The 72089-nt window shown below is 36.1% G+C and overlaps 1 long non-coding RNA gene across 1 annotated transcript; it reads right to left on the reverse strand.

Annotated features, from left to right (window-relative positions):
- Positions 1 to 25518: 25518 nt before the first annotated feature.
- LOC149775875 (uncharacterized) lies at positions 25519 to 47705 on the reverse strand. The gene is made up of 5 exons (XR_016416546.1): positions 47040 to 47705; positions 46399 to 46520; positions 35566 to 35680; positions 26082 to 26189; positions 25519 to 25629 (listed from the first exon to the last, which is right to left on the reverse strand). It is a non-coding gene; the product is annotated as an uncharacterized LOC149775875 (long non-coding RNA).
- Positions 47706 to 72089: the final 24384 nt, after the last annotated feature.

The following is a 72089-nucleotide window of genomic DNA, read 5'->3' on the forward strand; positions in this document are numbered from 1 at the left end:
CTTCGTATTCAACTTGTGTTTCCTGCTGCGCTCGTAAGTCTTCTCTAAAAGAATCTCTGACGGGGATTAATTTTGTTATTGCTTTTAATCGTTCTCGAGCTATTCTTGCAGTATAAGATTCTGGATGTACCATTATTTTGATATAACATAATGATTTAATTACAGCAGCAGAGAAGGTGCGACCTGCGACCTCAATAAAGTATAGTGATTTAAACAAAGTACATACGAATTTCAGAATAAAACACAACGACACAATAAAGTAACCCCTAAGAGGAACTCTTGGAGAGGAACTCTCGGTTGGTTAGAGGTTTAAGTTTGGTGTTGGTGGCCTTATTTTTTTTCTTCTTTTCGTATGAGGTTATGTTTTAAGCAAATTATAATTCAGAAAAGGTCTGTTCACCTCCTCTGCTGCTTATGGAATAGCGTTTCTGTGCTACCCCTAGTTGTATGGAATAGCGTTACTGTTTTACCCCTAGTTGTATGGAATGGCGTTACTGTTTTACCCCTAGCTGTATGGAATGGCTTTACTGTTTTACCCCTAGCTGTATGGAATAGCGTTTCTGTATTAACCCTACTAGCATGGAAAAGTGTAACCGTTTTACCCCTATGGAATGGCGTTACTGTTTTACCCCTAGCTGTATGGAATGGCTTTACTGTTTTACTCCTAGCTGTATGGAATAGCGTTTCTGTATTAACCCTACTAGCATGGAAAAGTGTAACCGTTTTACCCCTTGAAGTATGACATTAGTAAAAGTATGAGTTAGTTTTTTATTACTAGTAGCATGGAATAGCGTTTCTGTGCTACCCCATGTAGTATGAATATCCTTGCTGTCTTACCTTTAGTAAAATTGAATATCGCTACTGTTTTACGCCAAATAGTATGGAATGGCGTTACTGTTTTACACCTAGCAGTAAGTTGTTATTCCGTATCCCTCATCTACTTTCATCGTTTATTCCAACATTTGGCATACTCACTGATTTACTGTTCCGTATCCCTGATACTACTTTCATCATATATTCCAACGTTTGGCATACTTACGGATTGCGCACACATTTGTCTTGGCCTCTATCTGGCTATTCTCTGTTGCATCTGTTCTAATAGCAGATTTTGAATGATTTCTATTTTCCTACCTCTTTTCCTCACCCTCCTAAACCTTCTTTGTCTAACACTTATCATCTGCCTTGTTCTTTCCACATTTTCATTTACCCTTGACTGCTTTGGCTTCTTTCGAATTAATGGACATAATTGGATTAATACATGAGTTGTTCTGTCAAATGTATCAGGAATATAAAACTAAGCACCTTTATTTTGTGTGCTACGTTTATCTAGAAATAATAAATCTTACTTTATCTCGTTATTGGGAAATACGCTTGAACATAAACTTTTGCAGTGGTACAACATATTTAGTTTAACACATTCTGTCACTTATTATCATCCATTAGGGTGCAAGCTCAGTAACTGATTTCAGTGACACATACATGGATGAAATAAAGTGTGCCACAGCGCCATGCTATTACAAAACTCCTTTACAAATTCACATGGAAGGAATTTTCTTGTAATTTCTTTTGCACTAAAAATATATCATGTGCTATCAGAATAATGTTGTATACATCAAGCAAGCTACTAAATGGAACCAAAGAAAATCCAACAGTCGAACTATATGTCAATGTAAAACCATTTCCGTTCATGTTTGTTTCAAAACTAAATTGTATTCTTACATTTCAGAAATTTACTTTATATGTGCAGTTGTGGTTTTGTCCTGCGTTGTTTGCTACTGCCGTAAAACTCATTTGTAGAAAAGAAATATATACTATATTAAAACTGTATTTATAATTAATAGCATAATTCAAATGAATATAATAATATGACTTTAACAGCATTTAAGTTATCATTTCTACCGTAATGACCCATTATTCTAAGCCTAATGTTGATAGGTTATGTGCAAATAAATATTGCACTTACCAATTGATAAACGTCAGGTAGGAATTATTAGTTTCGCTTCAACACTGGTTCAAAGACTTTAATAATAATGACATATCCCCCCCCCACCTTCAGCGTTACCATACATGCCCACCACACCTCATTCACTCTTTTCCAATAGGTCATAGACAACAGTTAGGAGTTGGTTTCATCGCATCTATCACTGTAGAGGGGGCCAAGTGGGTTTACATTCTACATCGATATACATTTTTTGTACATTCTTGGATAAGTTTTCATTTTGAGCCCATGACCACAAAGCTTTTTGCACACTATATACATAACTTTCGGCCTTAAATCATGGAACATGGTGCAGGAATGCATCTCGAGTATTACTACATCTTTATGAAATGGTTCGTCATTGTGACCTTCGTTTCGCGCTTCGCAGACTTCTTGTTCCTGATATATATATCAGGTTGGCAGTCCCGTAAAATACTAAACCAAGCCAAACAATCCATAACCCCTATCAAGCAAGAGATATTGTTTTGTTCGACCAGTTCATTACCAAGGAGATTACATATACTCTCAAGGATATCTTTATGGATGAATTCAATTTAGTCTTACAGGAATGACAAGAAGATTCCAAACTGACATTTGCAGAACTGTAATGCTTATCAGTTAGTGAAAAATGGCCATAAAAGCATTGAATAGTACTATCAAACAGATGATAGTCTCATTTTTCGGAAATAATTAGATTTGTGCATTTAAGTAGAATGATGGATAAAATCAATACAGTTGTAGCTATTCGTTCGTTTTATCTCTATCAAAACGAAATGACATGAGGACAAATTATCATCGACGAACAAAATATTAGTGCTATCTGTACTCGCAAGTGCATAATACACCCCATAACATAGCTTTATCCATCGCTGACGAAAGTTTATTTTCTATAAAATGCGGGAAAGTACAGAAAATAACACCTTAATATTGATAGTGTTTAATTGATATTTTAAAACCTGGGAAAACTGTAAACCGTATGGGTTATGAACAGATGGGAAGAAAGCTGAGGTAAATGAATACAAAATGCAACACTCAATTCGCACGTTTGTTTTTGTCTATACTGCATTATATGTAGTTATATCAGACATATAAATTGTATCAGATTTGTTCATATTCTAACTGTAGCATACATGTAAAATATACTGTAATTGAATCATAACAAGTATGATACTTAATGTTTGTATTTAATAACGGTATGAATTATACTTTGCGCATTTTTTTGAAGAACCAATGTTTAAATTACGACCGATGAAAAATATTCTCAATGTCTTTCACGCTTTCCCCGTAGAGGACATATTTTCGCAACACAAGTCGGTCCCCCTTCTATTCTCTTCTCCCAGAGTTCAATAGCTGTCTCTCAGTGTTGGATGCATTTTCAAGATATTTAATCCTTAGTTGGTGGTGGTGGTGGCGTTGTGTGTTTGTCCAGCTTCTTTTCTATAGTTTCTGAATTTCTGCCGATAAGCTTCAGGGACTAACTCATAACCCCTTAAGATGCATTCCTTAACCGTGTCAAAGTCATCACTTTGGTGAACTGACAGTGAATTGTAAATACCACTAGCCTTACCAGTGAGTACACATTGTAATAAACGAATCCAATGCTCCCTTTGCCATTTCAAATTTTCAGCAACTTTTTCAAAACGAGTAAAATATTTGTGTAATTCGTTTCCTCTGAAAGGGGGCACTGATCTAATATTCTTTGCAAGATCAAAACTTAAATTTGGATTTGAAGTATGAATGTGCTTTTCACTTGCCAGTTCCATTTCGTTCATTCTACATTTATATTCTCTCTCTTGCTTCTCTTTCTCCAACTGTAAATGCATTTGCTCTTTCTGTAACTGTATTTGTTCTTTTTGTAACTGCAATTTGTCTTTCGTTCTCTCTTTCTTCCTTATCTAACTGCATTTGCATCTATTTTTCTTTCTCTCTTTCCTATCTCTCTCCCTCCTCTTTCTCATATTGCAACTGCATTTCTTTTTCTTGCAACTGCATTTGTCTTCCTTACTCTTTTTCTTCTGCTTGTAAATGCATTTGTTTTTCTTTTTCTTCTTTCTGAAGCTCCAGCATCATCAGCTCTTGCATCTTGTATTTTAATTCTAATTCTTTCACTTTTATGTCAGAGTCTAATACAGACTTACTGATCGAAACCAAAGCACTTTTATCCAAAACATTCTTTTCTAACAAATACTGAACCAAAATATTTCTTATTTCTTGTTTCACTGAGGAAGCCTTTACCTCCGAAAGATCGCATTTTCTGGCAAGTTGAATCAATTCATCTTATTTTAAAAGATCTAATTATTCCTGGGTAGGATTTGAAAGAAAGATTTCCATTTTGATGACATTTTAGATAAAGCATGTCGATTTCACTAAACGTCTCAAGAACTAGGGGAATTCAAATTTCAGAAACAAAGTTTTCTGACACATTCTAGCCAAAATTCAAAACCCAATTCGTATGTTACGTGTGTAGGCTCGAATAAACAGTAACACAAGAAAGAGTGAAAACAACAAACTTTGAAAACTATAGCAATTTATTTCCCTGGAAAAATACTGTACAAATGAAGACAAAAAAGACATTACGGTCTGAAGCATCAAATCCAAAAATAATCCAAGAATAATCCACGAATAAAATTTAGAAGTCCTAATATTGAATGTTCTAATGAATTCAAGTTCGGGTACCGACGAAGAATCCAAGAAGATGGAAGGCGATGACGTATGCTTTATCCTGTATAGTGTGGTTGTCTACAGTTCCTTGTAAAACACAATAAATAACCCTCCGGTTTTGGATATCGCCAAAAAATGTTTAAGAAATGATTTTGTTCAAGAATTCTGTATGAGCATACATATATTTCAAGGAAAAAAGAATTAATCCTTTTGAATCCAAATAATCTGAAGAAAAATTAACATATAACTCGAAAACTGGCTTCAACAGAAGGAAACGACCTGACATCTAGCGTTTTTAAGCCCAGAATAAGATAATTTCTTTAAAACAATGGTTATACAGTAATTTTTAGACGCAGAATTCGTACCCGTACGAGGGTCACTTGATCATGTTTACATCACATACTCTCAGCATGACCCTGACAAAAGCCAATCATTTTACTCTAAGAATAAAAGTTGTTTACCTCACTAAAACTTTTTACAAGCCTAGGGTCACGTATCCAATACAGCCTCGATCTGACCCTTATTATTTCCACAATAAAAATAAAGAAAGAAAGAACTTGTTGACGTGACTGTTACTAAAGTTGAATTAAGATCAGGAACCAGGTCAGCCTTATGTGTTTACAAAAATGAACGGTCAATGTCAAACCATTTTCTGGAAAAAGTACGAGCTCCTGGTAAACAGAACTACATTATTTTTACATATAATGATATTAAAAAATAGAAAGATTTTAAAACTTATAAACAATTAAATCAGATATAAATTAAATCAAATATACATAACATACTGTATGATGTCTTTTATGCTCTTTTGATCAGAACTATTGGGTTTGAACTAGCAAATATATTAGTCCCAACCTAAATAAACCAACACATTCCAGTTCGCTAATCATGAACACGTTTTAAACTATTTGTGACTATCTAAATATGGCATTGTTCTTCGTGGATCACACTACGGTGGACATACTCCAAATAAAAAATTATTAGAAGGTAGTATTATTAAACGATAAGTATGCAGGTATAATAAGTATTCATGCATAACAGTACTATCATTAGACAATAAGTATACATGCATAATAATTATTCATGCATAACGGTACTATTATTAGACTAAAAGCATATATGTATAAGTATTCATGCATAACGGTACTATTATTAGACGGTAAATATACATGTATAATAAGTATTCATGCATAACGGTGTTATTATTAGAAGATAAGTATATATGCATAATAATCATAACGATACTATTATTAGGCGATAAGCACACATATATTATCATGATCGTAGATCTACAAATCAAGTGGTGTTGCCTGTACTTCTTACAGCTCTATCAGTGTTATCTTGATCGTCACTTGAAGAATGCAGAGCCGTTTTAAGACATAGACACTCGAGGCACGTACCTAGAGCCCCGCGCAGGAGGGGGGCCCCGCTGCGGCCCTAAAACAAAATTTCGGTGCATCTTTCGGCAGACTCCTATGTATGTCTGGATATAATGACTGACAGTAACATGCATACACAAAACTTTTATGCCGATTCAGATTGTAATTGCCAGTTATTACCGATTTGCCATTTTGTCAATTTTCACTAACTACGATCTTTTAAACGAACCATTAGACAAACCACCAAGAATGAGTAGAAATATTATAAGTGGTGCTGCGAAGAGAAAGAAGGAAGCAGCAGAATTGGAAAGGTTGTCCAAACATCCAAAAGTATCGTCTTTTTTCAAAGTCAGAAAGTTCAATCATCATTGCAGTCCGACATTGTTGAGATGCAAGATACTCTTAAGTCGTCTTGCTCGTCATCTGATGCCATTGTCTGTGATAAAGATGAACAGCTAGTGTCGCTGCAAGTGCAAGACGACAGTCTGCCCGTTGAAGGTTCAGATATTGTCAAAACACCAACAGTCGAAAAAATTCCACAAGGCATCAGCTCGGCGGGCCATCCAACAGATGCAGCCTTATGGAGTCCAACCACTGAGGAATTACGATCTCATTGGATTCGCAGAGGTCCTGTTAGTTGCCAGCATAAATAGTCTGATTTTAGTACGACTAAAACCTGTATGGAACTGGAGATAAGTTGCAGAGACGTTGCTTAACTGATTCCTGTTTCCGCCGTGAACTGCGAAATGGTGAATCAGTTCGTCCCGAGTGGCTACTCTATTCTCCATCACAGAAGTCCGTGTATTGCCTTGTGTGTCGCTTGTTTTAAACAGCTAAGATGGGCCATCAATCTGCTCTACGCACAACTGGCTTTAACGATTGGAAGAATGCAATGACACGTCTCAGCGAACATGAAAATGGCGAGGGTCATCGAAAGTGCATGCTTATTTACACTGAGCGTGTCAGAGAAGCTGGTCACATTGATACACAATTAATGAAGTTATTAAAAGTGGAACAGCAATATTAGCGTGATGTTCTGCAGCGGGTTGTGGCTGTAGTGAAGTTTTTGGCATCCAGGGGCTTGTCTTTTAGATGTGACAATCATATTCTAGACTCACAGCATAATGGAAATTATTTTGGAAGCTTGGAATTAATTAGCAAATTCGATCCAATTCTCAGTGAACTTTTGAAGAGATACGACAATGCTGGAAAATTTATCCTCTCCTATCTATCGGCAACTATATGCGAAGAGTTTATCGCATGGATGGGCACCAAAGTTATCTGCTCATTCCTCTCAGAACTAAAGCAAGCAAAATATTTCTCTCTTAGTGTGGACTCACTTTGACCGTGAGATATGTGAAAGATTTATCATCAGTGGAACGGTTCTTAGGATTTGTATGTATCCGCGGTCATGGAACAGAGTATCTTGCGGACACAATCGTGAACGTTTTGGAAGAAAACAACATCAGCATAGCAGATTGTCGTATACAGTCTTATGATAATGCCTCTAATATGTCCGGTCAATACTGAGGCGTGCAAGCTAGAATAAAAGGAATAAACGAATTAGCTGTGTACGTTCCATGTACCGGCCATTCCATGAATTAAGTTGGCGTGAAGGCTGTTGAATGTTGCACGCAAGTCATAGCCTACTTCGACTTTCTTCAAAAACTATATGCCTTTTTTCGTGGCGTCAACGCATCGTTGGCATGTCCTGGAGACGTCTTTAGGACATGAACACAAAGTAGTAAAACGCTTATCAGATACGCGATGGTCCCCTCATGCTGATGCTGTGAAGGCTCTGTGTCATGGGTACAAAGAAGTTCAAGCAGCTCCTGATATGATTGCAAAGGACAAAGACCAGCCTAGAGACGCTTCCTATGAAGCAGCAGCTCTAAGCAAAAAGATGGATAAGTTGGAAATTGCATTCCTGACCATTCTCTGGAATGATATCCTTGGACGCTTCAACGAAACAAGCAAGACCCTACAAAAAGCAGATATGGATATATCAATCGCCGTCAATCTGACCCACTCACTGAAGCTTTATGTTGATGCACTTAGAGACAATAATTATTTTGAAGAATATGAACGCAGAGAAAAAACACAAACTCACAACGCAGAGTACTACTACAGCCAAAGACGAGTGACTAAAAGAAATATGCGAACTACATTTCTGGAAGGTCCTGCAATTTACACTGTTATGGATGCGAGCACAAAATTTTGAATCTTGCCAATCATCGACTCATTGATCACTGAACTAAACAAACGTTCTGAAGCTTATGAAGAAATCAGCAGCAGATTTACATTCTTAATCAAACTGGACCACTTGAATTTTGAACAAATAACATAATGCAGTGAAAAGCTTGCAAAGTTCTATTCTCAAGATCTTGACCAACACGAACTAATTTCAGAATGTGTACACCTGAAACACTATATGTCAGTATCACGTGCAAAAACATCAGTGCCATCTATGCCAGCAATCTATGCCATGATAAAGAATGACAATCTGGAATCAACGTTTCCAGAAGTTGAAATTGCAATAAGAATGTTTCTGTCAGTGATGGCAAGAAACTGTACCGGTGAACGTTCATTCTCAAAACTTAAATTAATCGAGAACGAGCTTCGCAGCCGTATGATGCAAAAACGACTAAACTGCTTGTCTGCCATGAGTAAAGAATCAGATGTGTTGGAGTCTTTGAATTTCGATGATAATATATCAGAGACTTTGCTGAGACAAAACATGAAAGCGATGTTTGTAAGAAAATGTCCTGACAATGTATAGCAAAGTAAGCAAACATTCACTCATTACAATAATACAATATCGCTTTCAATTTAATTAACGATAAAAACTTTAGCGTATGTTTAACTAAACTTTTATTTGTTTTGCACGCGTAGAAGGCCTACTGCTGTGTTAGCTGCGTTAGCAGTTTAGTACAATATTAATAAATTTAACAAAATGACACACATTCACATGGAAATGCAATGCAATACTCTATATCTGAGACTGAGAGACTGAGTCGAAAATCGGGTTACTCTCATCATCACTAATATTAACAATGGCAGAGTCATCCAAAAGTTGTTAAGACTTGATGTATGTCTCTCATGCCATGTTTCTGTTTGTACCCTGGACTGGGTAGTATTGCATCACGGACCACGTGATTGGTGGCCTCATCAAAACTTGAGAAAACTCGACAATTTACGGAATCATGGTATCTTCTTCAGAGTATCATCACTATACGCCCACGATAATTAGTTTTATAAACATTACAGTTGAATTAAAATTTGTCTAATATTACATACATAAAAGGAAATGTTTTATTTATAGTCTCCTTTAATGTTTGTCTCTGTGCATCAATCGTTTGCATACTGGTGAAATCGTCAGAACATGATATTCATCTCTTTCAATTTTCCTTTGACAAACCATGGAACAGATTAGCTATAAAATATACAGATTATGCTATTATTGAGATACACGTGTAAGGAATAATACCGGCATGTCATTTAATTCGGGAAAATCTATAAAGCAACCTTAAGGTCATTCAGTTTATATAGAAAATGTTAATTCCCGTGAATCTAAAGAGGCAATTGCGTTATGAATTGACGGTAAAAAATTAGAAAAGTATTTGCTACCTCCCTGCCACTACAAATGAACTAGCTCCATAGGTATTATTAGACAAGATGGCCGCTATCGCTTAACCGGCTTGAAGCAGCTTTCCCGTTTTTTAGTGCCGTTTTTATGATATTTGTGCTTGTTGCATGTCTTCATCTACGTTATTGTGTTCATTATGTATTGGCTGTTAAATTCGTATGTGTTTCTTCATCTCCTTGTTTTGGAAATGAGAAAAATTAGACTTTTTCTTAACTGTCTTGCTCCACTGTTTTTGAACAAACCGCCATCACGTGATACTCGCCAGTCAACTCATTTATGCTACGATGGGCCCTCATTAATTGCTTTAAATGATCACTCCTTGGTTCTCCATACTACATTGTGCTCTAGACTAAACGAACTGGGACTACATTCATCATTACCTAAATGTAAACAGAAGCGAAAGAAAAAAAAGAAACGCTGTTTCAAAGCTGGCCGGCGTAGAACAGGAAGAAGAATTCCAGTTATCTAACTTATTTCGGCTCAACAATTTAAAAACAACATTCGACCGTTAATATAGATAACCTAATTCAAATCCCTATTAATTCGTCAACCTTTGTGTCAACTATCCAAGAGATACCTTTGCGGAAAAGCGCACAGAAATAGTTAATTTTATCAACGACCAGAATATAGACGTCTTTTGCCTGACAGAAACATAGCTAAAAACATCAGCCGATGAGCCCAAGTGTGCGGATTAACACTAACTGGTTACTCCATCAAGTCGTTCCCCGTAATTCTCGAGGAGGTGGAATTGCTGTCATCACAAAGAACTCCATGATCAAACGTCTTAACCACACCACAACATTCAATTTCGACCACACATCGTTTGAACTAGTCCAAACCACTCACACTGGAGCAAAGATCATTCCATTTTTTCTGCCTATACCGCCCTCCTCCTAGTAGAAAAAAAACAAGCTGGCTGACTCTCTCTTTTTGGAACAGTTTCCGAATCTCCTGGAGAATGGAAATTCGATAGGTGGCAACCTGATTATTCTTGGAGATTTCAACTTTCACTTTGACTGTCCAGGAAACCCAAATACATCAAAACTCATAGATTCCATTAATGTTTTCAACCTCAAACAGTCAGTTAACCAACCCACCCATAAACATGGTCACATTTTAGACTGGATTCTTCACAGACCTGATGATAACATTCTACGGTCCACCCTGGTATCCCATGACCTTGCATCAGATCATCTCTGCATTATATGCCATCTTGAAGTATCAGTCCCTAACCCTCCACCTTTATCTGCTACTAAGAGAAACCTCCGTATGATAAATAGAACCAAACTAATGCACGACATCCAAGCAAACCTAACAACTTGCTTACCTCCTACAGCAGAACAACTCGATAACTGCCTGCGTTCATTGCTTGACAAACATGCCCCAGCTACCAAGTGCAGAGTATCAATTCAAAAGTGTTCTCCATGGTATAGCAGTGTTAGGGACCAGCTTCGCACTGCTAAAAGAGACCGTCGTAAAGCTGAGAGGCTTTGGCTTTCTACCAGACTCACTATTCATAAGCAAATATATGAAGCCGCTAAGAAGAATGTCACAAATATAGTCCATCCAGCGAAATCAGCCCACTACACCACTAAGATCATGGAAAGTTCCAGCTGCAAAGAGCTCTTCGAGATTACTAACAAGCTAATGTCAAGGAACAAATCTACACCACTTCCAACTACCTTCTCTCCAGTCGACCTTCCGGACATGTTTGCAAATTTCTTCCGTGACAAAGTACAAACCATTAGAGACAAGCTTGACACCACAATTTCAATTGACTCGTCGTCACCATACAGTTGGGATACAGAATTTGAGCGGCAACCATTAGCAGCATTTGAACCTGTCTCTATGGATTTCGTACGTACAATCCTGATGAAGAGTGCACCAAAGTCATGTGAACTTGATCCAATTCCAACATTACTGCTGCTTGAGTGCTTAGATCTAGTATTGCCTTCACTAACTGATCTTACTAATACCTATCTCTCTCATCCGGGGAATTTCCATCATATTTCAAAACTGCCACTGTAAAGCCTCTGCTGAAGAATCCAACACTAGACCATAACGATTTAAAGAACTACCACCCAGTTTCTAATCTCCCATTCATATAAAAAATCTTAGAAAAGGTTGTTCTATCCTAGGTTGTATCTCATCTAAATTCAAACAGTGTTTTTAGCAATGTACAATCTGCATATCGCCCTTGCCACAGTACTGAAACTACTCTTCTAAAAGTAGTTAATGACATTCTCTCTGCGTTGGATAGCGGAAAGATTACAATCCTCACCCTCCTTGATTTGTCTGCAGCATTTGACACCAATAGACCATGATAGATTACTTCACCGTCTCCAGCATGTATTTGGCTTTTATGATACAGCCTTACTGTGGTTCAAATCCAACTTGGTCAACAGGAAACAAATTGTATCTGCAAATGGAATATACTCCAGCCCAGTTAATCTATGTTGTGGTGTTCACAGGTGTCTGTTTTTGGACCTGTTCGCTTCATTCTGTACACTTAGTCGCTCTCAAGTGTCATAGATCACCATCCAGTGTCTCACTAAGTGTACGCTGATGACACTCAAATATACAAATCTAGCCACCCAACTGAAGTTGATGCTACCATCCAAGGTGTAGAGAGGTACATTTCTGATGTGAAATCATGGATGACATGTAACACGCTGCAGATGAATGATGATAAAACTGAGGCCATCCTGATCACAACACAAAGACTTTCTCATTCACATCCTTTAGCTCAAACAATAAATATCAGCAACACCAACATTAAATTCACACAATCAGTACGAAACCTAGGTGTTACTCTGGACAGTACTCTCACATTGTACCAACATGTCTTGAACATATGCGAGGCTGCATATCTTGAGCTGAGACGCATCAGCTCAGTTCGCAAATATCTTTCAGTTGATGCCACTAAAACACTTGTGTGTTCATTAGTACTTTCAAGACTGGACTATTGTAACTCAGTTCGGTCTGGTACATCTCAATATCTGCTCCAGAAACTTCAAAAAGTTGAAAACACAGCTGCTCGGATCATACTTAGAGTACCACGATCAGAGCACACCTCCCCCCTGCTCTGTACCCTACACTGGCTATCCATTCGATCCAGAATCAAACACAAAATTTGTTCTCTGTGCTACGTTTTACTGTCGGACTCTAGTCCAACATACCTCTCTGACCTCACCCATGTGTACACACCAGCAAGATACTTAGGCTCCTCTTCTGACAATCGTATACTCATTAATCCCACTATGAAAACAAAGTCATATGGACAGCGTTTTTTTGCATACCAGGGCCCAGCAACGTGGAATGAATTGCCCACTGAACTTAGACACAAAGACACAGTGATCACATTCAAGAATGCTCTTAAAACTCACTTATTTCAACTGCAAGAACAAACTTAAAGACCTAATAATGTTTCCTACCTGAAATATTCTCAGCATGTTTTTTTAAATGTTTTCTAATTTGATGGTGTTTGTTTTTGTAATCATATCATTATATGTTCTTTATCTTATAGGTGTTGTCTAATATTGTAAAGCGCTTAGAGCTTCTAAAGATTATGCGCTAGACAAAGTCCTCATTATTATTATTATTATTATTATTATTATTATACATTTCAATACTGGTGAAAACAGTTATTGGAGAGCCACGACATTTTGCTGAATTGAAGGTTAACGAAGAGCAGATAATTTGGAAAACTTCTCCGGCAACCAGCGTTTGCAGATGTAGCAGATGTGTTAGCTATGGAGGTGTTTTCTATTTTGTTGTCTATAATATAACCCGAGTTGAAAGATATCATTGCCTATGCACCTTTTAATCTTCAACATACACTGGAATATCAGTAATGAAAAGGACGAAAATTGGTTCAAAAATTGGTTCAAAAATTAGTTTCATATATATATATATATATATATATATATATATATATATATATATATATATATATATATATAATTGGCACATTGTATCTGGCAAAAATATATATTATGTGGTTTACTGTGTTGATAATTTGGCTTTTATTACAAATCAATTATAAAACTATGCAAATCTGGGAGGACTAGATTAGTATATGTCTCGCCGGACTCACAGTGTTACATAAGCTTAACGTTCATTGAACGAAATGTCGAGTAAAGAAAATGTTAAAGACAAATGGAACCTGTAATAGTTTTCGATTTTATCAATTCTGCTTTAAGCTATTTGCCTTTTGCTCAGAAATAGAAACAAGCTTAATGATCTCCACAAAAATGTACACGGCCCACCAATAATCCTCTCTGAGTACACATTAGCGAAAATGTGGGTAAAAAGTCTGCGCACATGAGGGACAACAACAAACTATTATCGTATAGGGCTTCGCTTGATTACGTCTCTGCAGTGTCGGGTTATAAATAACATCTTTCTTTTTTTGGTAACAAAACCATGTGAATGCAGCACGCAGTTTGAAAATAAAGAAATATTCCATCACGATTTAAAGAGAAAATAGATTGGTCAAGTAATTAAATCTGTTTCAATGTTTCTTTCTCCAAGACTTACAGCTATTTCAAAACTCTCGCACATTGTTTAAAGACTCTGGGTTGTAAGTAAATCTCTGACGAAAATCCTAAAGAAGAAGAGACTTACTCTTCCATTCAGGGTGACGCTGATTTCTTGTATGAATATATTCCTAACACTTACCAGTTATAATTCTTGCAAAAACTACCTCGTCCCTACGGATAGTCCTGTAGGAAGGAAGCCATACGCTTTATGTAGGTTTTATTTCATAGAGATTGTTATTGACAGGATCATTCTATGATGCATACCAACTACTAAATAATGATTTTTTAATACTTGGTGTACAATCAGAGTAAGGTATTTTAAAATCAAATACTTGTCGACGGAGGGCTATTTTAGCAGTGCGGTCTGCATTTTCGTTACCTTTTTTATCGACATGGACCCATTACCAACAATTTACCATATTGTGAGAGGTACACAGATCAGTATGATTGATGAGAATATTGGTCAATAGTACGTTTTCCAACTTCCTCTTTTTAAGTGACTGAAGAAATGATAGTGAATCGGATTGGAGCACAAATCATGTTTGGTTTCGATATATTTTAGAGCAAGGACTATTGCCCGGATTTTGTCTAAAATATCAATGCGCCGGATTGCAAGCGGACTTTTATAGTGTGTTTTCCGCTTATTAACGCATCAGAAGAGTTCATGTCATACATCGAGCTGTCAGTGTAAATTATTGTGAAGTTCTTAAATTTGGAAAGAAGTTCCTGATAAAAGTTATGAAAACTGAAAGGATTTGTTTTGGAGTTTTTCCTTCGCGCATCGTTAAAAGTACATTGTGTTGTTAAATAAACCAGGTAGTTGTTTCAGAAACAGAAGACGTTTGGAATTGTGAAAAGTCGATTTCGTATTCTATTGCCAAAGGTTTATTTAACATTTGGTTTGGTTTTTGTATATTGTTTTGTATTTGGGTTGGAAAACAGACGCAAAAGCAGGGTTTTCAGGATTGGATGTTAAATTTAGGGCGTATTGGACAGATAATGTTTCTGTGTGGTTGCGATGTGAGGTGGCACAAACGTTTCAGCCGAAACGTCTTCACGTAGTGATGTCCGAAATGCTCCCAAAGCTAGTCGTATTGCTTTTCGTTGCACTGGGTCAAGCACCTTTAGGCATGATTTTCTGAGTGATCCATAAACAACATAACCATAGTCTAGTTTGAATCTAATAAAGGTTCTATATAGGTTAAGAAAGACTTTTATATTAGCACATATGTCCGTGTGTGCTACTACTTTGAGCAAACTAAGTACTTTCAAGCATTTAGCTTTGACTTTCGTAATGTGCAGAATAAAGGTGAGTATCCTGTCGAAGACAATGCTTACAACCTTTGTTTAGGATCATCATGTTGTCTTCGTATCTGACATATGCTTGCATACTGTTTCGTGACAATGCGAATTTGAAATTATAGGGAGAGGTCCAATTTTGAATTTTGTTCATATTTGTTGCAATTGTCTCTTAGCTGTATGCATGCATTTCGATCAATATCATATTAGGAATTCATCACCATATTGGGACCAATACACGTATGAATAATTAATAAGAACAGACAACTCATGTTTTGCACGGATGATGACTCAGGATGGAAATCTCAGTTGCAAACAGGAATGGAATTGGTGAAACTGTGTACATTATTCTACTGGAATAAACAGTTGTGAATAATTCCTCCGAACGTTTATTGTCAATATCAGAGTGATTACTGTATTTTTTTTAGAAAACCTATTTTTAAGTTACTATCTATATAACAGCCAAATTAATTTTCCGTACATAATCCTGTACAAATACGAGTTGATGACATTTACGTCTGACATCGCCAGTGTTATGAACACTGGTAAACCCCACTCCGATGAATAGCAACATATAAAGGCACTTTATATTTGCATGTGCGCCATAAATTCAGTAAATGTCACAAACATTCGAAAATATAACAGTTGACACCGAAGAAAGAGAATACCCAGAGACAAGCATTTTACAAGATTGTCCTTCGAATAATTATTATATAATATTACATGCGCCTTACAAGATTATTAGGCGTTTGCCTGGAAATGGATGACATGAGGGCAGAGCAATGAAATATAGATACTTACTAAAAATAAGACACGGCATAATAGATGGATGTAATGTCGGCAAATAATGATCATAATTTATTATTAGACAAATAAAACTGCATGCTCAGATCGATGTTCAAATGTAGAAACAAAACCATAAATATCTCAAGGTAGCAATTTATCATATCATCCCATAGATCCCATCAAGGACTGCTAAAAATCGTATCAAAATATATAACCCTTTTGCATGAACATTCATGGGAATAACTTAACGATTTTGAGATATGAATATACCAAGCAAGTTTCGAGTCGCGAAGCGGCGGGTGAGATATGGGTTGTAGCCCCCTGCAAGGGTAACCGTGCTTCCTGGTGAAATGTTAATGCGAAATATACGTAAATGTTGTTTTCGGGGAGCAAATCTAATAATGGTGCCAGATTGCTTTGCAATGACTCATAATCACTAACATGTCATCTGCCACAATAGTTGGCGAATATATTATGACAACCGAGCAATGCAAAATTAGTTATGTTGCAAATTAGACAGGATTTGTGTCCGTCATAAAGTCAATTTATTTGAACTCAGGCAATCAATATAAAGGTTTTGATTCTAACTGATGTTGCCCAGCAACCGACAGTGCCAATTCTTTGACATGAAACAAGTCCAGGGACAAAATGTGTATAGTTTTGGCACCCTTTTCGACTTTCGTTTTCGATATAAAAACTATTAAAGAGCGTGAAAGGTCATGAAGTTAACTAATTCCTGCCAGGAAGTCTCTACCGAGAGGAGTGAATAGTTTAAGAACTTTGTGAAAGATCATATTTATTTGAAGGTGAACGAACAATATTGGCAAGAAAAGACGGGGGCTTGGGGGGGGGGGGGAGAGATGAAAATTGTCAGGTTCATATGGAGAATAGATTGGAAATGATGTTTCGATGGTTACTCGGATATAATTATATATATATATATATATATATATATATATATATATATATACATATATATATATATATATATATGTGTGTGTGTATGTACGTCAGAAAAGTATACTGAGTAACTGACCTTACGCCAGAAGGTAGATCGCTCCGCCTACCGAACACGTGACTTGACAGCCTCTTAATCTTCGACAAACATTCTGTGAAAATGGCGGGCGTGATAACATTAAAAGATATACCAGACGTTATTGGTGAGCAATATTTGCCATATGAAACAACACTGAGACAGAGACAGAAAGCGAGAGCATTTATCCATCGCTTGCACTCTAAGTTACGTCGGTATGCGGAGAACTCGCCCCATGGAGAACTCGCCCCCACGTATCTGGTTAAGTCGCCCTAGAGCGGTTAGAGAAGTCGACAAAACGGTTGGAGAAGTCATCCCAAAACTTGTCACCCAAATAACCTTTTTATAACAAAATTAAGTCATCTTTTACGTGATTCATATATATATATATATATATATATATATATATATATATATATATATATACACGTTTTAGGTGCGTTGTGGGCAGTCATCCCGAAAGTGGGTTTACGGGAAGGACATGATATAGTTTACATTTCAAATCAAAATACATATACATAGGTTGTATTTCTTACATAGTAATTATGTATATGTTGAAAATAAGTATATACACTTATGTTATAGTCCTATTCATGTTTTCGGTTCGTGGGCAGATATATATATTTCATGGGCAGTTTTGACCTTTAGGTTGAAGATGACAAAGTAACTGCCCAAAAATACGTTCACGAAGAACAAACATATAGCATTCTGCCCGTGAATACGGTCACGGGAACAATATATAGCGTACTGCCCACGAATACGTTCACAAGTAACAAATATATAGCATGACTTTCCGGTGTGCGCGCGCAAAATGGTTGTCAAGACACGACGATAAACATTAATCTATTAAAGCATCCTTTGCAATGGCCAGCGTACATATAGCGGACGTGAGGTTCGTTTTTCACAGCTTGTTTGAAATAAATGGATGATTATATATCCAGTGTAACAACTTGTCTTGACAGCTTATGGATGCTAATGTTTGACATTTATTGTGAAGATGATTGTTCACTGCTTGTTGATGAATTCGTAGCTTCTGTTAATCGATGCTATAGCTCAATTTAACTGTCATACACTGATATGTTTAAGTCTGCTTGCACAGTTAACTATGCAGAGTTATGGAAATATAACAAATTGGTTTTAATAACTTTCAGAGTTTGTTTTACTATTACTCAATATTTGTTTCAAGTACTATAAAGGCTGTGATAGGTTGGGTGGCTTAGATTACAAATCAGGCCCTTCTCACTTGGGGGGGTGGGGGGTGGGTACTGCCCATTATGAATATTACTGGTCCTAGATGTCCAACCTGATATTTATGACATATAGGTTCAACATCTTACTGCCAGCAGAAATGGTGTTCTGTAGTATTTTTCCCAGTCAATAGTTTATGGATATATTATGTCATGTACTATGCTTGTTTAATTCTCTCATCTCAGTTCTGACGTTACCATTGAATGCTATAATGTTCCCAGACATCCGGTATTCTTGGTTATTAAAATTATATATATACACAGATAACTGAAGGTGAGTTCTCATTATTCCCTAACAATTGTAATTAGTGGGGCTGTAGCAATTGATGGTCTGAGAATTCAAGTTAACTGGTTCAAAACTTGGGTAAACAACAAACTGTTTTCTTCCTTTGACAGGCATCATAAAGTTTTGCATCTTTGTCTCTCTGATGACTGTGGTACACAAGTTACAGACTTTGCCTTAGAATGAGCCTGATTTTTGATACTTGTTACTGAATGGGGTGGGGTAGGGAAGTAACAAAATTATTAAAGGTGGAATGTATGCAAACCATGCTGGAAATAGATATGTGCCAGCAACTGCAACATGTAAGCTTCAATCAATTTGGAAACTATAAGCTTTATCCTGTAAATATTAACAGTTCACACCTTGTATAAAAGGTGATTTTGTGTTTGATTAACTGGAACTGTTAATTTATTATGTTAAGGAATTTATTGTTTTAACCCTAGTAAATGTAATATAATTAGGTCAAAAGTTCCAGTTTGTTTATTGTTTCCAGAGTTGATTATTGTAACTGGAAGAACCTGTTTCTAAGTGTTAAATGAAACGAAAGAGATATTGTTTACTCAAGTGATATAAAATAAAAGTTTAAAATGAACTGAAAGAAATATTGTTTATTCAAGTGATACAAAATAAATGCAAAAGTGTATATTCATTAAGAAGTGTATTGTCAATTGCAAATAAATGAAGATTTATCTTATTTTGTTCTTTACTTGTGTACAAAATTATACCTGGATTGGGCAATAATTACTTGGACTCCATTTGGAAAAGAAAAATCTATATGTCCTAAATACCTAATGTTCATATCATAATGCTCTTTTAATGGATGATTATGCTTTTCAGCTGACGTTACCATATTGCCAAGTGAACTAATAGTATGGCCTTCGGTGTGGCCCACTAATCACATTTGTAAATGAATTATGCATACAATAGAGAAATAGCTCTTAAAATATCTTATGAGTTGAACAATGTGTGTACAGAAATAAACATGAAGCAAATCTTTGAACTTGTATGCCACACATGCAAGTGAATTGGTGGTTTTCATATGTAACTTGTGTACTCTTATGGCTTTTGTCTATATTACTTTTAGCCATTTCTATTCACACACCAGAACACAACCTTTTTTGTCTGATTCAGGTACTAATGCAAAACTTATTTCAGCTGTAACTGAAGTATACAGAATTTTTCCTGACGTTGAGGCCTACTGTGTAGACAGTATAGCTGTAAGTCATCAAATCAAATGGAAGACAACAGTGTGCAGTTGAAGAAAATGATATATACCCAGTACCATTTAGAGTTATCTTAAAGAAAAGTCACAATGCACACTGATACAAGTAGTTTTAGAAAATGCATTTGTTCCACATACATTTTAACTTAACCCAAGAGGTTCAGTCTCTTGCCTAAAATTCAATCAGATGTATGCATTTATTCCATAAAACACAAAGATATAATGAACCAAATCATTTTCATTATTGAGTTAGGTAGTAGGCTATGTTAAAGAGTGCAATCACTTTATCGATTTTTTTTTCCATTACATTTTTATTTATTATAAAATGACATTTCTTAGTGGAGTGCTAGCAACTGTAACTTGAGGAATATTTTGTACATGCTGGCCTAAGTGTCATGAATATACTGTGCTACATTTTGCTTTATTAGGTATAATACTATCATGAGACTTGCTTGATTAAATCCTGAATTTGTCAGTTACACTTACAAGTCCACTGGTAGAATTTAAAATCTGTGACAGTTTGGGAACTTTTTTTGCAGTAACTGCAAATCACTTTGCCTTCACAGTCAATGAATTCAAGCCATTGATAATTGTCAAACCATTGTGACTGAAAATGTGATTGTCTCTTAGTTGTGTCCTATTTGATAATTTTGCTGCCACAGAGTCTGGATTGTGTCTCTGAAGAAATAGTTCATCTAGACTCTGTTGCAGTATTACATTTTATATGTTCAATTTAATGAATTTTCTTTCTTTGAATCATTCTTATGTCATAACTTGCGAAAATAGTTTAGTTAACAATATTTATTCAAACAGAAAAGATAACCTCACTTGACAAATCATCCTACTAAAGTGATCATGGCATACACTTTTATCTTTGAAATTCAAATATTGCCCACTCGTTAATTAACATAACTAATATTGCACATTGAAGGTGATCATATGTATCATCAGTTTTAAAAAAATAAAGACATAATACTATCATTTAATCACTGCATACAGGAAACAGACACTTGTGTCTGTAAAATGCCTTTCATTGGATTACTTTGGTTTATTAAAACCAAACAGCAATCCACTCAGGATTTTCTAGGATAGATACAGAGAATATATTATGGTCATTCAGAACGCTATCAATACATCAGACCAGATTGTTTTTATTATTATTTAGGCAAAATAACTTAGTAAGTCAGATGGCAAACATGAGGATGGTGATAGGTTATGTGGAATTTGCATTGAATCATCTGATCCCAGAAGATTTGATACATCTATAGACATATATATATCTTAATTTTAATTATTATTATTAAATTTTATTTTATTTATATATTATAATTTTAATAGATGAAGAAAAAGAAAAACGATGACCCAAAGACAAATCCTGCAAACTGTGTGCAAAAATGATTCCACAGATTATAGATGAAAACTTTACTATATTTAGCTTCAAGATATTAATAAATTCGGATTACTTCCTCCAGTCTGCTACAGTAATTCATGCCCATTGCACTCATAAATTGATTATAGTCCTTGCAGTATTTTGTGTGGGCCACAATATTTTAATTGATGCAGCTGATGCTCCATTCTTCAGTTCAGTGTTGATTCAAACATAGCAATGTCCCTTTGGGATGTGTGCATAAATAAAGAATGCCTGTCCCTTCATTACCACACTTGTTGAATTTATCGTGTCTCTCTGAAAACTGTACCATGTGAGAAAGAATTTTATAAACAAACTGGACATAAGTATTGCTAGACATATACTCAGACCTGAGACTTCATAAAAGACTGCTTACTTGTGAGGCATTATTAGTGCTAGGGCTTGAGGTAATAACTTGCTATATGTTTGGTAAGGCAAAATAAGGGGCCTTATGACTTAAATTGAAACTGTGAAAAAACAAAAGGTTCAAATGCAATAAACTTTTGTTTTTCCTCATTTGTTATATTACAGTGCCATGAAAGGTCATTTCTTTTATCTTTTTAATCCCTTGCCAATTTTAAGTCATCATCACTAACCAAGTCTCTAAATCAATTCTTGGCATATTTAGCTAAAATGGTGTCTACTGTTCCATTATATCATTGATTGTTTAGCTTGCTTGTATGGAGCTTAACACCATTTTTCAGGACATCATGGACTTTACATGGCAGCCAACATATTTATTGGAAGAAATCAACACACATAACGCTACTGGCAAGCTTTCTCATATACACACATTGGTTGGACTAGAGAGAGTTGATTAGTGATGTGTATGCCTAGACCATTCTATAATCCAGGGCCCCATGATTGAATACAGCTTAAAGAAATTAACCCTAATTCAATTTCCTTGTTGCATTTAAATCATAACACCCACCATGCAAAGTGACACATGTCTCAAGATTTTCAAATTTGTACATGTTTTGCAACTTTTAATTCTGAGTTGATGCATGTGGATGTGGAAATTCAGTTACTGAATACTTAGCTACTTATATAAGGAGCTCTCACACTGGTAAAAGCATGCAGTTGGGATTGTATTTGCAAGAGGGCAATTAATTGTTCAAAATACTGTTTTAGCTAACTACATATGCGAAGGGTTGATGTATAAAAAAGAGGATCAAGAAATCCTAGCTGGTAAAGATAATTGTATCCAACTTGACAGAAAGTGAGAAGGCCTTTTAATTTTGTACAGCAGTTTCATTAAGGAACCAACTATAATACCATTAGAAGTTTATGAGCAGCAAAAACCACATTTAGGACCAACTAGACATCAAAACCATATGCATAGTTCCATTTACGGCCAACCAGACATCAAATAGGTCATCTAGTGAAAGCACAATGTCAAAATGACCAGCCATCTAGGAGAAGTAGCAAGGAAGGGGTTTTCCAGATGCCCATTAAAACAGCCATATTGGAGGTTAGATTGGCACTATTTTCATTTACGTCCAACTAGACATAAGAAGTCTTTCACTGATATGACGATTCATTCAGGAGAAGTAGTTATACCAAGATTTTCAGGATGGCCACATTGGTGGCCTTATAGGATGTCTGTACAGCACCATAATTCTCATTCAGGACCTGCTAGACATCAACATAAGTATTTTGTACACATGTTGACACGCTGACACAATTATCCATTCAGAAGTAGCGATAAAAAGTTTCTTAATATGGCTACTGTGGCAACCACATTGTATGTGTGAGTGGCACCATCTTGTTTTTTCTTCCAGATATTTTCACACAAATATCATATTTAAAGATAACATGAATTCATACAAGATCTTGTCAGTTTATTTCATAACAGATTTTTCCCTCATATTAATATAATCTTTTGAAAACATTTATACATTATAGTTCTAGAAATTTTTCATGCTCTCAGAAACTATTAAAATCACAGCAGAAAGTGTTATGTTATATCTTTATTCAGCACTGAAAAATATTTATGAACTCTTAAAGTTTTTTCCCCTATATTAGCTTAATTTAATGAAGATTTTCAGACTATAACCTTTCCATTGGATTTGTTTTTTCAAACATGGCGTAAAAAGTATGTTATAGTAACCAATTTTTACATTGCCTTCACCATTGCAGAAATCTCTATAATCAATTTCCTAGTAAAGAAAAGCCAAGAAAATAAATGGACAGTTAATATTCACTTCAGGATCACAGACCTGAGGCAAATATGTCATTGTTAAATCAAACATTTTTATTGTGTTTCCTTAGACCTAAATATATATATATACTTGCTGTTACTCTAAACGAAGGCTGGTGATCCAGTTGATAACCTTTTGGGGGTTTTAAGGATGTCTTTAAAATTAAGGCCTTAAAAATGTTGAGATCTTATATTAAAAATGACAATTTGAGCCTTGCAGATTCATGTCCACAGGTGCCCAAATAAAAAAAAAAGGGGGGGGGGTGCAAGGGGCAAGCTTGTTGGTGTGTTATAAAATAACTGACTTATCATCGGTGTGCTGACAGGTGATGTGTAATTAAATCACTGTTGTAATATTAATAATGAGTGAGTCTGCACAAAGGAATTTCATACAGCTAAACTAGCTCAACAACTAGAGGCAATTAAGAAATATATCCACATTCGTGATTCTGTCAAATGGCAGATACAACAGCATCAGGAAGCTCAAGTGGCATTTACAGAAGGTAAAGAGCCGCTATATTTGTTATCTTTTTAGGGATGTGCTTGGATTTTGCCCTCAAGCTGGAGCAGTCATAGGATATATAATAAATCGCCACGGTCGGAATTTATCCCCAAGCTGGGGTAATCGATGGGTAAAGTCTTATCCACAGTCGGGGTTTTATTCAAGCTTCAGGTGCAAGTTTTTGTGCATCTCCATGCCCTTGCATAAAACACAGTTACACGTTTTTTTATATAGATATTTTTCAGTTGTAGACAGGAATAATAAGTATTTGCGAGTGTTTGAAATGAATGGGTTCATTATGAATTGAGTGGCACTACATTTCAAAAGCAAAATTGGATTGAAATGCAAGAACTGTAGTACGGAATTAGTGTTGGTTCTGGATCGTAGAATGGAATTGTGTGTGTGTGATTGGATTTTTAACGTAGCTTGAATAATTTTTCAGTCATATTGCTACGATGTCTGCAGTGTGGCAGTTTATAGTGATGTATAGCACTGGGGCATCATGCTGCAAACATGTAGTATGATGTTGCACCCAGTCACATTATCCTGACACCAGGCCGATCAGTCCTAACACTAACCTCTTAATGCTGAGCGTCTAGCGAGGTAGCTGTTAATACCATTTTTGTAAGTCTTTGGTATGACTTGGCTGGGGTTTGAACCCATGACCTCCCGCTTCTGAGGCGGACGCTCTAACCACTAGGACACCGGAGTGGTCAGAATGGAATTGTAACAATTACAATGGAAGTAATTTGTATTATGCTTGTTGGGGCATTCCTCACTGATGGCTGTCAGTGACATCATCATGGGAATGTGTAACAGCCACATTTTGTAAGAACAAGGTGTAGTTGGTGAACAATACAGACACTTTTCTGCCATTTCCACTGGCATCATCTCATATGATGTTATTTAAAAAAACTTCCTACAACATACTCACAACATATAAAACCTATATGCAAATCTGATGAAAGCTGCTTGTGTTTCTGAAACACATATTCCATACTGGTGGCAAGAATGTCCAAATCTACATTACAAAAATGAAAACATTACCATCCATCTAGGAGTTGCAAATGTATGAAATCCTCTTGTTGGGTAGTTTTACTAACAGGCTTTACAGCAGGGCCTTCCATTAGATTTAAATGTGGCAGGTAAGTTGACAAAGTAGGGTGGGGGGTTGGGGGGACCTACCCCAATGGGGATAATTCATTTTTTTTTTAAAGTAGCATGGTGTAAAGTAAAAGTAGATGGGCTGATAAGGAATCCACTGAATTTACAGACTAAAGGTTCAGACATTTGTTTTTAAGAGAAAAATGAAAGAAGGAAACAATACAACAGATATTTTAATATGACTTTAATGTTTATTTTCTAGATTTAATTAAGATTATGAATCAGAATCAGTCTCCAACTCCACTGTAAAGTTTATCTATTACTTCTTCTGCTCAGGCACCTGCAAATTAAAACAAAATTGTAATGCTTAAATAAAGTCATATCATCTCAGCACTAGTTACATATGCAGAAGTCATGTTAATCAGCATTATAAAAATGTATGAAATTTTCTTCACTGCACTTGTGCTTCCCTTACTATCGTTAAGCCATGATACAAGATAACTTTGCACTTACTTGTCATTTCTGGCAAGTAGATGGTGCAATCAATTTGCACAAAGATGAATTTATTTCATCCAAATATTTTATGTGAATAAAAATTCCAAATGGAGGCACTTGTCCGATCAGACAAGATATATGCATATTGTAGTTAGCTGGACTCTAGCTCTGATAGTCCTGGGCAATAGGATAAGCTGATTTTGTTATCAGTTTAGAAATGCATCCGCTTTGCAAATACTATGCTTTAAAAGACGAAACTGAATCCAATATTGATGAAATAAGAGTCATTTGGATTACCTTGTTCTTTTATCATTCTGCGTTGGTTGGGTGCATATTTGAGGGTCTCTGATATGGTCTCTTCCATTCCATTTGCCTTTGCTTTGCCATTAGTTTTCAAGCAGGCTTCTGCATGAGTAATACAATGTTTTAAAATAAGTTTCACAACAAAGGATGCATTGCATTTTTCTAAATGCCAGCAATAATCAATGGAATATTTTTAAAACATGTACTTTGAAATGTGTCTCAAGTTACTTTATCAATTCATTTAAAAATCTCTGGCAAGTCACATGAAAAACACAATTTAAATCAAGCCATACTTACTTATCAAAGACTTTCTCATTCACATCCTTTACCTCACACAATAAATATCAGCAACACCAACATTAAATTCACACAATCAGTACAAAACCTAGGTGTTACTCTGGACAGTACTCTCACATTGCACCAACATGTCATGAACATATGCAAGGCTGCGTATCTTGAGCTGAGACGCATCAGCTCCATTCTCAGATATCTTTCAGTTGATGCCACTAAAACACTTGTGTGTTCATTACTGCTTTCAAGACTGGACTATGGTAACTCAATTCTGTCTGGTTCATCTTAATATCTACTGCAGAGACTTCAAAAAGTTCAAAACATAGCTGCTTGGATCATACTTAGAGTACCACAATCAGAGCACACCTCCCCGCTGCTCTGTACCCAACACTGGCTATCCATTCGATCCAGAATCAAACACAACATTAGTTCTCTGTGCTACGTTTCACTGACAGACTCTAGTCCAACATACCTATCCGACCTCACCTATGTGTACACACAAGCAAGATACTTACACTCCTCTTCCGACAATCATATACTCATTATTCTCACTATGAAAACAAAGTCACATGGACAGCATTCTTTTGCATACCAGGGCCCAGCAACATGGAATGAATTGCCCACTGAACTTAGACACAAAGACGCAGTGATCCCATTCAAGAGTGCTCTCAAAACTACTTATTCTGACTACAAAAACAAACTTAATGACTTAATAATGTTAACTACCTTAAATATTCTCAGCATGTTTTTTATGTTTTCTAATTTCATGGTGTTTGTTTTTGTAATCATATCATTGTGTATGTTTTTATGTTGTCTAATGTTGCAAAGCGCTTAGAGCTTCTAAAGATTAGGCGCTATACAAAGTCCTCATTATTATTATTATTATATTTAGCTTGGATGAATATTTTTTAAATCAGTGGCCATAACTAAAAAATGGGATTTTGTTTTATGATCATAAAAGTATGTTGGACACCATCCATGATGTACAATGCTGTCTGACATTTCTATGCACCTAAGGTTTCCATCTCAAATATTAAAGCAAAATGCATACCGAATTTGACAGATTGATGAAAATAAAAAAAAGCAATGCTTACCATTTGAAAAGAGGCAATTGTCACTAGAATATTCTATTCAAAATGATATTAATTTTGGACACAGGGGATACCACCCCCATGTTTTCCTGACTCGTGATATGTCGGCCTATTCTGTGCACAGCTTTAAAAGATGTAATGTTTATCCATCGAGCTATAGAAATGAAATACATTTACTGTAGACTGTTTCTGTCAGCAGTTAAGTTGAGTAATTAGGTCAGGTTTATAGCTTGTTTACAAAATTCAATGTAGAATGCCAATAAATGACAAGATGTATTTTTGCAAACTAAAGTGATCTTGAAAAAAGATTAGTAAAGTTTAACATTTTATAAAAAATAAGCTATTATGTGGAAAAGAAACAACAATGAAATAGGATGCAATGTGTTTACGTCTAGTTTTGGAAGGTACCGTCTCTAAGGTACCGTCATAATTGTACCGTAGTTTAATGGGTGGAAAGGCCATTGAAAGGTAAGGGCAGTGCGGAGACCATCGAGTATGTTCCAGAATAGCTGAATCTTTGTAGATACATAGATCCATTCGTAACTTCAGTCCGCAAGCGAAACACTGTACTTCGTATCCCAATCCTGACTCGGGTCCGAAGTAGACAAATCCTGTTCTAGCTAAAACATACGAAGAAGGTAATCCTTCCCTATCCGTAGGCCATTTTTGAAACATGTCCAATCGACGGGCACAATCACAATAGTCAGGTAAGAAGACTGGAAAATGGTAGGGTTTGAACTTGGAGTTCTCACTGGATTTCTCACTCGATTCTTGCTGCGGCGAAGTCATCCTTCTGGTGGGTGGCTATCCTCTTACAACCAATGTTTTATACCGACATGTCCATACGGCAAAGTAAAGTGGGTGGGAAGCCGCACTCGCTTCTGCTACACGATTTGATAGACTTTTTCCAAGGGTCGACTGACGATGTGGTGTGTGGGTAAACGTACAATCTTGTTGGGTTGATAGGTGGTCACTATCTCTAGACTGCAAGGCTTCTTTCAATATGCCAAAGTTGACCACTCGACTGGTACGATAATTCAGAGTAAGTCCTTTCACTTTACACTTCGTGTGCACTTCTCCTTGTTTGGCCCAGTATTCGTAGCCGTAATTTTTGGGACCACCACTAACGAAACTTAGAATCTTGTCATCGGGGTGCTTGTCTGTCCAGGCTCCTAAACGGTCTCCTTCGATGTCAGGGTGCTGTTGACTCGGGTGATCGATATAAATGCAACTGTCCATGTCAAAGTACAAGACACATTCCCCTAACAGTTCTAAAGCTTCGTACAATTTTAAGCGAGCATGAGCTGTCATGTAAGCTGCAATGATGACATTTCCAAAGGGGTCATCTTCTACAAAGTTCAGATCTTCTTCGTAATTCACCAAGATCAAATCCTCACGAACGACGTCCACGTGTTTCATGAATTTGGCTTTGTCGTGAATCATCTGAAAGTAGCGGGAAGGTTCGGTCAAATACTCCGTCTTGGGTAAACACGGTCATTGTGCCATTTTACCCCACAAGCAATTTAACATCACTTTGGCAAACGATCGCCTGCCTTCGTTTTTCTCAATGTGATCTGAAGTAATGCCTTCTTGTGCCCAGAATTTCTCTCTGAATGTCTTTTGGTCTTCGGGAGTGTGACACCAAGACAGATAGCCACTGGCTTCTTGCTCAGTTTCAAAAAGGCATCCACGTAGTCTGCGAAAATGCCTTTCTGCGTGGGGTCACCCTTGTGGAATTATTGTGTCTTGGGAAAGTGGCAAATTTCGTACACTTCTAACAGTTGGTATCCCATGTTCAGAGCTTCGAACAATTCTACGCTGACCCATGTCCCCGTCAAGGCCCGTTCTTCCTGGGTGTGATGACAAGGTTGATCTTGGTTGCACGTTTCAGCACAAGTACGGCACAAAGGAAACATAAGTTTGCTTTGGCAATGGCGAGGTAAGACGGGATGGTATAGGTTCGTGGGAGGCAAAACTTTGCACTTGATCAAGCCTTCGTATTGTCGAATGTTTTTTAGGTCGATGTGTTCGGTGAACAATTGTGGGTGCCCTGCAGGAAAGCAACAATATTTGCACACGTAGGGATACAGTGAACACACGTCCAAGTATATGATTTCTTCTCCTTTCTCTTCGTCAGCTTGGTACAGCAAACAGGTGGCATTGGTCCTTCCTCCGTACAAACTATTACTTGGGTTCAGGGGGTCCATGAACTGGTAACTTTCCATGAGGCGTTTAAACTCGGGATCGGTGTTCAAACGGTGATTGTATTTGTGTTCCCACATTTCCACCACTTGGTATCCTTCCTGTTCTAACTTTAGGCGTGGCTGACAAATGGCCTGGTACAAGTCTTCCATGGTTCGTTGTAAGAACTGATTTTTAGTGCCGCGGTCAGGGTAACAGACGGGACATCCGTGAAATAAGCAACCGTTAAACTCGTACATGATCTTGGGGTTTTCTAAGTCCCAGCCATTGACCGAATGCATTCCGATGATCTTTCGCCCTGTCCGTTGCGGGCATGCTGAATCCATTTGTCTTCCTTGTCGCACAAGTAATGCAACCAGCATGGGGCTTTGACCGAGTATTGACGTTTGACATAGTTGGTCGTTTGAGGACTGATGACAGCCACAGTGTTTTCAAGCATGAATCGTTGTCGGTAGACTAAGGAACACGCTTTGGCAATGGTGCAAGCCTCTTTTAAATGATCAACCCCTCCGTGTTCCATGAACAGTTCTCGAAATTTTCCACAGCATCGCCGTAAAATGTCCATGTCGGAACGACGATACTTTAGCATTTCTTCCTGAAAGTCGAAAGGGTCGGAGGCGTGAGCCTGGTACCAAGCGTAGAAAGTTTCTCGTTCGGTACGCATGTTGTCAGGGTCGTAATAGTGAGCCTGAGGCAAATGGGGTAGAACGGCGTGTTGATTGGCTTCTGTATTGAAAAAGTGTGGAAAGTACCCTTTAGCCATTTCTGTCATTCCAAACATTTTAGGCATTCGACTCAAAGGCATGGCTAAGTAGCTCATCGAATCTTTAAACTGCACTTGTCCCACTTGCATGAAAATGATTTTGGCTCCGTTCAAAGTGATTTTAGGACGCTCGATGCCATGTTCCATATAACATCTCAAAAGAAACTGTCCATCATATCCGGAGAAATTGTGAGCCATCACCGTGGCATGACAATGACAATCTCCATAATAATGTTCGATGTCCTCTTGGCTCCACGTCTTGTCGATGGGGTCTAAGACCCATTGTGTGAAATCGGCTAGTGTGTTCGGTCCTTGAAAGATTTTTTCACGCCCTCCAGGAATCTTACTGCAGTGAGGGCAATAACTCAAGATAGGTTCTTGAATCACTTCTCGCACACTCGATGAGCCACGCAGAAATTAGGAATGTGAATACTGATCTCTTGCATGCATTCGAAATCGAAAAAGATGAAATTGCCTTTCTTCTTCTTGTGACCATCCTCTTTCTCTGGTTGGGATTGGTATTTTTGTATGTAGCATTGGTGTTCCAAGTCCACAATGCAGTGACAAATGTGACATTTTTTCTTTCCTGAACATACGTGTGCCTTGGTACTGTTGATACATAGACCTTGTCCACACATTGGGCACAATCTCAGGAGTTGACAAGCACATTTCTTCTGTGAACCTTGCATCTTCAGATGTTGTTGGTAACAGGCAGGGCTGACAAATGTGCGCAGACAAGCAGGACAATGCACTGGTTCTTGCCCTTCGCTCAGACAGGGTTGAGAGGCCAAACATCCTGAGCATTTCGATCCACAATGTTTGTGTTGCTCTCGATTATTATAACCATCATAAGTCACATTTCTCACAGTAATATTTGTATCCCAGGAATCCAGTGATAGTGGTAATGGTATCGAAATGGTCATCGTGATGATAGAGGTGAATGTATTTTCCATCCTTAAAGTCTTTCCCTCGAAACAACAGAGACCCGCGCACTTCTTGAGGGTGCACTTTCAAGGTGTATCGTGGAGCTAGGGCATCTTGCAATTTTTGCATCTCAGGAATGCCACAGGATGTGTCTTTGGACAGGCATGCTTGTTGTAACAGAAGTTCTGCTTCATTTCGTTGTTTGGCTCGGTTCGATTTTCGAATGTTCTCCCAGGCTCTTTTCCATTCTACCGTGTCGTTCTTGTCGGCATAGGTTCATCCCACCACGATGGCTCGGGCTAAACACATGTGGTCTTGAAAATTGTTAATTTGGACAAGACTTGTTTTGGTAATGCGAAGGTTGTTGACCAATAAGGTCTTTCTGCATTGTCCGGTCCCTTGAGGAGGAGAGACGTGGGTCATGTCCAGTGTGGCTTTTCCATCGGTGATGTCAAACTGGTCATTAGATTGTTGCACGTGTTGAATCTTGTCCATGACTTTGGAAGTGGTCAATTCTGCAGGGCTGCTAAACTCGATCCAAACAGGGGATTTCAAGCCGTCATGTTGTATGGAAAGTCTCAAGCGATCATCTTCTTTGGGTTGACATTGTCGCTTGAGTGTGGTGAGCAAAGAATCCCACATGTCGGTGATGAACCCTTTTGCTTTCTCTAACAGTACTTCAGACTTGAAATCTTTAAACTTCACTGTGTATTTGTAAGCCGTAGTTCTAAATTTTCTAGAGGGACGCTTTTCCGTCTCTCGAATGTCATAGTACTTTTCAGGGTTGACTAAGGGTGGTAAACTTTGTTTAGAGGGTTTGGATTCTGGTTCACTCATGTCCTCTTCAAAATCACTGGCATGAATTTGTGCCAAGACTTCAGCCCTAGTACGAGGCGATAGATCACGTTTCTGCCTCTTACTTTCTTCTTCTTTCTTCTCAAATGAATTGGATCATTTCATCTCGATAGCAAAAAGTCAAATGACTAAAGTTTAAACACCATGGATTAATTTATAGTCATAGCAGACCAGCGTATATAAAGGGTATGTGTCTTGTCCTTTCACTATTCATTTCACTCTCAAACTGAGCACAACAATGGAAGAGACTACCAAGATTGAACGTTTCATCAGAGCTTTGCGAGGGGTCATTAGAAAATTCTCTTCAGACCAGCCGAGGGACTACTCTCCTTCCTTTCAAGATAAAAGTCAAGATACTTGCTATATCTGTCAGAAGAAAGGGCATTGGTCTTCAGAGTGTCCAGACCGCCAAAAAAGAAAAAAAAGGGGTTAGAAGAGACAAAAGTCAAGATACCTGTTATTATTGTCAAGAAAAAGGACATTGGTCACCAGACTGCCCAAAAAAGAAACAAGAGGAGTCAGAAGAAGAGAGGGATTCTTCAGAGGAAGAGGAAGAAGAAGAGGAAGAAAACAGACAGGTGAAGAAAAAGAAACAGGAGAAGAAAAGAAGGGAAGAAAGTGAGGAGGAAGAGGAGGAAAAGACTATGACAGTGAAGAAATTAAAAAAACAGAGAGTGAACAATGAGACAGAATAAGTCTATGAACTTTTTAAAGTGCTCTGTTGTGAATTGTGAATTGTAAATATTTATAAAAGAATAAATTAATTATAAAAGGTAAGTGTCTTTGGGTTTTGATTTTAAAATAAGAACCTACACTCACGCACACTCATACACAGACAGGTACTATTGGGTAAAATGTTTTTTTTTAGTTATTGGCAATTGAAAGCCTATCTCTTTTCGAGAGACGTGGATGGCCCTGAAAAGGGCCTTTTTTGGTGTAAGGGGTGAGTTTAAACAATCAACTTTAACTGTCTTAAGCCTTTGCCATGGCCAAGACCTACTTCTGGACTGCGTACTGTTGATGATGATTTCGTTGAAATCACTAAGGATGGTGCAGTAGGCGTAGTCACAGGGTTGGAGTGTTTAGCTTGGGAAGGTCGTATTCTCTTCGGCCGTAATAAAGAAGTCTGATACATCTGTTTCAGACTTCTTAACTAAAATGTCTAACAGTACCGTGACCGTTTGATTTTGACACCCTTGTTTCTTTGCTGCTGCGTCTTCTTCTTCTTGTTTTTTTCTTACCTCTTCTTCTTGCTGCTGTTGCTGTAGGAGAAAAGCTTGTTCCGCTTCCTTTTGCTGTTGTATAAATTTCTCCAATTCTTCTTTCTGTCTCTGTCTAAAATTTTCCATGTGCGGTAATGAAGGAGAAGGTGACGAAGGTTCAGGAACAAATTCTTGCAAGGTAAAAAAATCCACAAAATCCCAATTCACCTCTTCTGAAAGTAAGTCTGGGTTCCCTTGGGTAGTCTCCACCATCAGTGCACCCAAACTGATCGTTTTCTGAGTTTCCGTCATGTTGAAAAACTGTCGCTTAGATTGACTACGCACAGGCGCTAGCGAATCTATATAGACTATGTGACGTCACAGACTGCTCTCTTCGGATTGGACGTGGGCTGACTGAATTTTGTAACGCGTGTTTGGATTGGTCAACAAACTCAATCCGTTTCAATCCTTCCTCCCCCTATAAATAAGTACAGTTCACTGCATTCCTTCACCTGTTACTCAGCACCCCAACATGTGGACCGATGTACAATCTTCAACGCTTGTGTCTTCGATGATGTTCCGGACGGACATATCAATGTATGTCCGATCCAACTGGACAGTTATCCACAGGACAGACACCAGCCTGTGGATGTGAAGAATCTTATGTGGAGCATCAAGGATGCCTCAAAAGAGTCTTAATCTATGGTCCTGCAGTCAGGCACAGCCTAAGGTCAAGAAGAAGATGTCACAGATGCCCTTTATGTTAAGGGTATATTAACATAAAACCAAAGGCCCTTTTCAGGGCCATTCCTATCTCTCGAAAAGATCTTGACTTTCAATTGCCTACCCCTTTTTTTATTTTTTTGTTTAAAAAAATAATAAAAAAATAGAGACCCCTCCCTGTTTCAATTTTCGCCTGTTCCATTTTCATAGACCCATCAGGTCGGGACCTTATTAAAATAGGGTCCCGACCCTGTTCCATTTCCCCTAGTCCCAAGACAGTCCCACGATTTATTCCCCATGTTCAATTTCCCTTGTCCCTAGAGTGAATAGTTTTTTTTCTTTCTCCCATGTTAAATTCCCCTTGTCCCTAGAATGGATATTTTTTTTTTTTCTCCCATGTTAAATTACATAGTCCCCAGAGTGGATATACCCTTTTTAACATGGAAGTTCCCTAGTCCCTAGACCGTCCCTATTCACTACTACCATTGTCATTACCAGCCTGAAACCAAATTTAATGCCATTTGTATAAATTCATTTCAAATAAATATTATGATATAGTTGAAGTGTAAAGTCAAGCAAGTATTCTGTTTGCAGATTTTACATTTTAGATATTATAGTAAAGTCATATTTTCTCTTGTTTAGTAAACTTTATTGCAACTGGTTCCAAAATAGTAAATCTTATTTAATGTTCATTCACCAGAATAGGTATTAATACAATCCCGAATTAACTGTATGGTACTAAAATATACCCTGATCTTGTGTGAGATTGTAATATACAGAACTATACCTCAAGACAACAATAATATATTGAATTTATATTGTATCAAGACTGTCATGGTTACAAACTCCAACTTTATTCAGGTTTTTTCATAATAAATGATCATCTTGTGCTATGGTTGAAAAGAAATCAAAGTTCAGTTTAACTCCATTCTCTCCACATTTGTAAGTTGTTAAGAGGCATACTCATCCTCAGTGTTATAGTAAAATGTAATCTTATTTGGATCAATCTTGGTGGTGTAATATATGAATGGAGAAAGAATATTATCATCCAGATTAAAATATGTTTTATTCAGACTCTACTAAAATTTTTAGTTGGATATGGGTTACGGAGCCTGATGTGTACGAACAAAGCAATGTGTACCATGACCTTTTTAATTTAACGTTTTAAACTCCTGCAGAAGAAAGAGATTTTTTAGATCCATTAATCTGTATTAACAAAAACATTTCTTCACTATGATTTTCAATTACTTAGTATTGACAAAACTCATATTTTAAAGTTGTTGTTTTTTTGTGTTTGGTTTGGCCTTTTATGGTAAACCAACACAAGTAAGTTATTTAGTGCCAAGGCACTTTAAGTATAGTGCCTTGCCCAAGGACACACCATGGTAGCTAACCCAGGTTGGTCTGATGGTAGAATTTGAACCTACCTTATTTCACAGGTCCAGAAAGCTAACCACTGAGCCACTACAGCTCCCCATCTTATAGTGGAATGCTGGTATACTTTATGATCAAGAAGGATGGGTTGGGGTATGCATGTTGCATCTGAAAAAAGTGATGGAATTTTTGTTTACATAATATTTTAGTCATACAATATGAATCATTTTCTATAGATTTAAGATGTATCAGATCAAGTTAAGAAAAATCATATATTCTGTTTCCTGGGAATGTACTAAAATTCACTGTTATTGTTTGATTTTTTGGTAGTAAGCTTACTTGGTATTTTTTTCTTTTTAACTTGAATACCTAATTTGTTAACATCCTATTCTAAATCTTCAGAGTTCTGTCTATTAAGTGACAACTGTTGATACATGTAGGGAAGTTTTTGTTTATATCTTTTGATTTTTGTGATTCTGGAAGTTGCAGTATTTGTTGTTGTATTATAACCATTTCAGTAATTTAATGAATGCAGAGTATACTGCTCTATAAATGAAATTTAAGTGAAAATAATGTAAAAGTATGTTTCACTGCAAATATAAATTGTTTAAAATAATATATCATTTATCATATGACTATTCAATTGTGGTAACTAGTATTCCATCCAATATCTATATATTAAAATATGTCTTTTCATACAGCTGGTGATCATTTAGATACAAGTCCAATTGAACATAATCAAATTATCAATGCAGGTGTTTTTATTAGTAGTAGTATTGCAAGTATAAGTGTTAGTATTAAGATTTCATATACAGGTATGATAAGTGTATCATAATGTTTAAATGATGCTCCTTGTTACAACATAAAATATGTTCATTGAAACAAATGGTTCACTGGTAAATTGGCAGCAAAGGTCTTCACTGAATTATGTTGCATAAACTATTTTACAATAAAACATATATGATGCATCTCAATTATGATGAATGTGAGGAGGAGGATTAATAATAATGCAATTTAAGTTATCTTCATAACATAAGTTCTAGCAGATGTGTAATTTTTATGTGGTTCATCATCAGTTTGAAACTGGTCTGTGATTTCTGGATCTGGACATACCTGGTCCCCTGCTGTTGTGCTGCTATGGTCTTTACAGTTCATTAGGATATCAGTTACACTTGGTTTACATTTAGAACCCCATGGGATGGAATGCCCAGTTTGAAACTGAGAGAATGGTTAATTATCCATAATATAACTCCTGCAGTTATTATTAGGTTTGATATCAAGGTCTTTCTTTAAAAGCTTTTCAACTCAGGTTCTGTTCTACCATACAGATAAATGAAGTCAAATTCAAGGCTTTCAGATTTGTCCAGTTTGTTTCATGTGTTGCGGCAGACAGACTGTATATTGCCACTGTACCATATAAATATCAGTGCTTAGTCTGCTCTCAGTTGCTGTGGTTTGATTAGTTACAAGTGTCATCACATGTGACTAATTATTGACCAATGTAATGAAACTTGTATAATTAGAAGGCTGTATTTAAAAACTCTAAAGATCTTAAAAAGAAAATTGGATCGGGGTAAGTAAAACCTTTTACTTTGACCATTTGGCTAGAAAATAATTTTCAATAAGTTTAAATTGGATAATAGTAATATAATAATTAATTACACAAATCAGAATAAAAGCTATTTGCATATCCCCTTACAGCTGTTGCTTTTTCATAGTACTAAGTAGAATAAAGTATAGTTAAGACAGATAGCTTTAAGCTAGAATTAAACTCAAATAAATTGCAAGAAATCAAAACAAACCCAGGATTAAAACTAAAGAAATATCCCGTCATATATACCTTACATCAAATAAAGAAACTCAAGATGGATAACAACAAAATTAATGTCACATCATCAAATAGTTATCTCAGCTGCCTGGTCAACCTAAAGGCAGATAAACTAAGGCAAACTTACTCCGAAGCAGTCTCATCCCCCCTAAGAGAAAAACGACAGATACAGTTCTTAACGCCAATTTTCAACTCGACCCCAACTGACTCGATGAGTAGACTCTACCTGTCACCAAGCGTAAACGAGAATGTGGACAATCTACCGAGTAACCGCAAAACTACATCCGACATGAGTACCCAAACTGAGGAACAATACTCAACAAGCACAAAAACAACCCAGACCACGCTGGTTAAAAACACTAGCAGCCAGGGGACTCAAACTGAGAACCTACTAGACGAAACAGAACGCCCTCACCCTACCACAAATAAAGCAGTCACACACGACTCAACAAAAGGTAAGAATAATAGGAAAACCAAATCCCAAATACCAGTTAGAAAGAATAAGGAACACACTAACTGTCAGAATACAAGACCCAGCAAGCCGGTTATGGACAACGAAACAAAGTCAGCTAAAGAGACAAACACCAGGGGAAAAAAGACCAGTCTGCAAAATATCCAAAACAAGAAACACCCCGCTGAACTGACTCTCTTCGTCAAGGGAGTAAATTCCAAAATAACGAAGTTAGCCTTTAAAACCATAGCATGGCAATTGAACAAACATCACCAAGGAGAATTCACGCTTAAAAGCACTAGAGACGACTTGCTGATAATCAAATGCACCACTGAACAACAGATTGCCAAATATATGGAAATTGAAAGAATAGACCAAATAAATGTTCAGGTCACTAGACACAACAGAACAAAACAACACATAGACCCAAACCCCCCAAAAACACACAACAAAGGAGTCATATACGTATCAACTCAAAATAAAACCAATGAAATAGTAGACTACATAAGGAGTAAAGGACAGGAAGTAGAGAAAGCAATCCGCCTAAAAACAAGAACGGGAAAGGATAGCACTGCAGTGGTACTCTTTTTTAAGGGCGCCACCCCAGAAACTATCAAAATAGCCGAAAAACTCGAGGCTAAAAAAATTTTTGCTTTCAAAAACAAACCACGGTTCTGTGGCAACTGCAAAAATTGGGGGCATTACTCTAAGAGTTGCGGAAACCTATTCCGGTGCAATCAATGTGGTCTTCACCACCCAGACCGGAAAACATGTAGCGCCACCAATCAGCACTGCGCTAACTGTAGTGGTAACCACAAACCAAACCACGCAGAATGCCCCAGGGCTCTTAGAGAAGCCCTAATAGTCGAATATATGATCTCCCATGGGGTAAACTATAAGCAGGCCAAAACAAAAATCAGGATACCAAAAACAAAATAAATAGGTAGCACCCTCACTGGTAGGAAACACGCATAAAACGAAAACAACAGTAAATTAAACAAACTATTAAGACTTTTTGCACTAGAGATGGATTCCAGAGCAGAAATCAAAATATGGCAATGGAATGCACGCGGCCTTAGGGCCCACGCTGACCAACTAAATAACAAAATACTTGAACAGGAAAGAAAACCAGATGTTATATGCATACAGGAAACCCACCTAAATGATACCTCACGTATCCCAAACATCATAGGCTACAACACCAAATACCTAAAGCATCGATCCCCCACAGCAAGAGGAGGGGGGTTAGCAACCTTTGTTAGAGATGGAATTACATCAGAAATGCATAAATTAACAGATAGTAGACCGCCCAATGACTTCGAAATACAGATAGTCAAAATAACCGCTCAAACTAAGCAGGTACTAATCGTTAACCTCTATGAAACAAATGAGCAGCGCAATTTAAGTGCAGACGAAACAATCAAAATGATTAAAGACTGTGGAGAATGGGTGGTAATATGCGGGGACTTCAATGCGCACAATGAACTATGGGGGAGTCAAAAGACGGACATTAAAGGAAAAATTGTAGAAAAATGGGCACAAAAATGCAACTTAGTTTTTCTAAACAACGGAATGCACACCCGGATAGATGACAGAACAGGCCACACATCAGCAATAGACCTATCTCTATGCACACCAAGATTAACAGGCATTTCTGATTGGCAAGTTGATGAAAGCGACCCTATGGGAAGTGACCATTACCTTATAAATATAGAAATACAAATTAGAATACCTCAAAATAAAGCGTCCTTCACACCAAGATGGAAATACGAACAGGCCAACTGGATTAGGTTCAAACAGATAGGTGACTCAATCGACCCAGAAACCATATATCACCGGGACATTGACACCTTTAATGACAAATTAATAGAAACCATTAACACAATGGCCCAAGAAACAATTCCTAAAACTAAAGGAGTAGCACCCAAACCCACGGTGCCCTGGTGGAATAATGAATGTAAAATAGCAATTAAAGAGAAAAAAAGAGCTCTAAACAAATTCAAAAGAACTAAAAATAATAGGGACTTTAACTACTACAAGGAAAAGGAAAAAACTGCCAAACAAACTATTATGATAGCTAAACAAAACTCATGGAGAGAATTCTGCTCAAAACTAGATATTAACACAAAATCGAAGGAGGTGTGGCAAAGAATTAAAAAAATGAGAGGCAAAACTAAATCAATAACCCCCAACATACCTGGACAAAACAACAAACATAAGGCAGAATTATTCGCAAACTATTTCGCCAACATGTGTAGCAATACCAACTTAGAGGATAAGTTTAAAAATCATAAAAGGCAATTTGAGGAAAGCAACATAAAGGAAGCAGGAAATAATGACGGCCCACTAAACCTTCCGTTTACAGAAGCCGAATGGAGAAAGGCCCTCGCCGGCAAAAAGACCACATCCCCCGGGGAGGATACTTTGGGGTATGAAATGTACAAGAACCTACCCAAAAAACTTGTCACAATTGCACTTAACCTCATTAATAAAATATGGGAAACCGGTACCATACCTATAAGATGGAAAAAGGCAGTAGTGGTCCCGATTCTTAAGCCTGGAAAACCCTCAAGCGATATAAAATCATACAGGCCCATATCACTAACAGACAATATATGTAAAATAATGGAAACTATGGTAAACAACAGGCTGAAATACCATTTAGAAAGCAAAGGACTACTAGCTAATACACAGAGCGGGTTTCGCAACTACCGAAGCACAATAGACCAACTCATGAGACTAGAAACCGCTGTCAAATTAGCATCTAGAGAAAAATTTTAAAAATCCAGATATGTTACAGCCATCTTCTTAGACATGGAAAAAGCATATGATCTAATGTGGACTAAGGGACTGATAAGTAAACTTAAACCATACGGAATAACTGGCAATATATACAAATTTATTGCTAACTTCCTAACCGATAGAAAGATACAAGTCAGACTAGGACAAGACTACTCCGAACGATACAAACTGGAAAATGGCACGCCACAATGAAGCGTAATCAGCCCAACTTTATTTAATATAATGATAAACGACCTGGAAACAGCGGTAAAACCCAACCACCTTGACTTATCCCAATTCGCCGATGACAGCGCCGTATGGAAAACTGGCAACCCAGCCAGCAGAGAAACGACCAAGCACTTACAAAAAGGACTAAACGATATAGGAAATTGGACAGATAAATGGGGATTTAAATTGTCACCTCTAAAAACAGTAGGCATAGTTTTCAATCCGGGAGGTGGCCACCCCCCACCCACTCCAAACTTAACCCTAAAGGGGGTACCCATCAAATTCGAAAAACAAGCGACACTCCTAGGTATGGTATTCGACCACGAACTCACGTGGGCAGCTCATATCCAAGAACTCGTAACGAAGTGCAAACGAGACATCAACCTCCACAGAAACCTCAGAGGGGTGAATTGGGGGGTTGATCAAAAAACACTCGTTACCCTATATAGAGCACTTATAAGAGCAAAATTGGACTACGGTTGCCAGGTATATGGAGCGGCGAACACCACGTTACTAAAGAAACTAGACACAGTCCAATCAAAAGCGCTAAGGGTATGCACCGGCGTCCTAAATGGTACCCCCACACAAGATATCTTAATAATAGTAGGAGAACCCCCGCTAGACCTAAGGCGGAAGGAATTGATGCTGCGATACTCAACTCGAATATCAATACACCAACCCAACCACCTCACGCTACAAGCCCTCTTAGCATGCGACAAACCATTCGATACAAAAGGAAAAAATAAAAAAATACCTAGTGGGAAAATAATTATAGAATTAAAAAGGAAATTTCAAATCGCAAATATCAACCCAGAAAAAATAAGGTACTACCCAGACCCCCCGTGGACCTGTCCCACACCACAAATAGATCTTAGCTTACGTAAACTAGGACAAAAACAAAATGACCCGATAGGACTAAGAGCATCAATACTAACGTACATTGACAACAAATACGAGACATACACGCAAATCTTCGCAGATGGATCAAAAACCAAAAATCCAAATAAAACTGCAGCAGGGATAGTGATCCCAAAATTAGATGTCGCCGTTGGAAAAAGACTCCCAGACCAATGCGCTATATACACGGTAGAATTCATGGCAATACTAATGGCATTAACATACGTCAAAACATACCCCACAACTAAGGCAGTCATTCTAAGCGACTCTTACAGTGTACTACAATCGTTAGCAACAGACCAATCCAAGAGCAGACCTAATATGATTAATCATGCAAGATCGCTACTTAAAGAGATTGAAAAAAACAACAAACACGTTGAATTCGTATGGATACCCTCTCATATCCATAATCCCAGGCAATGACAAAGCAGATGCAGAAGCAAAAAACGCCACAAACGAACCAAAAGCCCAAAATATAGCATACAGCGTCACTGAAATCAATAACATGGGACAAGATCAATGACATGTGGCAAGAGCTATGGGAAAAATCGGATGCAAACAGTCTAATACACACGATGATGAAAAAAGTAAGTAGAAAAGTCGAAAGTCCGACCTTCAAAAATCCATACGATATAACAATAATAAATAGAATAAGAACAGGTAAAACACTATTGGCAGGATGCGCAGGGAAACACATAAAAAGGGGACCAACCGAAAACTGCCCCTACTGCCCAACTCCAGAAACAATCGCACACTTAATAAATATATGCCCCAAATACAACCAGGAAAGGGCCGAACTAAAATCTCAACAGGAACAAATAGGAGAACGGTGGACATACCCGGAGTTACTTGTGGCAAAAAAAACAATAACATAGGAATGACCTATAATAACATCATGACATTCATTAACAAAATAGGCAAAAGGGGACAAATCTAAACCGAATGAAGGGTTGGGTATAAAGAGAGACCATGTAAAGAAATTAAAACCAATAAACCTAAAAGATCGAACCAAAAAAGAAAAAAACCAATCAAAATATTACAAATCACTGTTTGGGAATTGTGACGGCCGGCTCGGGCTAGTGGGTTCACAGACTGACACCGCCGCTCATAACCCGAACAATAAAAACCAGATAAGGACGAATATTACAAAATCACTGTTTTGGAATTATAATGGCATGCTAGGCCCCGTAGGTTCAAAAAAACAAAAAAAAAAAAGAAAAAAGGAAAAAAAAAAAAAAAAAAAAAAAAAAAAAATAAAAATATTAAAAAGTAAATCAAAGACCAGTCAAAATATTACAAATCACTGTTTGGGAATTGTGACGGCCGGCTCGGTATCATGGGTTCACAGACTGGCACAGCCGATCATAACCCGAACAATAAAAACCAGATAAGGACAAAATATTACAAAATCACTGTTTCGGAATTATAACGGCATGCTAGGTCCCGTAGGATCAAAAAAAAATAAAAAAAATATAAAAAAATAAAAATAAAAAAAATATACATTAAAATAAATCACAAATAGCTAAGCTAAACAAAAATAACAGGTAAATAGCCAAGTGGTCAAAGCGAAGGGAAACAAAGGCAATCAAACCACCTCCCTCGAAGAAAACATCTCACGGCGAACATGGCAGTATCAAAAGGACGAGAAGACCAAAATAGAAACGGACACGGGATAAGGCAGAAAGAGCTGAAATAAAGAAGAGCAGGAAAAGGCACAGGATGAAGTTAAACGTCCTAAGGCAGTAAAAGAAGAAAGAACAGGACACTTGCAGACCTTGGGGAATGAAGGCAGAAACAATGAAAAGAGTATGCCTCAAATAATCAAACCACCCCCACCCCCCAGTATGAAAAGAATTGCCTTCCCGAAATCAAACAAAAGAAATAAGGCCACCACCCCCCACATCTACTTATAAGTGTGAATGAGAAAGTGAGCGTGAATGTGTGTTGTCGGGATATGTGGGAAAAGCAGAAAAACGAACAAAAATGTCTATAGCCATCACACAAATATAGCATACACACTCCCTACCCACCTTTTTTTTCTTTTCTTTTCTTTTTTTTTTTCTTTTCTACAAACAAATTTTACCACATAGGGCTTTCATTCTGACCCACGAAAGCCCTCTTTTGACCAACAACTTACTGGCCCTGAAACACACTGATTGGTTTAAAGCCACACGTACGAAATACTTAACCAAATTGAGATCTCCAAAACAAAATAAAGGGCTACTAAAAGCCTACTAGATGTGAAAAAATTTTCGGAAAATTCAAGTACGCAAAGTACACAAAATTTAATAGACCTTACAAAAGGTAGGAAAATTCACAACTCGGGAATATCTGAAGCGTATGTGACAATCACATGTTTGGCAAGATAGTACAGGAATAGCCCAATAAATATAGGGAACTGGGCATTGATTGCAACGAAAATTTCATAATACTGCTGCTGGTGTGCTTCGGTTACTGCCTGAAATGAGAGAGGAAGGAGATGCAGGATGCAGAAACAGACCACCAACGGAGTACAACGATGGAGAAGGTTGCAGCGATGAGAGCCTGGGCGGGACCTTTTGGGGTACCTGGGCTTCGGCTTGCTTGCTTGGGGGCATTGTATAAATTAATCGCTAAATTCAAAAAGTACACAAACGTGTACAAACTAAACAGTCGCACATACCGAAAGGTGCACGTGACTTTAATCCAATGAATGAATGAAATGTGTGCTAGAGGGTAGGGTTAGCAGTTATACTCCCAATTATGTTTGTGATGAGCAAAAGCAGCTGCACAAATTTGAGCTTTTAGTTTGGTTCTGGTAGGGTCAAAGGATGCAGGTACATTTTACATTCATTTTTTACTAGAAATAGCTATTTTCAATATTTTTCTGTGACAAGGCAACTAAAAGAATCAGTATGTGCCTTATGCATGAATAAAGTTCACTAGTACTATAACAAATTAGCATACTTTTCATCACCCCTCTACCATCAAGATTTTTTTATATTTACCTCTGTAGCAGACACAAATAAAAGTCGGCAGCTCATTTGCAGACTAAGTTACGCATATGATCTCCAATGCTCATCTAACTGTGACAGGCAGTCACCAACAAGCCAACCTATTTCCATGCCTAACTCAAAGTAAATCTGAACCACATTATAGATTTAGCTTATGTGTAAATTTATAAATGCTAGGCTTGTGATAATTAGGTTCATGCCTTCTACTTTAAAAATTAGAGGGATGTCAAAATACGAAACTATCCAGTGAGACCTATGATGTTAATTTTAATCCCTATGGGATTTGTGACATAAAAAACCCAAATGCTTTATGTATTAAAAGGTAACTAATGGGGGCAGGATCTGCAGTGAATCAATGGTTAGTATGCTAGACTCCTGATAAAAATGTTTGTGTTAAAATCCTGTTATCAAGTCAACCAGGTTACCTACTGCAATGTACCCTTGCCTTACTCCAATTCCCTCAGTACTCAGTAAACAACTAGTGTTGCTGTACATAACAAAACCAGTCCATATTGATTTTACATATTTTACTAAATCCTGACAAAAATAATTCTCTAAATAAAGAATGATTAATATGTGATGGTCTCACATGTAATCAAACTCTTCCAAGCTTTTAATGATATGAACCGATTTATCAATGTTTATCAAATTTGCATGAAAAACTATTTCTTATTTGTCATCAAATATGTTCAATGTTTTGATCATATAAGCATTTCTGCTACATTAGATCAAAATAATCTTTTTGTCAGAAATAGAGCCCTTATAGTATTTGCAAGGTCAACCAATCAGATGCAGAATTTGAGTTTAATATGAATGAATATTTTTTTTACAAAATTGCTCTTTTGCTATATCTTGATGAGATAAATCTATTCACCAAGTCTGATGAAATTAATGAGAAATAGTCTTAAGAGCAGTAGCAAGAATGGCTAGTGAGATGTAGAACCACCACATTATATGCATAGATTTTGCTTATAGCCTCAGACATACAAGCAAATAATTAAACAAGTCAGATCTAAATTGGATCATAAACACTGTTGTGCAAATCATAAGAAACTCTGCCAATCAGATGCAAGGTCACTTCACTACCATACCTTTATCACACTCATAATAAGCATCATTGTGAAACTTGACTCTATAAGCCCAATGGCCAAGCATGATCAAACTTGAATCAGCAGTAGTGGTTATAACCTCATGTATTTGTATGCATCTTCACTTCTTCAATCTAGATCTCATTTATATAAGCATGTATTCTACGTTTAGTAAAAACTGCACTACATGTATAAATATTGCATGCGGTGGTAACATACTCAGATGAAAGATCACCTTATTATTATTAATGGTTAACACTCATCAAACTTCAAGGACAACTTAATGATTTTAGCCTATATTGTGGAAGTATGGCTTTTAGGCTGGTTAAAAAACTCAACTAATCTTATACATGATCACATGTATATACTTGGATTTTGCTCATTATTAGATTTATCCAAGATGTTGATTTAAGCCCAAAACCAAGTTTTATATAAACAAATTGATCAGAACTATGGACTCCAAAGTAGCTAATTTCTTACTGTTGAAAGACAGAAGGGGATGTGAAATAAATAACACACTCTGGACCATTACATAAACCCACTTAGCCTTTTGACCAGTTGAGATAAAATATCAACAATAATGTTAAATAAGATTGATAAATTATGTTTTCTCACATTACCTCTAGCCCTTTTCAACATGGATGGTATTTTTCTTCCACATATGTCAGCTCTTAATTAGTGGCCCTTTCCCATCATGAATGTTGTAGGTGAAACTCTCAGAATTAGGCTTTTTAATTTATATCTGTAGAAGAAAAAAACTATTGGTCTGCATATATCAATGTCACCATTTCTGTATTAGATTAAAATACCATATGTGTGTGTGTGTGTGTGTGTGTGTGTGTGTGTGTGTGTTAATTTTAGAATTTAAGCAAACTTGTCTCCATGTGTTTATTTTAAAACTGATGATGATAACACATAACAGGTTCAATGGATAAAATGTTATTTCTTACTTCTTACAACTGCTCATTATATCTGAATTTACATTCAATGTTTGTTTTAATTAACATATTTGGGATATTGGGCAAATTATTTATTTTGTAGTTTATCATTATATCATTTACCAGTCTTTTATCATTCAAATATGTAATATAGTACCATTATACTGACTTCATATTCTATATGATATCCCAGCAATACATATTAAGCAGATAAGTGCAAATAAAAATGTTCAGAATGTAAAATTTACTCCAAGCTCAAAGAAGATCAGCAAAAGATAATATCCAACAAATTACCAAACAAAAAGCGAAGTTAACGCAGTTACCTTTATTATGACGTCTCCAACACCAACGGTACTGTACAGCTACGTCTTCTGAGTTTTACCGTCATCTTGTCTTTCAAACCAGAATTAATTTCTTGAGCTCTTACAAAATGAAGAAACTTTTAAATACTATAATTTAAGCAGCTTCTTTACATGCCATCAGATAAATTATGGCACAGTGTTATGTCTGTCAGCAAAACGCAACTTCACATTTGGACGGCGCGCTGTGTGGGCATCGCCGACACAGCAACTGACATGAATTCTCTATTAGCAGACAATGATTCGGAATAAATCCTTCGCAAATCTAACATTCTCGATTTTTCATAGTTCCACTTTTCATTGTTGCATCTGTTTGATTGTACAATTGCTAATGATGTTCAATGAATCAACTTCAATTCATCTGCTGTCTGAAATCCCGGTTCAGTTGGTATTTTCTTCCGCGCATGATGCCGTGTAAATAAAAGATACGGTCGACATTCAAAGTGGTTTAGGTTAATTTATTATTTTTCTTTATTAAGGTCATTTGCAGAAAGTGTTTCGCTAGGGTGAGAAAAAAAAATATAACAAAAAGAAAACTTTCTTTTCCAACGCTAATACTGTATATATTTCAATTTGTGATTGATGCTATAAATAAAAAAAAAATGATAATAAAGCATTTTAGCCCGTGGCTTCGGCACGGCACTCATTTTTGTGGGTTTTTTAAAATGTTGTTAGTGTTGTTTTGGGGTTGTTTTTTGTGTGTGTACCACACTAAAAAACATACCAGGTATTAGGCCTAACGTAGGAAAAGAAATTATCCTCTATTTATTACTATTCTTACTGTCAAATGACGCAAAAGTGATCAAATTGCTATTAAGATTTTGTTTTGTATAACACTTACCGCTCGTTTTCCTCGAGATAAAGCAGCCACTTCAAAATGATTATAAAATCTGTGACAGATGAAAAACGTGGTTTAAATAATTCGTAATCGCCTGCCTTAAAATACTGTAGGAATTTGCTAATGTATTTCATGGCCCTCGTTTGAATAGATACCAACGATCATGTATATCGACCAAATTTTGTATATTCCTGCCCACAATCATGTATTTTGTATTAAACCGTATATTACACGAGCGCTCTGTGGCAAACTCGGTGGGGGGGGGGGGGGGGGCTCTATTATACCCAGAGGCGTAGCTATGATATTTTGCGCCCGGGGACGAACTATAAAATTGGCGCCCCAGCCCCCTCCCCGTTTAATCACATTTTTGAATATTACCCTTGTTTACTTATTATAATGTAACGTTGTAAGCCTCATTTTGGCGCCCCTGTACCTTGGCGCCCGGGGACATATGTACTCCCCTTCCCCCCCCCCCCCCCCCCCGCTACGCCTCTGATTATACCTGCTGTATCAGTTGAGAAATATATTGAACAGATCAGGCCCCAATACTCTCGCTCTGAAAAACATTAAAATAATTATATGCAGAATATCGGTAGGTCTCCCTCTTGCCGAAAATGTCAGCACCATATATATTTTGCAAGTAATGTAATGGGTATAATAACACACACACACACACACACACACACACACTTTTTTGCGAGTGGGGGGGGGGGCAACGGACAGATGCCCCCATTTCCCAAAAAAAATAAAAAGTATTTTATATTTGTGTATTTCCCCCTCAGATGTGTTCTACGTTTTATTAAAACAAAATTTTATATAAAAAATTTAGTTTTTAGAATTTTTGATGGGGTATTTATGTTTCCATAGTGTTATCTAAAGGGTTGTTCGTCCGAGTCTGGTTTCCCTCACCTTGCTCGAAGTTCATTCCCTTGAAATGTTTTGTAACCTTTGCTATATGTCGCCTAGGTCTCAGTGTTTGCTATATGTAATGGTGTTATATTGTGTGTATGCTATATTTTCTTTATGTTTGAGACAGCAAGTATAGATCAAATATCTTTCCCAGTTGTATTTCTTCCTTTATGATGTTATATTGTATCTTTTAATTTGTTTTATGGTTTTCTAATTTTGACGATGGAATGGTGTACTATTTAGACTTTGTTTAAAAAAAATAATTTCCTATTTTATTATTCGAGTGATAATATGTGTCGTTCCTCATAATAGTCTTTAAAGATGTTGATAGGTAGGTTACGCTCGATCCAAGGTTCACGCTTCTTTATTCTCTATGTGTTTTTCCTGGGTCGCGTTAGGCCTCCTTTATTTAGTTTATCTGATTATGCTTTATTGAAAGATCCAAACGTATTTATGAGACCACATTATTCTATAGTGGTCAACCATGCAGTGCGGGAGAAGTTAGTAGGGTTTTAAACTAAGTGTTATACAGTATGTATTTGTGTCTTTATTTTGTCTGTTTATGTTCTACATTGGGTGTTTTCAAAGACTCATGATGGGCCTATGCACTTCACTGAGCCCTGTGACTTAGCCCCATGATGTCATCGCCATTTACTTCCCCCTTATATTTTCCCTGTATCCCTTCCTATATATGTCTTTAGAATTTTCTTTCAGAGAAAGAAGAAAAAAAATTAAATTACAAAATTCTTTTATTTTTTTCTTTCTTCCTTTCTTCCCTTTTCTCTTTTAAAAAAAAAAAGTTATATGGGTTTCTTTGAAATATTTGAAATAGAATTTGAAATTTTCTTTGAAATATGGCTGTTGTGGGGTGCGAGGAGGGGGTATGGGTATGGCATCAGCTCGCAATTGCGCTACGCGACCCTTCGGTCTGTAATACCTATTCCTCCCTCCCCCTCTCTCCCCCAATTCCAACATCAATTGCGTTATATCAACCTGACGGTAAGTATCTATTCGTCGTAAGACGTACTGAGTTCTTGTTGTGGTTAATATTCTTATTTTTACCACGTATCTTATTTAAAAATCTTTATCACCTGTCCACAGGATATCATCGTAGTTACTATATAGTCTATACATTTTAGAACGATTTTGTTTTCGTAGTCTAAATCTATGAATAAAATGTTATTTTTGTTATACTTATATTTTTTGCAAATTTTCATTATTAACTTTATCCTATTATGTTTAGATTTATCACATTGGACAATCGTATGTAGTTTGGTGAAGTTCGCTGTTTTACATAAAGGGCATTTCGGCATTATCCTCAGCATACGATGTTTGATTGTTTCTTCGCCTGTTAGCCAGGTGTTGTGCAGGTATTTAAAAATTATACTTTGTGTTTTGACAGATCTTATTTTCCCCAATTTTTCCAATTTTTTGTCCAATTTACCCCCTCAGTTGTCCTGCTCTACTCTACATTTTATATTTTTGGTTACCTCCTCCCTAATCCAAGCGTGACTTTTACTTATTAAATTTTGCATAAATCTGTTTTGTCTCTATATTTTAAAATTAGTTCTCATATGTTTGCGTGGCACTTCGATTTTTTTATATTAATTTGTTATTTTTGTATATCTCTGGTCGGTTTCTCAAGGTGAAGCCGAACCAGTAGATGTACGGTGCTTCTCACGCTGTAGCCGGGTCTGAGTGCATTTTTTTTTTTAATCTATTGATTATGTTAGTTAATTATAGTAGTAGAGGGCTCGGCAACCCCAAGCCCCCTCTACTTTTGGCCCTATATAATGTCTCTTTTTTTACATGATGCATTTTATGATTCCATATATAATCTATTATTTCGTTGTCTGTTTTGTTTAAAATTGTATTATCCATATCTATGGATTTAATTATGTAGTTAATATTTGAGTATAAATAAGTCTTTGCCACTTGGGCCCGCTCCATGATAGGTAATGGCGCCATGGCCAGATTTTCACATTTTCTCTTATTTTATTGATAATATGTTCATAATTTTCTACAGCTTCTTTTTTTTATTACCAAAGTAAACCCCTAGAGCCTTTACAGTGTCTCTCAGTAAGTGTGTGTGTGTGTGTGTGTGGGGGCGATAATCCAGGGTGGTTGCCCCTCCAGTTAACTATTTTTAAGATTTCGTGCTTGTTGTGGTTTATTTTGGAACCCGACGCTTATAGCATTTCCCCTCTCTTATAAAGATGTTGCAATCATATGCATGTTAGAGCATTTTTTAATTCTTTTTTAGGTTTGGTATTTGTATGCCTTGTATAATCAGGGGCGGATTAAGGCTCACTGGTGCCCTAAGCACTGACAAATCTTGGCGCGCCCCTCTTTTCCACGTACACCTGAGAAGATAACCCTAGGGTGTACCATGATCAAGAAACAGAACATCATGATCAATTTGCACTAGTTGTATCAGTTTTTTTTACAAATCTTCATTCTTTTTTCTTTCTTTCTTTTCACCCTTTTCTCAACTTTGTGGTGCCCCCTTTGGCCCTGGTGTCCTATGCACGTGCTTAGTCTGCTTAATGGTTAATACGCCCCTGCTTGCACATCTGGGTTGTTTCTTATCGTGTGACGTAGGATTTATATTGCCATTACGTATTCTAGCATTGATAGTGGACATCCTTGTATCACTGATCGTTGTATTTCAAATTCTTTCGTGCATTTCCCGTTTAATTATCCCAGTGTGTAGGATTTTGGTCCATTTTGGAAATTGGGTCCGAAACCAAATTTTTTAAAAACATTCTTTATACAGTTTTGTTCAAATCAGTCGAAAGCTTTCTCCTGGTCGAAGAGTACCATAGCACTCATCATACCAGTTTCATTTATGTAGTTAATTATAGTTTTAATGTTTAAAATATTGTTTTGTATATCCCTCCCCCACAAGTTTGATTTACATTAATTATCTTGTTTATCCTACCCTTTACTGTATTTGTTAAAATCCTACTTAAAATCTTATAGTCCGTGTTTAAAAGTGATATAGGCCTCCAGTTTTTAATCTCGTCTCTATTCCCTTTCCCTTTGTATATAATTGTGATAACTCCCTCCCTCATAGATTTAGTCATTTTATTTTTACTTAAAACTATATTATTATACAAAGCGTTTAAGATCGGCGTCAGTTCACCGTGGAACTTTTGGTAGAATTCCACGATGAGTCCATCTTTCCCTGGTGACTTTTGTGAGTGTTGATATACTTTTTGTGATTTCTTCATCTGAGATGACATCATCACATTGGTCTCTATGTACTGCTGATGTCATCTCACAGTCGACATTTTTTAAGTAGCTGTCGATTGTGCTGAAGTATATGTTCTGTGTGGTGTGTGGTGTATAGTTCTTTATAATATTTGGAAATATTATTTAGGATATCTTCTTTTACAGTATGGGTTACATTGTTTATTTTGATATTGTTTAAAATTGTATCACCCCCTTTTCTAAATTCTTCTCGCTTATATACGTTTTTTGCCTCGTTGTAGATCTCTGTAAATTTTCCCGCCCTTATTATTCTCCCCTGATTTTCGTCTTCTTCAACGATTTTAATTTTGTCTGTCAATCGTTTTTTTTTTCTTTCTCCATCGTCGTTTGTTGTTTTGCTTAGTTCTAATTTGAGTTCGTGTTTGTCTTTTTTTTCTGGGGTTTTTCCGCCCTCTATTTGAGTACTGAATATTTATTTCTTTTATTTTGTTTTTTAAAACATCCCAATCAATTATTATATTAATATTTTCTTCATTTTTGACGGTTTCAATTTCTTTTTTTAATTATTATTTCGACATATTATTTGTCATTTAAAATCTTATTATTTAGTTTCCATAGTCCTGACCCACATTTTTCTATTTTTTTCATTTTTAGGTCAATAGTGAGCATGAAATGGTCTGATAGCTTTTGGTTGGTTATTGCAGTATTAATATATATTAATGGATCATAAAAATTTCCGTAAAATTTATCAATCCTGCTAGACTGGTTTAATTTATAGTTACCCAGTTGAAATCTCCCCCTATGATTAGATTTTCCATCGAATATTGTTGTAGGTAGGTGTATAAGTTTTCTTTAAAATTAGTTTCTTATTTCTATTAGCTGGCATGTACACATTTATAATATGCCAATTAAACATTTTAACACGTAGCAACCGTCCCTTAAAAAATTCCCCCCTCCTCAAACCTTTCCCAGCTTTTTAAAAATATTATTGTTGCAACCAACTCTAATATCATTATTTGCAAAATTGTTGCATATCTTTATTGCGTTAAGTTTGTCTTCTACTAAAATTTCGAACTCTGGCTTAATTCTATAGTGTGTTTCTTGTATCATTATTACACCTAAGTTTGTTTCTTTGGCTACTTTGTCTGCTTTCGCTTTGTCTATCCCATTGCTGTTGATAGTAGCGATCCGGAAATTTGTTTCTTCCATTTTTGCTGTACTCCCAGGTGCCGCATCACTTTTATATAGAATTTAATTGTATATATTTCAGTTAAAGTTATTATATTCCATTTGTTTTTGTACACACACACCAGCACGCTCGACAAAGAGCGCTTGAGTAATATACAGTTTGATACATCCTACATGGTAGTGGGCAGGAATACATATATAGGTCGTTATCCTTCTCGACCGAAGTAGTAACATTGTTCCAATGCTAACACTCGACGTCCTCGATTTGTGCTTCATCGTATTTGCAGTCTATACACTTAAAGTTACAATGGAAAAGTGTACATGAACATATTTATACCATAGACAGAGCCTTGAAGTACTACTTTTTTCGGTCTAAAACTGTCCCAAAAAAAAAAGAAAAAAAACCCAGCATGTAATAGTTCATTTCGATACAGTTGCACAGAGCATTTGACGTTCATTTTGATGTCAATATATATTGATATCGATTAAGTGCGATTTGTTTTCAAAGCTGCTTTATTGCTGGTAGTGCTTCTGTTTTCAAGTTCGATATATAATATACCCATGGAGCAGTAGTAATACAGAAATCAGAACAACAACCATCATCATCATCATCGGGAGTATTATTATCGTATATGTTGGTCACATCGATGATCATTAATAAAAAGCGGTTGAAATATGAACAATATTCCATCTCTTCAAATAGCAAATAACTAAGCAAAGTGTGTGTGTGTGTGTGTGTGTGTAATTTTTAACGTAGCTTTAAAAAAAAATGCAATCATATCGCTACCATGTCTGCATTGTGACAGTTTATAATGATGTCTAGCAATGTGGCATAATGCCACAAACATACAGCATTTTGTCCCACCCAGTCACATTATCCTCACACCAATATCTTAATGATGGGCGCCAAAAGAGGCAGCTGCTAGTACCATTTTTATGTCTTTAGTGTGATTCGGCAGGGGTTTGAATCCGCGACCTCTCGCATCCAAGGCGGACGCTCTGTACAGACACTGCACGACCTGAGCGATCGCTTAGCAAAGAATGTACGATACTGTTTCCTGTTGTTCATAACAACTCGACCTGGAGACCCACCTGACGGAAAATGAAAGCGCATTATAACGTTATAATATACGAATCCGGAATTTTTTTTGATTATTATAATTTTCAAGAAAGTTAGTGCCTTTTAGCATTTGACAAAGTGTGCTTGCAGTTGCATACTAAGGGGAGGGGGAGTTTACAACATACTTCGATGCTGACTACTGATTTGAAGCATAAAATTAAAACTAAACAACAGCATAACATGTTTATATATCTTATTAAATACGTCTTCATTTGTCTTTCCGTGCGCCAAAATGCCTTCCTACACGAACATGTTCCATATAGGTAAATAAGTTGTACCAATCGTAAACAACCACCGATTTCGACATATATGATATCAATTTATAGGTTTCTCATCAGTTTAAATCGATCTGTGCAAAAAAAAAAAAAAAAAAAAAAATAATTAAAAAAAATGTGTGAAAATGAATAATAAAAAAGTTGCTATTTGCGACTCATTGTCGCTTGCGACTTTACCGATCTTCGTATCCTTGATGCTTCCATCCTTCCCGTTTAGGGATGGTAGCACCTTCTTGGATGCTAATACTATAGATTTGAAGCATATAATTAAAGCTGTACAACAGTAAATAATATGTTTATGTATCTTCTTATTAAGTACGTCTTCATAATGTATGTTCGTGCGCCCAATGCCTTCCTCTACGAACGGTTTCGATATACACGAATAAGTCATACCAATAGTAAATAAACACCGATTTTGACAAATTTCATATTAATATATAGGTTTCTCATCTGTCTAACTCGATCTGTGCCAACAGACATGTGTGAACATGCAGAATACAAAAAAGTGTACTTTTTACTGAATATTGGGTTCGACTTTACTGATCTTCATATCCTTGCTACGTTCATATACCGTTCCGGTTCTGCGATGGTAGAACATACGTCCATGCTAATACTATAGATCTGAAGCATAGAATTAAAGCTGTACATAATTATAAAATATGTGTATGTATCTTATTAAGCACGTCTTTATCTGTCTTTCCGTGTGCCTACATCTGACCTATACGAAAGTTTTCCATATGGGCGAATAAGTCATACCAATCGCAAAGAACGATTTTGACACGTTTGATATCAGTTGATAAATTTTTATCAGTCTAAATAGATCTGTGCCAATATAAATGGGTGAAAATGCAAAATAGAAAAGTTGGTATTTTTCACTCAGTATCGCTTGCAACGTTACCGATCATCGTATCCTTGCTACGTCCATCTGCCATTCCCGTTTTGCGATCGTATCACATTTTTTCGATGCTAATTCTATAAACCTGACACATATAATAAAAGCTGTTCAACGGTAAATAATGTGTATGCGTCTTATGAAGTACGTCTTCATTTGTACGTCCTTGCGTTTAGTGCCTTCCTAACCGAATATTTTCCATATAGGCGAATAAGTCATACCAATCGCAAACAACCAACGATGTTGACAAGTTTGATATCAATTGATACGTTTCTCATGATTCTAAGTCGATCTCTGCCAATAGACATGTGTGAAAATGCAAAATAAAAAAGATTGTTCTTTTTACTGAATATCGGGTGCGACATTACCGATCTTCATATCCTTGGTACGTGAAACTACCATTGCCGTTTTGCGATTGTACCACATATTTCGATACTAATACTACAAATTTGAAGAATATAATTAAAGCTGTACAACAGTAAATAATATGTGTGTGTATCTTATTAAGTACGTCTTCATTTGTCTGTCTTTTCTCCTAATGTCTTCTATACGATCGTTTAACAAACAGGTGAATAAGTCATTACAATAGTAATAAACACCGATTTAGCAAAATTTGATATCAATTGTTAGGTTTCTCGTCAGTCTAAATCGATATGTGCCAACAGAAATGTGTGAAAATGAAAATAAAATAGTTTGTATTTTTGACTCGATATCGGTTGCGACTTATACGTGCCTCTACCATTGCAGTTTGCCACGGTACCACATATTTCAATTTTAATATTATAGATCTCAAACATATAAGGAAAGCTATACAACAATATATAATATGTGTATGCATCTTATAAAGTACATCTTTGTGTGTCTGTATGTCCGCTCAATGTCTTCCTCAATGAGCGTTTTCCATATAGGCAAATAAGTTATAACATTAGTAATTTTTTAAAAACGCGATTTAGACGAATTTGATATCAATTGATAGGTTTCTCATCAGTCTAAATTGATCTGTGAAATATATAAATGTGTGAAAATGCAAGTAAAAAAGTTGATATTTTTTACTTGGTGTCGCTTGCGATATTACGGATCATCAACGGATCATCATATTCTATATTCTACCTACGTGCCTCTACCCTTGCCGCTTTGAGATGGTACCATATAATTCGATGATAATCATTTGAATGTTAGTGCTCCTAGATCTTTACAACACGAACGTTTATCTTAGAGTCGAATAAGTCATACCAATCGTAAGCACACACAGATTTTGACAAATCTGGTATTATTTGGTAGGTTTCTCATCAGTCTAAATTGATCTATGCCTACAGAAATGTGTGAAAATGCAACCTAGAAAAGTTTATATATTTTACCCAGTATCCTTTGCGACTTTACCATTACCAATCTTCATATCCTTGTTACGTGCCTCTAGTATTGCTGTTTTGCGATGGTATCACATACCTCGATGCTGATACTAGTGATATGAAGCATATACTTAAGCAATAAAACAGTAAAAATTATGTGTATGTATCTTATTAAGTACATCTTCATTTCTCTGTCCGTGCGCCTATATCCTTGCAACATGATCGTTTTCTATAAGGCTAAATATGTCATGTTAATCGTAAAAAAAGCTACAAAGATTTGGACCTATTTGATATCCAGTCATTGGTTTCTCATTAGTCTAAAACGACCCGTGTCAATATAAATGTGTGAAAATGCTACCTTGAAAGTTGCCTTTTTTGTCTCGGTATTGCTTGCGACTTACCGATCTTCATATCTTTGCTACCCGCTTCTACCCTTGCCGTTTTTTGATGGTTTGTATATAACCAAATAAGTCATGCCAATTGTAAAGAACCACCGATGTTAACACATTTGATATTAGTTTATAGGTTTCTCATCCTCCAAATCTTTCTGTTTTTAAGAAACGTTTTTCTAATTCAACTAACGGGTCATCACGCTAAAATTACGCTACTGACAAATGTCACCTTAATATCCTACATACTAAACTTAGACAAGCAGGTAGTCTCCTGAAATCCGACCTTTACATGGTGAATTTAGTTAACTCTTTCACGTGTGCATGTGCTTATGATAATGAAGAAGTTGAACACTTTGTCTATTGCCCCTTACCTAATGCCAAAGATCCCAGCTCTTTCGCTCTACCTTTCAATACACTTCTTGGTTAAGTCTAGATTTATCATTGAAAAGTGACGTGACTACTCACCTACAATAAGATGTCTTTCTGCTTGTGTGATGACCCGTTAGTTAAATTAGAGAAACGTTTCTTAAAAATAGAAAGATCTGGAGGATTTCGGATATCATCAGGCAGAGAGTTCTAAAGACGAATCGTATATGGTAAAAGGTCGTGTGAAAATATAAAGTTTGGTTGAGATTGGTGTGATACTTTGAGAGTAACGTAGACGATAATTAGATGCCTCATATCTCCTTTGTGGAAGAAGTTCGTTTAAATAGTTAGGTACTTGAGTATTTATAATCGAATACATAATGCATAATCTCTTCCTTTTCCTTCGTTGTGCAAACCAAGCAGTTTCCGCATAAAGAGACTATCTAGAAGAATTTATGGGTATAGATCTGGAACGATCCGTGCATCTTCCATCTGATTTTCCCCCCTTTATTCTGATCTTTCCGAATCTTCAATAGAACAATTATCCCAGACTCCAGAAGTATATTCTAAGGTTGGACTTATGAATAGTGTATATAATTTAGCTGAAGTCAACAATTAGTCTGCATTTAGACGGTAGTGGTTTATCTCCTTTCTTATACATCGGTATGTCATACGCTAGCTTGCACTGTGTTAGGAACACGCTGGCTGGGAGTGATTTATTTAAATGTATTTGCAATGGAACATACATTTCTTCAACTATACTTGTACAAGTTTATTACTTATTGGATTGGTTCCAGCGGTTTTGTTTAGGTCAAGACTAGTTACTACATCTATAATTTCTTGTTTATATATAATGATGGCAGAAATAAAAGTTTCATTTCTAACTTCAAAATGCGGTAACTGTTTATCATAATTTTTTAAACGTGTAACATATCAAACTTCCGAGTTCAACAGGTCGCACTTCTCCTGATCACTTGTTGCAAATTTAGATGATCATTTCGTACGTTTCAGTGGAGGTAATAGGTTCCATGTCTTTGTAGAATGTACTTGTTATCTCATTATTTTCCAATAAGGTCGAGGATTTGATCCGATGGCAGGGGTTGAACCTGCATCCTTTCGGTCGCAGGTCTGAGACGCTAACCACTGAGCCAATGTTGCTCCTCTTAAGATTAATATACCCATATGATATTTTCCAGTATCATACGTAACTATATGATACGTTTAATAACACCCAGTAACTCAGCAAATGCCGGCATGACGACATATGAATTGAAGGTGTAATGACGAATGCAATTTAAAGTCAATTATGTAACCTATTTTTATGCTTTTTATTGAATATCATTTCTGTCATGTGATACACATAACATAATCTTACATTTAAGTTTATTTAAAATGAAATTTATGAAATTCGTTAAATAGTTTCAATCTTTTGCGACTCTCGTGAAAAGATCCTTCATTGCTGTTCATGTAATTTTACATGTCATTATATTTCTTTATTGATTTGCACTTTGGTTACAAAAGAGACAACTTTTGCAATTTAAAACTTATTTCATCTATACTACACTAGTATAGCTCATGAAATGAAGGCAGTTTACTTGGCCTCTAATTCATCTATAGGGAATGATACCTGCGGGAGACTGCTCTATCTGACCAGTGTGTAACTATGGAAACGGTAATTTAGTGACCTCTTCTCCAGCCTCGAGCTTTAGGTTAAGACTGAAATTCGCTGTCTTATGTAATGTTCTGTATCTGTAGTTTAAAGCTGGGAGAATTATACAAAGAGAATAGCAAGTAAACCCTTCTGTAAATGGAGCAAACTCGCACTTTTACACTGTAAAACTAATTTATCTTACAATCATTTATGAATAATTAAAAATTACTGAGTAGTAACTAAGAATATATAAATTCTTTAGATGGAGACCCAAATTTCATTTTTTAAATTATCGTATTTTTTATGTTTACTTTCCAGATACATTTTTAAAAAAATTCTCAAGAAAATATGAAATCTGACAAAAGATAACGAAAGTCTTATTATTTTGATTTTTTGTAAAGAGCAAAGAAAGAAAACTATTAATGACATAAGCTTTCATCATGACATATACACACTAGCCTCCACAGAAGTACCTTTATGACAGTACGGTTAAAATAGAAATAAATATGCATATACAGTTGTAAACTTTCCCGATTTATGACTAAACATTTATATTGTGATAGGGTATTCTTAGTAAGTAAAATGTGTATTATACAATGAATGAATAGGAGGTATTCGATGAATGGACTGCACGCATTTCAGGTGCAGTGGCTACTCAAGATTATTTACTGATGCACAAACTAGTTATAGTTGTCATACTGGTTGTCATTCCAGGGATTCTGACAGTCAGTGATTTCCACCTTGTAAAATCTTTCCTCTAGGGCGGACAATAATAATAGTTTCTGAAGCTGATTTTATTAGCAATGGTTTGCAAAATAACAACAAATATCCTTGTGTTTTATCAACTCATTATGGTTCCGCTGCTTTGGTAGAACAAAAAGGAATGTTCTTTATTGTTTTATGAATTTTATGCCCTGTGACAATGGCCAACATTTTGTAGGTCACGATCACTTTGGCATAAACTTATTTTATGCATGGCAGTTGGAAACTACGAAAATCTTCTTAGAGGCGAGCTGTATAATCGGCAGTTACATTGTTATTCTGAAAGAGTTCTGATAACTAAATAAATAAGTAAATAAATAAAAACACCATCTTTTATCATTAAAAGTTGCCAAGTGTTGTTTATACATTGTACGTGGCGTAATTCGTAAGTTTACTCGGCATATTTTCAACTCGGTAACGCCTGGTAACGGTCATACTTTTACCTAAATATGTGGGTCCTTTGAGAGCATCGTAAATGTATGGAGGAAAAGAAATAATTGTATTTTATGCTCATCTCAAAAGATTTGTTTGTATTTCTGCGAAATAGTCATGCCTAACCAGATAATAGCACAGACCCCCCCCCATTGTAACTACAAAGCCTTGAGCAAGTGCGAAGTTACCAGTTAATTTTATTGTTTGTTTCTATTTTTCAAGTTGTCTTCGTGTGTGCGCGCGTAAATTGAAAGCTTGTTATTACCAGTCAATATCGTCAATCATATTTGCTCCATTATTCCATGCAGATAAGAAAGGAACTAATTTTGTGTTGAATTTGTGCCCCCCCCCCCATCCCACCCCGCCCCGGCACGGTACAATAAACAAACACTTGATTGAAAATAAAATAAAAGAAACTAACCTTGCATTGTTATAATGTATTCCTTCTTTTTTCATCATGCGAAATTTACAGAACAAAATATATCAACGAACTCCGTAAATGTAGCGGATGCCGACATGCGTATGCATCCTTACTGTGTGTGTATCGCTAATGTCAGATAAAAAAAATATCGCAAAAGAGACGAAAATATCACCAGATTGCTTGAAGGCGCCTGCCATTCACGCATGATAAGTTTCAAGGTGCAAACGGACCAAGATTATATTGTATCCAGGTTAACTATACGACGATATCTCGCAAATAAAAAAAAAAAATCATTATTTTAAAGAACATACAATGTGAGTGCAAATGATAATCTTTCGCAGGTATGAGTTACGAAAGTATCATGGGGGGGGGGCACCAGACAGATGACCCCCACCACATAAAAAATAAAGTGTTTTCATGTACTCTTGTATACCCCAAGATGTGTGTGCTTGTTTAAAGTTTAAAAAAGGAATTTTGATCAAACTTTTAGTTTATAATTAGTCCTAGTGTTTTCTAAAGGGTAGTAGTCTGAAACATGGGTCTTATTCCCATTTTCAGATTTCATATCCTTGATTTTTAGTGATCTTTGTCAAGAATTTTCTATGTTCCGTGTATGCTATGTGTATCAATGCTATGGTGTGTGTATGCTATATAGTCTGTGTGTAGGGACAGCAATACTATGTCAAATTTGTCTCTGTTGTCTTAATATATATTTTTCTATGGACTTTTCAAATTTATTTGTTTGTCCTGGTATAAATTTAGTTGCTTTTGAATTAATTTGCAATTTAGAATTCCGGCGAGATGAACGGTATACTACCATTTGAAATTAAAATAAAACCTTTTGTTTTATGTGATTGACTATGGTGTGGTGTTTCTCACATTAAAGTCTATTTTCAAAATGAGGTAGGCTGTATTCGAGTCAGGGTCCGCACTTTCTTTCTTTATTTATTTGTGTTTCTCCCGATTCGAGTTAGGCCTCCTCTCTAGTATTTAATTTATAATGTAAAAGAAGTAAATATCCAACCCAAAACCCCTTAGGAAGCTTTATACATTTACTGGTTTGGTTTTAGCATGAAAAACATAAGTGACATCTACAAAAATAATAAACTGGTAAAAAGACTAGAAACAACAAGGACCTTTAGAAGTATAAAGGAACTTTTATGTAAATATAGGGAAAATGAGGAACTTTGGGGAATTGAAACTAAGGAAACATATAATTGGATAAGGGAAAATTTAACCTCTAAAATTAAAAATAAAGTAGAGGAGGAAATATCTCGGTTAATTGGGACAGACCTTAGAGGTACTGGACCAACATCGGCTCTCCAAAAATACAAAGCTTGATATTCAAATATCTACACGACATATGCATACATGTAAATTATCTCATGTGCAAATGTGCGAACTTCACAAAATATCATGCGATGGCACAGTGCGAGTTTAGGAAACAAGACAGGATACAATTAATTATGGAGATATCCAAGAAATAAAAATACAGAAGAAACCAAGTTTTATATCAAGACGGCAACTTTAACAAAACTTTAATAGGAAAAATAACAGATAACATAACTAAAACCATGATGGCGTGTGACCAAGTCATAAACATAAAAAAATGAATAGGCAAATTATTTTGTAATCCTTTCAAATTAATTAGAAAAAAGAACTTCTAGGAAGATTTGTGAATGGGAGGGACGGGGCTGCAAAGGGTGAAAAGAAGGGGAGGGAGATGGGGCAATGGATAATCTCCCCTTAAAGGGGACCATCACAAAGTGAACCCTTGCCCTCATACCCCCACCCCGGATTGGAATCTGCTGTAGCCGCCACCCTTTTAGATTCTTATAAATTTTCCTAAACAGCTTCAGTTTCTTTTTATTATCCATTACAATTAAAATTAAATAATTAAATAGACTTTAATTATATTACGTAAACTATCACAAATCCTAATTATCGGGACAGAGAAACTATATGGGAAAAGAACGAGATAATGACGTCATGGGGCTATGAAAGAGTCGGGAAAAACACCTCATATAGGAAACTTTACATACATACACGAAAACAAAGGATCTAATAAGTCTCTCTTCTAATTCTATTTGCTCAAAATGTGCAGCTGTCGCACTGCACGGTAAATCCCCACCGTGTGTGTGTATGTGTGTGTGTGTGTGTGTGGGAAGAACAACCATTTTTAGAGATTTTGGCAGAAATCCAATAAATAATTTGAGACGGCCTAACTCTAGGTGGGAGAAATACAAGCAAATAAAAAAGTGTATGGACTCCAACTCGAGTACAGCGGATTTCAATTTACAAATCCAATATGTGAATAATGACACAATATATTTGCACACAGAACACATTAAGTTTTTTTTTTCTTAATTAAATTATAATACACCGTTACTTAGCCAAAATTCAAAAATATATTAAATAAATAAAAATAAACCTTTTCTTGATCCGATTATAAGGTCCTAAGATTACTGGGGAGATTTGGGAAAAAATAAAGGCTATCCCAACATGGAAGCAAAATATAGCATACACAAACTATAGCATATATATATATAGCACACACGGGATATAGGCGACCTCTAGCCAAGGTCAACCAAGAGTATAGGGAAGGGATTTCAAGTCAGGTGATGGAAAGATGGAAACCTATTCGGAAAAACAACCCTATAGATAAAACTAGGTTTTAAAAGAAATACCCCGTTAAAAAGGAGAATTAAATTTTTTTGACCTAAATTCTTTTGCATAATATAAAACATACAACACATGGGGGGGGGATAAATACACATAAAACACTATAATTTTTTGGAAAAGTGGGGTGGGGGGTCTGTCTGGTGCCGGCCCCCCCCCCCCCCCAGTACTTCGTCTTGTGGGGATAAATGTACGTCATTTCCTGCTGGCGTCCTCTATAGGTGGAAAATCGTATCTAAGTAACAGTGATGTATACTTTTATTTCGAGAAATTAAATTATTTTTTCTGTACACTTTATAGGTTTTTTTTGGTTCTTTTTGTTCAAGTATAACTACTTTTAATCATGTTATGCAAATCTGATGTATAAAGAAAAATGTTGGTGCATGGCCGGTAACTTTTATACGCATGGCAACGGAAAATAAATTCCGCGCATGCGCATTTTGTGTGGGAGCACCAAAAAAAACCCACACAAAAACAAGCAATTTACTAAAACAAGCCATTACGTGAGAACTTGGCCTGAAAAGAGCAAATATAGGTACTATAAAATATTGCTAGTCTCGGATTTGACAAGCCTTAGTTTTTTATGCTGATGAAACATTTTTCAGTAGAATTTTTTTTCCTACAGTTTAAATGCCTAATTTTACTGTTTATAATCATACATGTTCAAATGTACTGGTCACATATAACAATATCGTCGAAGTATTAACTGATACCATGCTGGATTTATATAGAATGTCTAAATAATCATAAAACTAAAGGTGTAATTGATTATAACCAATATATATATTTTGCAATAACAAGATAATGAGATCCGAACATTGACCAAACAGTACTTAGAGAAATTCAATATCGATTAGTTCATCCTCAACCTCCAACTGATATACTTTATTGCAAGGGGTAAATGGTACCGTATTGAAAGACGTGTTAGGATAAAAGATACCGTTGTTAAAGAATATCCTGACCGACTGAGATCTTAACATCGTACATCATAGCTGCAAACAGTGCAAGCCAATATACACATTTGCATTATGCTCACGCAAGAAATATTGTATCAACCAAATGGGTTTCTTGACCGAGCGATGTCAAGCCCTTGCGCGAATCCCGCTACGAGTCATAGGTTTCCCCGATTCAAAGGAATCCTGTACAACTACTTCTGCAAACTGGAAAGTCCAACGCGTCCAATCTATCAGTAATGCTACTCTAATTAATACATGACCACAAATCCCAACTTCCCAATTGTATGTCAATGTCACAACTGCAAAGCTTCTCTTCGTTAACTTTCCGTAACTTACCGCCAGTATTTCACGCCGTGAAACTATACAACTCAACAACCTAATACAGGGAACCGTTTTTACTACGCCACCTTAGGCCTTTTAAATCATGATTTTTAGCTTCATTTCGCCTGTAACTTTGTAACATATTTACCACCACAGCAACAATAAATGGCGCCCGCCGACGGCGGAACAGTCCTTTTCTGTTGATTCCATTGTATAATTTACCAATCTCCAGTCATAAATACTGCACCTGGAGTCACACGATCAATTCACGCAATTAGATTTGAATAGGGACTACTGAGTGACAGGGATACTCATGCGGCTCTTACCTGAATTCACCAAAAGTAAACCATGTCATCTTGAAACTCATTTACACTTCACTCTGTAACGTTTGCCCCTAGTAATTGGCTAATTATTTTGGTCTAAAGACTATAATCCCAGCACCGACTTCCCATATTCAAGCAAGTATATAAGGAATCCTTAAAATGGAGAGCGGTAAACAAATGCGCATACTCCAAAATATATTACAATATTATACATACCTTGGAATTTTATTAACTATTTTTGTTTACATATTTTCATTGTACTCGTGGATGGGTAATGTGATTTTGCGTTCTGCCTTGCTTATAAAATGTATTGTCTTTGGTCAACAAAAGTTGATTTAGAGAGGATAAGAAAAGAAGTTTTGTTAAACGATGATGGAATTAAATAAACACTGGGGACAATATCGTACGTTGCACATAAATCGCAGAGATTAATTGAGATTTTGCTTAACGGTCAATCAGTCCGCACTCGAAGTAGGGAAATAAGCGAATAGTGCAAAAGCCGACCATTGTCTGATAATCGACGTACATCTGCCACAGCCATATATTGTAAAAATCCCATTACTACAGGTAAAAAAGAATTAACTACAACTGCTTCTTTGGGGCGTCATGTGTGACCAGTGTATATTAGTACTGTGTTAGAAAAATATTGCGACAAACCAAAGTAAAGAAAACAGTCACTTTTATCAATCAGTCCATATCGTTTTACAAATTATACTGAATAACTGACTTCAGTAGAACTCAGAAGAATGTATTCCTGTAAGCACATCACGATTGCGGTGTTTGTACATTTATATAAAGTGGGATCATTTTACAAGCAAAGTATACATTTAAAAATTAACACTACAAATGAGACAACGCTTAAGTACATACGGATTATAATCGTGAGATGGCAAAGAATGGTTCATATGTTGAGAGGTAACCAATACACCAACAAAATAAGAGTTTGTAAGAACATCTTATTTCCTTCTTAGATATACTTAGCCATAATGCAAATTGTTTCCTAATATGAAACATGTAAACATATTCCGACCATGCTGGAAACAAAAATAGTAAATTTAATTTAGTTCAGCGTAAACTGTAAGTTAGTTCTTTCCTTTTGGCATGGTGTCTGAATAAAAAAGTATATTTCTCAAATTTGCTAACCACTACACTGTCATTATGTAATTAGATACCTAATTGATGTACCATGGTTGTATACATATATCTATAAATATATACAGTTTTGTGGACATGTACGGTTGAATAATACCATCCCGTGTTTGTGTAGGGAAATGCGTACATCACAATCGCACTCGTAAATTTGAATCAATACCATCTCATGAATGGTTAGGGGCCGTCCATTTAGTATGTACGCATAGAGGGGTGGGGGGGTAACCCAAATGCATAGGCTTGAGCATGGAGGTATACTGATAATATATGTACGCATTTAAGGGGGGGGGGGCGCTGAAACCTCGAAAATAAGTTGTATAATACGTAACCTGTTCGACTTGGTTCAGTAGGCTTTTGCATTTTAGCGGACATAAGACAAACTTGTCCCACCCAGTCACACTATCCTGACACCAGGCCGACTAATCCGAACACTAACCTCTTAATGATCGGCACCAAAAGAGGCAGCTGCTAGTACCATTTTTATGTCTTTAGTATGATTCGGCCGGGGTTTGAATACGCGACCCCTCGCATCCGAGGCGGACGCTCTATAGACACATTGCACCATCGGAGAAGTCGCTTAGTAAAGAATGTACGATACTGGTTCCTGTTTTTCATGACAACTCGACCTGGAGACCTACCTGATGGAAAATGAAGGCGCATTATAAGGTTATAATATACGAGTCCATAAATACATAAATATTTTTAAATTATAATTTTCGAGCAATTAGTGTCTCTTAGCATTTAACAAAGTCTGCTTGCAGTAGCGTACTAAGGGGAGGGGGGTTACAACATACTTCGATGCTAATACTACTGATTTCAAGCATAAAATTAAAGCTAAACAACAGCATATAACATGTTTACATATATTATTAAGTACGTCTTCATTTGTCTTTCCGTGCGCCAAATACCTTCCAACACAAAGATTTTCCATATAGGTAAATTAGTTGTACCAATCTTAAACAACCATATATTTCGACATATATAATATCAATGTATAGGTTCCTCATCAGTTTAAATCGATCTGTGCCAAAAAAGTCGAGAAAATTAATAATAAAAAAGTTGGTATTTATGACTCATTATTGCTTGCGACTTTACCGATCTTCATATCCTTGATATGTGCATCTACCCTTCCCGTTTTGCGATAGTAGCACATACTTGGATGCTAATACTATAGATTTGAAGCATATAATTTAAGATGTACAACATTAAATAATATGTGTATGTATCTTATTAAGTACGGTTTCATATGTCTGTTTGTGCACCCGATGCCTTCCTATCCGAACGGTTTCCATATAGGTGAATAATTTATACCAATAGTAAACAAACACAGCTTTTGACAAATTTCATATTAATATATAGGTTCTCATCTGCCTAAATCGATTTGTGCCAATAGACGTGTGTGAAAATACAAAATAAAAAAGTTCCACTTTTTACGGAATATCGGGTGCGACTTTACCGATCTTCATATGCTTGCTACTTTAATACACCCTTCCCGTTTTGTGATTGTAGCACATACTTCGATGCTAATATTAGAGATCTGAAGTATAGAATTAAAACTATACAATATTATAAAATGTGTGTATATATCTTAATAAGCACGTCTTTATTTGTCTGTCCGTGCGCCTAGATCCGACCTATACGAAAGTTTTTCATATGGGCGAATAAGTCATAACAATCGCAAAAACAACGGTTTTGACACATTTGATATCAGATGACAAATTTGATTTTAATTGATATGTTTCTAATCATACTAAATCGATCTGTGCCAATAGACATGTGTGAAAATGCAAAATAGAAGGTTTTGTTCTTTTTACTGAATATCGGGTGCGACTTTACCGATCTGCATATCCTTGCTACGTGAATATACCATTGCCGTTTTGCGATCGTACTACATATTTCGATGCTATTGCTATATATCTAAAGCATATAATTAAAGCCGTACAACTGTAAATAGTATGTGTATGTATCTTATTAAGTATATCTTCCTTTGTCTGTCATTTCGCCTAATGTCTTCCTATACGATCGTTTTCCATACAGGTGAATAACTCATAACAATAGTAAATAAACCCCGATTTTGACAAATTTGATATAAATTGATAGGTTTCGCATCAGTCTAAATCGATCTGTGATAGTAGAAATGTAAGAAAATGCAATATGAAAGTTTTGGTATATTTGACTCTGTATCGCTTGTGAATTTAACAATCTTCATAACCTTGATACGTGCATCTTCCATTGCCGTTTGTCTCGGTATCACACACTTCAATGTTTATAGTATAAATCTGAAGCATACAAGGAGAGCTATACAACAGTATATAATATGTGTATGAATCTTATTAAATACATCTTGATGTGTCTGTATGTCCGCCCAATGTCTTCCACAGCGAGCGTTTTCCATATTGTGTATTGTTCCACTTCCTATTTTTACACTACCTAATTTTGACCTAGTTTAATAAACACCCATTTCTACAGAGGACACATCTGTCGCAGCCTCGACATTTTTTTACACTTATCAGCATTGAGTCACTCGGACAAAAAGATTTGTCAAAAGTCATATCATTATTATTAATGAAGTGAAACAAGGACACATACGATGAAAAAAATAATACATTTCTCCAATTCACTTTTTTCCAACCAGGAAGTCCTCTTAAAATCTTTACCAACTATTCTGACAAGGCAAATACAATTCGTTCCATACCAATCATCCAGTCTGCTACTCAACATGTGTTAGCTATGTGACTCACAGCTGATAACTGCATCTCCATCACCTTTTTAGAATTGTGTTTTGTGTTTTACGTGAATATGTCATTACTGATTTTCTGAGGTGGTTCTTGGGTATTTTACTTTGGAGTAATGAACATGAAACACACGTTTATGGTATATTTCATAAATAAATCAGCATCCTCTACATTACTGCTAATTTAAATAAAATTACGTGTATTACTATTAGGATGTTTCTCTCAAAAATAGGCAATTTTACTTTAATAGTAAATTTTCAAACGTCCATTAAACTAATCTTGATATTTAACTTATTTTGACAAATTAATTCTTTCTAAATGTCTTCTGTCTCCTATTATTTGCACTATTAGAGAAATAAGTTATGAAGTATGCAAAACAGTTTTGTACCTTAAACAGTACATGTACATTAAAGAATTGGGGTTCTGCATATTCACAATGCCATTTAATTATTGCAAGGATGTTGTACACTAAATCCAGTATTCTTTTATTATAAGTAAACATATGTATTATTATACCATCATGATTTTCCCCCAATTTTATTCTTTCAGCTTTTCCAACAAAATATCTGTTCCAAAACAAATTTTTTGATAAATATAGGAACAAATTCTGAGTAAACACCATTTTTCTTTTGTTGTCGTTGTTAATGGTAGACTGAGAGAAGAAAATGCAGCAGCATATAATATGAACTTAAGTGAAGTTATGAACTTACTAAGCCTGGATTTAAATAAATGGTATCACTTGTATTTCTAATGACAGCCACAATCCTCTTAGTTTGGGCTCAAGACCAGCAATAGTGAATAGAGGTATTTCGAAAGACATATAACAGCTCACTCATTATAATGTTACTAATTAGCATTATTGAAAACTTCTTAGATATCAAAATAAATAGTATATATGTATGGTGCTTGTTGGCGACATTGACAGATTATTCACTCCACATCCTGGTTCCCGGGCAGTTTTGATCTCTCACAATAATAATCACGGGCATAGTGGCTCGTTACAAAGAAAATCAACAGATTTGGGTTCTAACCTGTAACACTATTAACATATTATATTGTTACAGGTTAGAACCCCATCCCTTGATTTTCTTTGTAACGACCCCCTGTCATCATGGGCAGTAAATTTGAAACATACTACTTCCGGGTCAATCTATTTTTAAGGTGCAATATATACTAGTACATAATGGGAGGTAACTCAAGTTGTGCTATTCAATTCAATTCATTAATGAAAAAATGGAAATAAATAGGTAAAAAGGCAATTATTTATTTTGCAGATGAATATTTATCGAATATTTAACATTCAGCAGCATAAATATGCATTTATTTTATTGATATTTGTGGCAAGAGTGCAGAAAAGGACGACGTGCTTCGTGGGCAGATGGAAATCTGCCCACGAACTTTTATCTGCCCACGAAACCGTCTGAGGACGACAAAACTGCCCACGACCCACCTTAAATAATAGTATATATATATATATATATATATATTATATATACGCGATCACAAAAGAGATATTAATTAAATTAAAGCAATATCATGTTAATATTTATAAGGACGAAATTAAGTCTATATATAATCTAATGAATGACGACAGTATAGTGATTAAAAGGATGATAAGTCAAACACTATCATTATTGTGAATCAAGATGATTATGTTAAAGAAGTTGAACGTCAATTAGAAATTAAATAAAAAATTTTAACATGCATTAATGAGATCGCTAAAAATAATAATTCCGTATGTGAGGAATTTTATACTTTCCCTCTTAACATACGTACACCTCACAAATAATAATTCCGTATATGAGGAATTTCATACTTTCCCTCTTAACATACGTACACCTCAATTCTACATATTACCCAAAACTCATACAAATCCTGACCATAATTTACCTTTAAATTTTTCAGGACGACCCATTATATCAGGTTGTAATTCATATATTGAAAACCTATCCAAATTTATTGATAGTGTTTTACAACCTTTAATGAAATCACTTCCTTCTTACATTAAAGATACAACTACTTTCATTAAAAAGTCGAAGTCTATTCCACATAATTTCAATCCTGGTATCATTAGATGTAACATCACTATATACCAACATTCCGCATGCAGATGGTATTGAAGCGTGCAAATATTTTCTTGATAACAATCCTAATAATAACACACTATCTAGCGAAGATATTTGTAAAATAATAAAAACTTATCTTGGAAAATAATTATTTTCAATTTAATAATACGAATTACATACAGATAATGGGTATTAATATGGCTCTTATATACTCTTCCCTTTCATGGGTGAATTAGAAAAGGATTTTATTCAAAACGAAAAGTTTAATCCATCTCTTTGGTTCAGATTTTCAGATGACATATTTATGATTTGGAAGCATTCAACTGAAGAACTGAAAAAAATTATTGATATACAATATCCAAGTCAATATCGACAGAAGCTGCTTGTCGGAGGAAAATGGCGGACGTAAACAGTGCCTGGAGGTGTGTATAATAGTGCTCGCTGATTGGTCAATCGAGCAGAATGATTGACAACTGGCGATAGGTCAATTCAGAAGTAAACCAGAGACAAAATACTGAGGCTGCAGTGCACACCATTAGGATCCACATTATGACGTATGTTGACTGCTTTATGACAAAAATGACAGTATCTAACATCAAAGAGTGATAGTACTGTGACAAAATATTGATATAGTTTTGATAGAATGACAACACTATTATAACATAGCCATAACACTTTCCATACATGCAGAGTCCTTTCAAGTTGATTTCATTTAAATGAAATAGCAGATAGCTTTGAATTGGCATATGTCCATATAGTATATATAGTTTAAACATCCTAACAGTGAATTCTTATTGCATAAAATTACATATAAGTGCTAAGGATATTTCCACCAAGGTTAAGAATGTCCGGAAGACATTGATGTACTATAGAAATTATTCAACAAATTTGACGAATCCCATGGCTTGTAGGGTGCTAGAGATGCGTATTATATTTCTTGATTTCTCGGCTAATTTGAGGTAAGATGACATGAACTC

The sequence above is a fragment of the Sinohyriopsis cumingii genome, chromosome 19 (assembly GCF_028554795.1).
Source record: "Sinohyriopsis cumingii isolate HCF-2022 chromosome 19, ASM2855479v2, whole genome shotgun sequence".
Classification (NCBI taxonomy): domain Eukaryota; kingdom Metazoa; phylum Mollusca; class Bivalvia; order Unionida; family Unionidae; genus Sinohyriopsis; species Sinohyriopsis cumingii.